The sequence below is a fragment of the Lactuca sativa genome, chromosome 1 (genome assembly GCF_002870075.4).
Source record: "Lactuca sativa cultivar Salinas chromosome 1, Lsat_Salinas_v11, whole genome shotgun sequence".
Classification (NCBI taxonomy): domain Eukaryota; kingdom Viridiplantae; phylum Streptophyta; class Magnoliopsida; order Asterales; family Asteraceae; genus Lactuca; species Lactuca sativa.
The window spans coordinates 123,926,375-123,998,463 of NC_056623.2; the positions used below are offsets into that span (position 1 = coordinate 123,926,375).

At 35.4% G+C, this 72,089-nt stretch overlaps 3 protein-coding genes and 1 long non-coding RNA gene across 5 annotated transcripts; 3 read left to right on the forward strand and 1 right to left on the reverse strand.

The window, feature by feature from the left end:
- Positions 1 to 17,157: 17,157 nt before the first annotated feature.
- Positions 17,158 to 17,700, forward strand: LOC128127821 (plant cysteine oxidase 3-like; the record flags this gene model as incomplete). The annotated part of the gene is made up of 3 exons (XM_052766522.1): positions 17,158 to 17,230; positions 17,362 to 17,566; positions 17,640 to 17,700. Coding segments are annotated over exons 1-3 (339 nt in total), but the record flags the coding sequence as incomplete, so codon positions are not given.
- Positions 17,701 to 38,841: 21,141 nt separating this feature from the next.
- On the forward strand, positions 38,842 to 40,726 carry LOC111893548 (putative receptor-like protein kinase At5g39000). 2 transcript variants are annotated; one of them, XM_042901550.2, is made up of 4 exons: positions 38,842 to 39,124; positions 39,225 to 39,332; positions 39,404 to 40,321; positions 40,442 to 40,726. In XM_042901550.2, the coding sequence occupies exons 2-4, from the start codon at positions 39,264 to 39,266 to the stop codon at positions 40,622 to 40,624; spliced, it is 1,170 nt and encodes a 389-aa protein (XP_042757484.1). In that variant the 5' UTR covers positions 38,842 to 39,124; positions 39,225 to 39,263; the 3' UTR covers positions 40,625 to 40,726. The 2 variants fall into 2 exon arrangements, with proteins under 2 accessions (XP_042757484.1, XP_042757391.1); XM_042901457.2 differs by having other exon boundaries at positions 38,842 to 39,332.
- Positions 40,727 to 52,840: 12,114 nt separating this feature from the next.
- LOC111893532 (putative receptor-like protein kinase At5g39000) lies at positions 52,841 to 55,141 on the forward strand. The gene is made up of 5 exons (XM_023889610.2): positions 52,841 to 53,228; positions 53,303 to 53,961; positions 54,414 to 54,654; positions 54,956 to 55,018; positions 55,133 to 55,141. The coding sequence occupies exons 2-5, from the start codon at positions 53,303 to 53,305 to the stop codon at positions 55,139 to 55,141; spliced, it is 972 nt and encodes a 323-aa protein (XP_023745378.1). The 5' UTR covers positions 52,841 to 53,228.
- Positions 55,142 to 57,325: 2,184 nt separating this feature from the next.
- Positions 57,326 to 58,894, reverse strand: LOC111893571 (uncharacterized). Its single transcript, XR_002850904.2, has 2 exons — positions 58,282 to 58,894; positions 57,326 to 57,701 (listed from the first exon to the last, which is right to left on the reverse strand). It is a non-coding gene; the product is annotated as an uncharacterized LOC111893571 (long non-coding RNA).
- Between the last annotated feature and the right edge of the window lie 13,195 nt (positions 58,895 to 72,089).

Below are 72,089 nucleotides of genomic sequence, written 5' to 3' on the forward strand. Positions count from 1 at the left end.
TAACTGTTTCCGAAAATATAAAGATCGTCCAAAACAGAGTTTGTATGCAAAAGATACGACAGTTTTAAGAAAACAAGCGGTAAAACGTTGTTTTTCTTTAATCACGTAAAACCAAATTGATCCGTCGAGGCACGTGCGCTTTGCCGACGGGATTTCCGATAACGTTTTTGGACTCAGATTATAGTCTATTATTTAATTTCACACTCGAAACATTTTTAACAAAATATTTACAAAAGTCGCGAAGACAGACACCGCGAGCCGTTTAGATGCAAAACTTCAAACGCAATTTCCCGAAGATCCGTAACTCCAAAAATTTAATCCGTTTGATGTTCTAGAATCCTTGAATTAAACTCTATATAACTGTGCATTCGGAAAAATTTCTAGACATTCAGAACCCAATGCACCCGACTAAATATGTTTTTTTGGCACTTAATGAGGGTGCAACCTCATATCGGGCCCACCTAGCCATACTAGACAAAACAAAATCTAATCTAATTGCTCCCCTTCCCTCTTCCCACGTGACCAACCATTCCATGCACCACCATTCTCTTTTGTGTACACTCCATCTTCAAGGTACAACCATGGGTGGAAGTATGGTCTCAAAAGGGTTGTGAGTATTACTTCGAGCTATAAAGAGAGGGTATGAGGCACCCTCAATCATCACAATTCATCAGCTCTTTCCCCTCTATCTCTAAGTCTCTATCTCTCTAGATCACCACCACACTCCACTACCCACCACCATAGAGCCATCCTAACTCCACCTCCTACAGCCACCCACCATTTACAGCTACCATCTTCCAAATTCGTTCCGGCAAGGCTATCGGCTGCCAAATGAGGCCAGAACACGGCAGCAGGAGGCTGCCGGAAGCTCACTGTCATCCCTCGCCACCCACTACCGGACATCCTGCCACCCATCGACTGTGTTGATGTGCTGCTTCGTTAGTACTATACACCACCAAAACGTTTATTATTTTTGTGAATTGTTCTCTTGATCGTCACAGCCAAACGAAGTCCAATTTAAATTTTTTTCTTCTTCTTCATCGGCCTTCAAGCATGCGTACAGGGAAGAAGATGCATCAAAAATTAATCTTCCTATTAAATTGTTTAAATCCTACCCCCTCTCGAAATTTCATGTAAAAAAAGTCCAAAAACCTTTTAAACTTCATTTTCAAAATAATCCCCAGCCCCCTTCTTGAGAAAGTCTATACAAAACAAGTCCTAACACCCAAACTTTTATACCAAATGTTCAAAACAGCCCCTTAGTTAGGAATGATTAACAATTTTGATCCTATTTCATTTATTTAAATTAGTAAATGGGTCCTATGCTTTAATTAAATTACCAAACAACCCTTCACATATTAATTTATGTTAATATTTCGTTAGGAAACTAAATTTATCTCGGAGTATCGTGTTCACGGCCATATGTCTCAACTTCTCTCACATCACGTACTTACCAAATCGCACATTAAGGTGAGTGTTACGGCCCCACTTTTACATATTTTCGGGGGGAATACATGTAGTACTTGTATATATCTAGTATATATCTATTTTCTAAATACTCTGTTTAAACAAACAACACCACCATTTTTATGACTTTTTAAAAGTATTATACTGCGGTTAAGCAGATAACCTGTGACACTCACCAACCTTTGTGTTGACTTTCAAAATTACATGTATTCTAAGGAGATCATTAGACAAGCTTTTAGATAGAAGATTAGTCGTGGATCACTAACGACCTAGCCATCTGGTTTTGTTATCTGCCTACTTGTATAAGGCAACTACTATCAATTATCACTTGTAAGAACATTATATTCAAACCTTATGATGAAATATATATGTTGTTCTTTTTATCGTTGTACTTGTGTTGTATATTAGATTTATCTGTGATCCATGAACTTAGTCCCACTCCCAGCGTGTTCCGCCTTGGCCGGGGGTGTGACAGAATGGTATCAGAGCTAAATCGACTATAGAGAACTCGTATCCTCAAAAGAGGTATACAACTATAGATGACTAGCTTGTAATAAAAATATTATTAATAATAACACTACTTCTCGACTACTTACGACGTTTGATGTTCGACCGTCGTCTATGCTCGGTAGTCAGGAAGAAAAAAAAATAATGCTACAAACCCCATCAACCATAATATATAAGAGCTTATATATACTCTGACCCACGATGAGAACACTTAATAAATTTTTAACATCACTTCAACTAGAACTACCAAGTCAACCCTTTAGGTCAGAGGTGTCAATTAGGGTTAGTACCGTACATATGTCATACCATAAATAAATCTGGAATGTGCACCTATGTTGTTTATGGTCAGGCCGGTGCACAACCAACCCTGAGCAAGGAGTTTGATAGACTATAACAATTGAAAGTTTTAGAGATTGAAGGATGTTGTCCAGCTTCGCTACAGCAACCTAGTACCTTAGAATCCATAGCAATTAAAGTCCCCTTTCCATCATTTGGAAATCTAGAGGATTTCTAAACCAATCACCTTTTCCCTATCATTTGGAAATATAGAGGATTTCTAAACCAATCACCTTCCCCCTATCAGCTGGAAATCTTGAAGATTCTCGAATCGATCACCCTATCGTTTAGAAATCTATAGGATTTTATGAACAAATTATACACTATCATAAAATGAAACTCATACCTACTTGTTAGGACTTCATAGTGTTAACACAACTTAACATGTCCATTTTGAACATATTAGGACAATGGCCCGACGAAAGGAACCACGAGTTCGTCCACCGCCAACTCCACGAGGCAACTCGAGGAGAACCCCATTAGTAACTCAAACATCAGTGGAAACTACAAACCAGGGAGGAGACCTAAAAGTAACAAATGTAAACCAAACATTCTAGATGAATTCTGATATGATGCAGAATATGCTCGCACAAGGAATTGCTACGGCCTTAGCAGCATACGAAGCAGCCCGAAATGGAAACACTAGGAATAGTGGAAACGACAGTCCCATCATTCACCAAAACAACCCAAAACACTGCTCCTATAAGGATTTCATGGGCTGCAAACATCGATCCTTCTACGGCACTGAAGGAGCAGTTGGTCTAGCCCGTTGGATGGAAAAGACTGAGGCAGTCTTTCACCTCAGTGCGTGCACCGATGACTGTAGGATTAAGTACGCTACATGCACGTTGATGGACTCCGCATTAACTAGGTGGAATAACCATGTGAAGTCCATAGGAATATCTGAAGCTTATGACATCGTCTGGGAATCCCTGAAGCAGCTAATGACCATGGAGTAATGTCCCCAATAGGAGATACAGGCTCTAGAGTAGGAGCTTTGGAACCTTGTCATGAAAGGATCAGAAGTAGCTGCCTACACCTCCCGATTCAATCATCATGCAAACCTTTTCCCGAGAATGTTGACCCCAGAAGACAGGAAGATCGAAAGGTACATTTGGGGACTAGCTTCACCTGTTCAAGGTCTGGTGACGGCATCCAAACCCTCCATTTTCGATAGTGCTAAGAAATTAGCCTATCAGTTGACTGAACAGTGTGTCCGTCAGGGCATCATGACCCCACTAGCAGAGAATAAGCACACTGGAGGCACCAAAAGGAAGTTTCATGGGGAAACAAAGGAGGACTCCAAGCATCACAAGGCTGAACCAGAACCGTTGGTTGTCTACGCAGCAATCACCAAAACTCACACCCCAACTAAGTCCTACTCTGGGACTTTACCTCATTGCATAAAGTGCAATTTCCACCATGTCGGATATTGCAAGGCGGTGATCTGCAACAAGTGTAACATGAGAGGTCACATCTTGAGGTACTATAAAAGAACCCCAACCAATACGGCAAAAGAAAGCCGTAACTATTACGAATGCAATCAGCCAGGGCATTTTAGGAAGGACTGCCCGCAACTAAAGAATCAGGGTGGCAATGGAAGGGTACTTATGATCACTGCAGGAGAGGCTCTCCCGAAACCACATGCGGTTATTGGTACGCTTCACACCAACAATATTTAGGCTTCGGTACTAATTGATGCTTGTGCTGATTAAATCTTTAACACCCATAGGTTCCGAAACGCGATAAAACATTAAATTCTGCAAACTTAATGAAACCTACGTAGTAGATATGACAAAAGTAGTCGTCAATTGTCTCCTCACTATAAATCACGCCACTCATGAAGAAACTAAGGACCCTTGCTGGTTATCTATGATTGCCAAGTGCATACCTTAGGGTTATATATAATTAAGATTCTATAGACTTAGGATTTGTGGTTCCGGTTTACTTCCTGTTCCTTGTTTGGTTGTGAACTTAGGGTAGAATCGCTTATTCGAATGTCTATTCGATCTTGATTATATACGACTTGTATATACCAAGCAATTATAAAAGGACAAGGCATGGATCATACCATGAAACTACATTACTATTTATCAAAGCCCTTGTACTACCAGTACCAACTCAATTTCGGGACGAAATTTCCTTTATTAGGGAGGTAATGTGACAACCCGGAATTTAGGGTTGTTATTATAACCGTCAATCTATCCGTGAATCTCATGTTATATCCGAATTACTGAGTTTTAGTTTATCTTAAGAAGGACAAGTAATTTCATTCTAACTATAATACGATACTAGATGATATTGCACTTTCAAATGTACAACGAATCAAACCGCACAAACTGTAACCTTAGGAAACGTCTGAAAAACTGAAAATTTGTAAAATGTCATTTTAAGTGAAGCAATTATTCTAGCCTCATAGTACTTGTTTACCTGTTTCCAAAAATATAAAGATCGTCCAAAACAGAGTTTGTATGCAAAAAATACGACAGTTTTAAGAAAACAAGCGGTAAAATGACGTTTTTCTTTAATCACGTAAAACCAAATCGATCCGTTGAGGCACTTACGCTTTGTCGACGAGATTTTCGATAACTTTTTTGGACTCAGGTGATAGTCTATTATTTAATTTCACACTTAAAACATTTTTAACAAAAATATTTACAAAAAATCGCGAAAAATGACACTGCGAACCGTTTAGATGCAAAACTTCAAACACAATTTCTAGGAGATCCGTAACTCCAAAAATTAATCCATTTGATGTTCTAGAATCATTGAATTAAACTCTATATAACCGTGCATTCGGAAAAAATTATGGACATTAGAACCCGATGCACCCGACTAAATGTGTTTTTGGGCACTTAATGAGGGTGCAACCTCATATGGGTCCCACCTAGCCATACTAGACAAAACAAAATCTAATCTAATTGCTCACCTTCCCTCTTCCCACGTGACCAACCATTCCATGCACCACCATTCTCTTTTGTGTAAACTCCATCTTCAAGGTACATGCATGGGTGGAAGTATGGTCTCAAAAGGGTTGTGAGTATTACATCGATCTATAAATTGAGGGTATAAGGCACCCTTAATACTCACAATTCGTCAGCTCTTTTCCCCTCTATCTCTAAGTTTCTATATCTCTAGATCACCACCACACTCCACTACCCACCACCATAGAGCCATCCTAACTCCACCTCCTGCAGCCACCCACCATTTACAACTACCATCTTTCAAATTCATTTCCGGCAAGGCTATCAGCTGCCAAACGAGGCCAGAACACGGCAGCACGACAGCAGGAGGTTGCCGGAAGCTCACTGCCATCCCTCGCCACCCACTGCCACTACAAAAATACTAACCTTTAGCGGCGACAAAAGTCGTCGCAATTGATCATCTCTGCCGTCGCTAATATTATTAGCGACGACATATCGTCGCTAATGCATCGCCGCAGTTGCCTCGTAGCTAATAGCCCATGTCGTCTCTAATACTGTCGTCGCTAATAATTGTCGTCCCTAATACACCAATGCCGTCTCAAATATTGTCGTCCCTATTAATATTCCGGCTACCGGTAGGATTTTTCCGACAATACTCGCCGTAGGTCACGTCGTCACAATTGATAGTCGTCTCTAAAGGCGTCGCTGCTAATGGGCTTTTTTTTTATTGAGAAAAACTTATTTTTTATAATATTAATTTATATATATTATAAAATGCTGTTTTGATAAAAATACATATATAAATACATACCACATTATATAAAAACATCAAAAATACCATATTCCAATTTATATATATTATAAAATGTTGTTTTATAATATTAATTTATATATATTATAAAATGTTGTTTTGATCGTCACAGCCAAACGAAGTCCAATTAAAAAAAAATTCTTCTTCATCGGCCTTCAAGCATGCGTACAGGGAAGAAGATGCATCAAAAATTAATCTTCCTATTAAATTGTTTAAATCCTACCCCCTCTCGAAATTTCTTGTAAAAAAAGTCTAAAAACCTTTTAAACTTCATTTTCAAAATAATCCCCAGCCCCCTTCTTGAGAAAGTCTATACAAAACAAGTCCTAACACCCAAACTTTTATACCAAATGTTCAAAACAGCCCCTTAGTTAGGAATGATTAGCAATTTTGATCCTATTTCATTTATTTAAATTAGTAAATGGGTCCTATGCTTTAATTAAATTACCAAACAACCCTTCACATATTAATTTATGTTAATATTTCGTTAGGAAACTAAATTTATCTCAGAGTATCGTGTTCACGACCATACGTCTCAACTTTTCTCACATCACGTACTTACCAAATCGCACATTAAGGTGAGTGTTACGGCCCCACTTTTACATATTTTCGGGGGGAATACATGTAGTACTTGTATATAATTAGTATATATCTATATTCTAAGTACTCTGTTTAAACAAACAACACCACCGTTTTTATAAATATAAATCACACAAAAATAGTATTCATTACACTACTATCTACGATACGGGGAATCTGGTTTGAAGGGTCGCATGGGTTGCTGGGTTTCAGAAGTGCTATAATGCCAAAATGGCCGTGCCATTAGTGTTTCATGTCTGGCCCTCGTCTGTACTTGATAGTACGTGTACTAAGTAATATTTATCATACGAAATACACAAAAAATATCATTGTTTTGTGTAAATACTTTACCAGTTTTAGAAATAATATTTTAAACGCTTACATGTTAAGTAAACAAAATCTTTTTAAACGTCAATACCTACATATGTTATGTTGTTCAGATAATACAACTAATAAAAATAACATATACGTTCCGACTAAAATCGTGCTATGACTGTATAGCCGGTTATCAATTTGGTAGTTTCATTATACGTCATACGTACACAAAAATATATAAGTTTATATGTTTATACAAGTTATAGAGCTCGTATCTTAGGTTCGTTTATGTGCTTGTACTCAAATTTTTATCAACTATTTAAACAAGTATTGTACCCTTCAATGTGTACGTGTATCAAATATACTTGTCAATTACCTATTTATCCGTATCTACGGTTGTTAGGTACAACCTTGGCAGATAATTTTATCTGTATATCCTTATGTCTATTTGTCCGTATCTATGGTTGTTGAATACAACCTTGACAGGTAACATTATCTAGGTAACATTATCTGTATGTTTGTTCATCCATTATCTGTACCAATTCGTTATTATAAACTTGACTAGATGTTTATTACCTAGAAACCATAGTTTATATGTCTATCTATACAAATTCGTTACTAAAAACTGGACTAGACTATTATTACCTAGCAACCATGGTTTATATTTGTATCTTTATCGAACATTCTTCCAAGCACAGTTTTCTTACAAAGGCAATACTTTTTTAGACTTTTTAAAAGTATTATACTACGGCTAAGCAGAAAACCCGTGACACTCACCAACCTTTGTGTTGACTTTCAAAATTACATGTATTCTCAGAAGATCATTAGACAAGATTTTAGACAAAAGATTACTCGTGGATCACTGACGACTTAGCTATCTAGTTTTCTTATCTGCCTACTTGTATAAGGCAACTACTATCTATTATCACTTGTAAGAACCTTATATTCAAACCTCATGATGAAATATAAATGTTGTTTTGTATATCGTTGTACTTGTGCTATATATTTGATTTATCTGTGATCCATGAACTTAGTCCCACTCCCGGCATGTTCCGCCTTGGCTGGGGTTGTGACAGATACATATATAATAATTATTAAACTTACAATATTATAAAGTATAAGGGTTAAATTTTAACTTTTAAAATTATAGGGGTTGGAACTTAAAGTTTTTAAAGTGACTTTACATGTTCAAAAACTTGAGGGCAATTTTTGTAACTTTCAAAACCTTTCATCTTTCATAACTTATGAGTTAATTGTTTAATAAAATGAGAGACTTTTCATTTTAGGTAACCTATGTTTTTCTCTAATGGACTTTAAAAAAATGACTTTTGGTAATCCATAACTTGAGGACAAATTATGGATTCCATTAAAACACATAATGATCAAGAATTAAACTAACAAGCAAGTTACAAATAATTCGTATGATCTTCTAAACTCACAAGTTCATGAACATGCATATCAACAATTTCAAGAATCTTAAAATTTACCATATAGAACTTGAAATTTTGATAATAGCTATTGAAAATGGATTAGCATAACCCTTACACCATCTAAAATAAGTTTTATAACACCAAAACAGTTTAGGATAATGTTTCTAGTCCACTTCCAGCAGCAAAACTCGGAAATCTGCATTCTGTGGCTCATACTCAACGACTGCACGAACCTACTCAACGAGTAGGATGAACTTAGTCATGGACTCGCCGAGCTCCCATATGGACTCGGCGAGTTCATGTTGCAGACTGCGGGAAAACTAAGTTTTTTTTTAACAATTTTGCATCAAATATCAATCAAACAAGCCTATGCTCTGATACCGTTGTAGTGTTTTGAGCATTCTAACAAAACTAAGGTGTACATGCAACCCTAGAAACCATGGATCTATGTTTTACTATGATACATGAAAAATTGATTTTCCAAGGTTCTTATCCTATCTAGCATACCATGGGGAACTTTTAAACATAAATGCTAGAAGAAGAACATACCTTTTGTAGTTTGGATTCCTTGACAACCTTGTGAGCCTAGCACCTCAAGTGTGATGCCTCAAATGTCTCACACAACACTATAACTCTTGGAATAGACTTAAGAGAAGTTCAATAACACCTCAAAATCGGATTGCCCTCTTAGTTGTACAAGTAGTGCCCACTTTTTCTAGACTAGGGGTTTTTATATAGTTGTGGCACAAGTAAGGTTACACCATGTAAACCCTAATTGTCATGGCTTTTCATATTCTATGATCCATGGGTTTGTAACCTCCATGGATTATCCATGGAGCACCTTATGTGTTTTAGCCCAATCCATACAAACCATGGATCATTAGCCCACTTTATAAGAATAGATTGTTTACACAATCAACCCCATATATTTAATTAGTCACTTTTTTATCACTTAACTAATTCTAAATTAATTCTTTGATTAATACTAATTGAATAATATTATTAATATATTAGAAATTAAAATATATTAATAATCCTTTAGTGTCCTTTCTCTCATTTAGTCTATCCAAGTGTTGCAATGCCATTCAACCCAAATGGAACATGCTAACCGGGTCAAGTACATTTCAGAAATAGTTATGAACTTAGACACCTAGTCAAACAAATATAGGTTAAAATGATCCCCTTATTCACATCCCGTAGTTAGATATTGTGCATACAAGGGAAGTGAAGAAACATAAACTCGTTTGATAGAGGTATTTAACACTTTTAACCCTATAGGGGATTAAGTAGCCTTAATTGTAGAAGAGACGATCCGTTTGTATTCACATTTTCTATGATCCTTGAGTTTCTTCAAGTTGAAAACATTAGCTTGCAGTAGGCGTTAGCTTGGTAACGCCCCTCCGATGCATACGTCAGTAATGGTTTTTCGAAAAAGTAAATAAAAGAATTTGACAAAAGTAAATGTGAAGAATGTGTACCTTTTATCTTGTTGGAAAACGAAGGACTTTAACATACAAGAAATATGCTTTCAAGTGTATAGTGTTCCAGGATCATGGTAAGATGTCCCCTTCGAGGGTAGCTTGCCGATATGCCCATTTTCCTACTTGTAAATCAATAAGATCTTGCCCTTTCTATTTGGGTGCCAATTTGCCTGCACTATGATCCTTGGTATTTTGGAAAGCTTTTCTTAGAACCAAGTCACCTACTTGGAATCTTCTAACTCTTATGTTTTTTGTTGTGTGTTTTGGTGATTCTTTGTGATGAGTCACAATGTGGATCCTGTCAAGATCCCTATGTTCATCAATGGTGTCAAGAGCTTGATCAAGGATCCCATTATTGTCCTCCTAATTTTGGAGTTAACACATTGTCGTTAGAATCACCACTTCAGTCGGGATCACGTCATCCATTCCAAAAACAAAGGAATATGGAGTCTGACATGTGGCTGTCTTCGATGTGTTCCTATCTGCCCATAAGACAAAAGGGAGTACTTCACTTCATCTTTATTAATTTACATCTAGCCTTTTCTTTAAATTATTAACCATGATTGTGTTGCTAGATTCTGCTTGACCATTGGCTTCAAGATGAACAGGAGTAGAAGTCATCATTTTAATTCCCCAATTTGTGAAAAAATCGCTAGTTCTTTTACTTATGAATTCGGATCATTTATCACATATGATTTCCTCTAGGATCCTGAATCTGGTCAAGATATTGTGTTTGATATGCGAGACCAGTTCCTTATCTCTTACTTGAACAAAAGCCTCAGCCTCGATCCATTTCAAGAAATAGTCTGCTATTACTAGAATGAAGAGTTTTCCTCCTGGTGCCTTAGGTAGCTTTCCTACTATGCCCCTACCCCCCCCCCCCCCACTTCATGATTGGCCAATGGGAGATCATAGGATGTAAATGTTCTTTCTGTTAGTGGAGGATGTTGCTATGTCTTCAATAAAGATCATATTTTTTTGTGTTTAAGAAAGCATCATTTTTCTTTGTTGGCCAGTAGTCTCCTATTCTTAACACATTGGAGTATAATAATTTGCCACCAATGTGGTTGCCATAATCTCCTCCATGTGTGTCTTTTAGAACTTATGTAACTTCGTGATCTTCAAAACATCTAAGGTATAGGCATTCCAAGGATTTCCTATATAGTTTTTAGTAGACCATTAAAAAAAGTGAGACTCTCATCTTGGAAGCTCTCTCACTTTTCTTCTTTTGGGATCGTGGCATCTTGAGGGTATTCTACGATGGGATTGATTCAGGATCTTGAAGGATCCTAATTATTTTGTCTAGTAGGATCCTGGTGAGAGGGTTAAGGGTCAGGATCCTAGATTGTTGCGATGTTGTCTATTTGATCATGGCTGCTGGAAGTTTTTTATATTTTGTCAAGATCCTCAATTGTTGCGATCATTATATGGATTATTGGAATTCTCTTCTCTGATTGGATCTTGAGGGAAGATCCCAGGTTGGTCAATGCATCTACTTCAGCATTATCTTCCCTGGGAACTTAGGTTAGGCTAAAGGCCTCAAATTCAGTGGTTAATTTTTTAAGAATTTGAAGATCCTTGATTTGATGATCCTTGGCTAGTTAGAGTCCCATAATTATGTTGGATATAGTGTCTAAATCCATATCTTTATTTGGTATATACTTGACCCGACCCTACATGGTCTATTTGGGTTTCATGGCATTGCAATACTTGGATAGACAAAAATGAGAGAAAGGACACTTGTGATTATTAATATATTATAAGTTCTAATATATTAATAATAGTATTATTTAATTACTAATATATTAATAATAGTATTATTTAATTAGTGTTGATCAAGTATTAATTTAGTATTAATTTGGTGATCAAAGTGAGACTAATTAAATATATAGGGTTGATTATGACAATCATTTAATCTTTTATGGTGGATTAATGATCCATGGTTCATGGAGTTCGGTTATAATCATTTGGAGCTCCATGGATAGTTTATGGGAGTTACAAATCCATGGATCATTAGAAATGAAGAGTCATGACAATTAAGGGCATTCATGTGTAAACTCTAATTGTGACAAGACTATAAAAGGAACCCTATAGCTAGCAAAATCGGTACCTAGAGTATTCTAAGAGGGCATAACCGATTTTTGAGTGCAAGTGTGTTCTCTCAAGTTATTCCAAGTCTTGTAGTGTTGTGTAAAGCATTTGAGGCACAACATTTGGGGTGCTAGGCTCACAAAGTCTCAAAGGAAACCAAGCAACAAGAAAGGTATGTACTTCTACTGGTTTTGTATGATACATATTCCCCATGCCATGCTAGTTAGGAAGTAAACCTTGAAAAATCAAATTTGCATGTATATTCGAGAAAACATAGATTGAAAGTTTATAGGGTTTCATGTACACCATAGGAGTGTTAGAATGCTCAAAACCCATCAAATTAGTTTATTGTATTCTGCTTTGTTTTTGGTTGCATTGAACTCGGAGCTGACACCCTGGGGTAGTATGTCCCTCTGTGGTAATTTAGAATGATCCGAAGGCGGATCCTTTTTGGTTGGATGCTCCATCCGTGAAGCGTGTCCATCTTCACATATTTTCTTCTTCCAGGAGTTGTCTTGTTTCTATCTCTACTTTGGCTTGTACATCATCACTAAAGTCAGCTAAAAAGTTTACTAGTGCTTGTAACTTTATCAAAAATATTGCCTCATACATTGTATAGAATGTGTTGAGTTTTACCAACCACTTGGCCATTCTTCCTAACATCTCTAGCTTTCTCACAACATTGTTATTTAGATAATTAGTTCTTACATGTATGGTATGAGTTTGGAAATAGTGTCTTAACTTAGTGGAAGTTGTTAATAATACAAGTATTAGTTTTTCAAGATGAGAATACCTAGTCTCGGCATCTAGGAGGCTATTATTTACTTAGCAACGACTGTACTTACGATATTCGAGGATACTGAAAGGTATAGGAGGAGTGGCTCTCCATCTAATTGTTTCACTAGTAGTGGTGTTGAACTTAAATACTTTTTGAGTTCTTAGAAGGCTTTTTCATTCTCCTAGTTCCATTCAAACTTCTTATTCTTCTTCAGGATGTCGTAGAAAGGTTTGCACCTATCCGAGGATCTTCAAATGAACCTGTTATGAGCCTCTACTCCTGAAGATAGTTTTTGGATATCTTTAGTTGTCATTGGGGATCTTAGATCAACTATGGCTTTGATCTATTCAGGTTGGCTTCTATCCCTCACTTGGTGAACATATATCCAATAACATTTCCTGGCTTCATTTCAAAGCGGCATTTAGAAGGGTTCAACTTCATGTAATATTCATCTAAAATGTCGAAGGCACCTTGACCACCATATTATAAATATAGAATTCAATAGTGTCCCCCAGTGTGTCCTTGAAGATTCGATTCACTAGCCTTTGGTATGTTGGTCCTGCATTTTTAAGACCAAAAGGCATGAAAATACAACAATATATACATGTATCCTCTTTATCATATGATTCCATCTTAATTTGTTGGAATCTTGTTGAAGCGTCCATAAATGTTAATAGTTCATGTTCTGTTGTGGCATCTATCAAAGAGTTTATGTGTGGTAAAGGGAAAGGGTCCTCAGGGCACGCCTTGTTGAGATCCGTGTAATCCACACATACTCTCCATTTTCATTCTTATTTTGGAATACCACTATGTTGGTTAGCCATCTTGGGAACTTCACTTCTTTAATCATTCCTTTCTTGAGAAGTTTTTCAACTTCTTCTTGAACGATTTGGTTCCTCTCAGGTGAAAATTTCCTTCTTTTTTTTGGTGTATAGGCTGGAAATAAGGATCTATATTGAGTTTATTACTTATAATTTTCCTATATAGACCTTTCAAATCCTAAGAGAACGTCTTGCTTCTGTCTCCTATGAGGACTTTGGCTTTAGTATCCTCGAGGTTTAAGGAAACATCCTTCACATTTTGATCTCTTTCTTCTAGGAAACCTCGTGCCACATGCTTTCATTTCTATGTTTGTCGTGAGACTGTTGATGATTTCATCAAGGTCTTGTAGCATTCTTTAGATTATTGCTGATCCCTGACGATCTTCATTGTTCCCCATGGGATAGGTATATTGACACACTGGTAGAACATCGATGAGACTGCCTTCATGTCATGGATCCATCGTCTATCTAACATAACATTATAGGAACACAAAGCATCAATAACAAAAAAACATTACATTGAATTTACCCCTTCGATGTAGATGGGTAGCTTGATTTCTCCAATGGTGTTCTTTGTTTCACCATTAAATCCTATTAAGACCAAGAATGTTCTAATTATTTTGGATTTCGGGATGCTCATCCTGGTTAGGGCATCAAAAAGTATGGTATTCATTGACGATCCTCTGACTACCAGGATCCTTGTGACGAGGTGGTTGGTGATATATATATATATATATATATATATATATATATATATATATATATATATATATATATATATATATATAGTAATCACCAACCCATCATGGTGAGGATCCTGGATGTTTTCTCTATCCTATTCGTCAAAGATGTTCTCCTTGTTGCTTGTTATCAATTTGTTATTTTTCGTCTTGGACACTTTGGCGTGCCTTTTAGCTACTGAATAAGAAGTTCCACAGATGACATATCTGCTAGAAATAATATTGATTACCTTGGCATCATATGGGGGGATCCTGGCTTTTCCAGGAACTCTATACGGTCTTGCTCCTTTTCCCTGGGTCATTCGTTTCTTCTTCTTAGGATGTATTTGAGGTATCCTTGCTTAGGATGTAGCTGATCTACTTTTTGAGAGCTGTACAATTTTGTGTAATGTGGCTAAAATCTTCGTGGTGTGCACACCACTTAGACTTATCCTTCTAGTCGGTGGACTTTTCTCCTTTCTTTGGCCACCTTGCTTTATCGCCATGATCCTGCATAGCATAGATTATACCTGAAACATCCACGAAAAAACAATAATCAGTGATCTTGGGAAATTCATCTTCCTATCCTTCATCCTCAACAACATTAACCATGTGATGATCGGTTTGGAGTAAGTTTTTGACTTATAGGATTTTTGGACCAAGGATCCAGTCATCCTATTGTGGTAATCGTATGAGTTAGGATGGTTACTCATCTTCTGAATCTCTTTTTCATCTTCTCTTCTGATGAACCTTAAAGCTTTGCTCCTGACTTCGTCCATCCTTTTGCACGGGGTCATTACAAGGTCTTCATAAAAAGGAGAGTCTTTCTTTAGACCCATTTTGAAGGCTTCTATGGTAGTTTCCACGTCAATGTTGGGGATAGTCAAGTTTTCTCTTTCAAACCTATTCACAATGTTCCTAAGAGACTCCTTAGGATCCTGAATTACCTGGTAAAGATCATTAGTGATCTTTCAAAAGTTCTGCTACAAGAAAATTGATTGTTAAATAAGATTAACTAAATGTGTAAATGAAGTACTCGTGTAAGGAGGAACATTAAATAGCCATTATAAGGCTGATCCTATAAGGGTCGAACCAAAACCCCTACACATGCAAGCTTCCTTCAAGTGTGGGGGAATAGGGATAATCTCCATTCTTTCCTTAAATTGTACCACATGTTCTTCAGGATCCATAGTCCCACCATAAGGTTTCATGCTGGGAGTTTGGAATTATTTTGAGACTTCACTATCACCTATCGTAGGAGTAAATATTGAGATCTTATAAATGGTGGGAGATACTTCAGGTATACGCTGGACTATCCCCAGTACACTTGCAAACATTTTCCTTCGCTATTGGAGTTCTTTGGCCATAATTAGACTTATTCCTGCATCATGATCTGTAGAGTTAGTTTTGGTAGTGTTACTATTAAAGAAGTTACCAGTATTTTTGTTATTAGGAGTATTGAAGTTTTCATCATGATCCTGGGTCATAGGAGTTTGGAGATTTCAGATTATCATCCCCATTGAGGTAGCAACAAATGTGGGAACTGTCGATTCTAGGCGTTTCCCCAGGGATCCTGGATTGTTGAAATTCAAGATTTTCGATTGTAAGATTTAAGGTGTCGCCTTCTGGGTTTTGCGGATCTTTTATCTTATTCTTTTAATTTCCTTAAGTAGTGTTTTGCTGTATTCCTATTGCTGAGGCACCTGTTGTATCAATGTCTTCATCATGGAGAAGTGTTTGTTATTATAGACCGAGGCAAGAGGAGCCTAGGATCCCATGGAACCTAGAGCAACCGGAGGAGTATTCTTCTTTGGCACATCATAAGTTTTCCTCTGACCAGACATAGCCCGCTCGGAGGGGTTGAAATATTTTTTTGGAGGAACAGAGGGAACATAGGATGAAGAAAGAGTTGGTTATGTAGACATGATTTTTAAGGATTACGAACACCATGGCCCCACGGCGAGCGCCAAATTGTTTTGGTCAAAAATTAATCATGTGTAAATTATAAGAAAAATACCCTTTAATGACGCGCAAACAATGACACTCGCTGATTTACGATACGCATTTTTATGCGCCCTTAAAAATAATGTCAGCCTTCCAAAATTTGAAGGATAGAGGGCACGCATTTTTGCGTGCCCTTAAATTAGTGTCTCAATAAAAAAAATTAAAAACACGGAGGGCGCTTTATGTTAAACGCGCGTCCTCTGTCGGTGTCGCTTTATAATTTTAGTGAAACGCGCCTTGAGAAGATAACGGGGGAAAACAAAACCCTAAATTTTTGAAAAGCCGCCTTTCTTTTCTACCTTTTTTTGCATCGACTCTCCCCTCTTTTTTCTCTATTGTGAGAAGTGATGGAAATAAGGGAGACTGGGATGGATCTGCCGGTGATGATGAATGGAGGTGCTTTCCGGTCAATTTCGGAGACGGCATTGTCGATTTCGATGGTTGTTTCCCTCTTGTCCTAATTATCTTATCGATGCTCCTTCCTTACCCGTCCCGACTACCGCCTTACCCTAGTTATCGACGCCCCTTCCTTCCTTCCTCACTTGCCTTCTTCTCTCTCTCTCTCTCTCTCTCTCTCTCTTCACCGTTTCCATATTCTTCCATCTCAGGTCATGTCTTCACAAATTCGAAGAAAAGAACTAGGGCTTTCAACCACATCTCAGTAAACGTAAGTAACCTTTTCTTGTCTATACTTCATCGGTTCTTTGCTTGAAAATATCTCTAGAAGTCGATCCCGAAGCTCACCCGTGTCAATCGGACGTCGAAACGTCTGTTGAAAGACAATCACATCGTCGCCTCGAATCACACACCGCCAGGCAGTGGATTCATCAAGGATTTGAGAGATTAACTGATCAATTTGAGAGATTAATTGATCAAGAATTTATAATTTAATCCATGTCTTACTTACTACATAACAGAGTTGAACCACCACTCACCAAGGATTCAAAGGGAATTGCTCGAGCTCCAGGTCTGATTCTAGTTCTTCCATAATGATTAGAAACATAATTAACTCTACAGAAAAAATCATCTCTGTACCTATATTTAAAACATTTAATTTAAGTGCAAAAATGCAAAGTGTTGATGGAATTCATGTAGTAGTTAGGTTAGCGAAGTTGTCAGTGGACAAAGTCCTGCCAGCACCATGTAGCACTTCAGTTTTGTATCCAGAAACAGGAGGGAACCTCCATTGCTTCACCGCCATAACCTCTTGTGCTGTACTTGACATTCTCACACCTCCGTATGAAGAATATTCCGGAAGAAAATGTACTTATTACCGAGATTACCCCTACTCCAGTTTTGGTAAGTTGAGCATAATCTGTTACCTGATTTTGTGAATTTGTAAAGGTTGTTGTATTCTTTATTGGAATGACAGGAAGTGGAGATGAGTTGATTGATGGAAAAGAAGATGAATATGCATGGTTAGAGGAGATAGATGCACCAGATGTAGCAATAACAACAGCTGATATTGTGAGCAAGAGTGTAGCAGTAGAGTTTGAGGTATCATATTTATATTTATTTTCTTACTTTTTTTTTATTTCATTTATTATTGTTTTATTAAAAAAAGTTATTTTTTTAAGGTTGGTGGAAGCGGTATAAGAATCGGGGGAATGGCAAAAGGTTCCGGAATGATCCACCCAAACATGGGAACACTTCTTGGTGTATGTACTAATATTTCCATATTATTAATTTATTACCACAAAATGTTTTGTAAAAAAATTTTAATTGATTCAAAAAAAAATGTCAATTTTCAGGTTATAATGACTGATGCTCGTGTAGATACTGACATCTAGCGAAAGATGGTTCAGGTTGCTGTGAATCGAAGTTTCAACCAAATTACTATAAGTAGTAGCATCATTAAAGGGTATTTTAGTCGTTTAACCAACAGTGACATGTGTGTATTAATAACTAAAATATTGCAGGTAGATGGGGATACTAGCACCAATGATACCATTATTGCTTTGGCTAGTGGCTTATCTGGATCAAACAGGATATCATCATTACACAGTTCTGAAGGAAACCAACTACAAATGTGGTTGATGAGGTATGTTTAAATTACCAATTTACCCTTTTGTTGTTACATGCATTTTACAAGTGTTTTTTTTTTGTTAAGGTAATGCAAGGGCTTGCCAAATCAATAGCATAGGATGGAGAAGGGGCAACATGTTTGATAGAGGTCTGTTTTTTTTTTCTTTTTTTTTTTGGGGGGGGGGAGGGCAGAAGGGTATTTATGGAAATGAGAAATTATGCAGGTGACAGTAAGTGGTGCAGGGAGTGAAAGTGAAGCAGCAAAGATTGCACGTTCAGTGGCATCTTCTTCACTTACCAATGCATGATGGTTAATAACTTAATATGTTTTTATTTCAAGGTGAAATAACTACTTCCAATGATATAATGATGATTTTTTATGGTTGGTTTTATCAGGTGGTAATTTATGGTAGGGATCCAAATTGGGGCGGATAGCCTGTGCTGCAGGGTGTGTGGGGATTTTTTTTTGACTCAAATGCCCTTAGAATAGCACTTGGAGATATGTTGTTAGTTGTGTACTGTTTCCATGTTACATAATTGATCAATACCTCACTAAATTGATCATCTTTTACAGCCGATTTTGGTGTACATGTCCAAGGTTGATGGGAGATTCAATTTTAGCCCCATCAGTGTTAACTTTCTGACAGAAGTTGCAAAAGTTATCTTTGCACTTGTCATGCTTCTAATACATGTATGTTCTTCATTTCTTAATTTTATTATATTTATCTTCTGCTTTTGTTTTGGAAAACTTTTGTGTGACCTAAACTTATCTTTTATCTGTTTACACCTGAATATATATGATGCTAACTTGTTGGCCTAGTTATTAGGTATTCTACTTTCATTATTTGCATGTTATCTTAATTGATTTTTAAGTTCTGAACTTAGTGTAGTACTTCTTTCCCTTATTCCTTACAAGTTGCTAAATTCTTTGTTAATTTTCAGGCTAGAAATCAGAAGATTGGAGAGAAGCCACTTCTTTCTGTCTCTAGCTTTGTACAGGTAAATTTGCCACATTTTCCTTTTTGAGTCAAAATATTATGCAACGGTTAGGCTTCTTTCAACAACAAAGTACTCATTATATTCTTAATGATTCCAAATTCTACTTTATGCTAGCTATATATAAAATGCTTAAAACTTAGAAATTTATACTATATCTTATAACCTATAGAATAAGTTGATTTTTTATAAAAGCAACAACAAAGCTCATGCTCATGTCTTTATGTCTGCCATGGTTTTCTGCAGGCAGCTCGCAACAATGTGCTTCTTGAGATCTATTATAAGGTTGCTTCTCTCATGGCCAATAATATATGTAGTTGCTTTATTTTTTATTTGAGGATCATAAATGAACTTTATATTAATGTGTACTTGTCTTAATCGATTCCTGACTGCAGAATTCAACCGGAGGATCAGAGCTTAGCACTAATTAATGTAGGAATTTTGATAACATATTTGCTACTATTTGTTTGTAAATTTTTGTTACAACTTCTATTAATTTGTTTTATCTTTCCATGGAATGATTATTTGTATGATATTAAATTTATGCAATGGATTCTATTTTTGTATATGATATTTTATTATCTATTATTAAACATTAAATACAAATTTAATTTGAAAATAAGCAAATCTATAAATAATATTTTTTTAAACATTTAAAATTATGATACGCAAAAATGTGTGTCATCTTCATTTATGACATGGCCTTTCTTGACAGGGGCTTCCTTGATACGCATTGTGTGTCATAAACACGCGCGTTGTAAGGTTACGACACGCAAATGCGTGTCGTCTTCCTTTATGACAGGGCCTTCCTTGATACGCATTGCGTGTCATAACCGCGCGTCGTAATTGCGCGTCGTAAATGCGCGTCGTCTCTCTTTATGACAGGGCCTTCCTTGACACGCATTTGCAAGTCGTCTGAGCGTTTTACGACGCGCAATGAGCGTCGTAAAAGGCCTTTTTTCTAGTAGTGTTAACCAAATTGTATGAGAGGCTGTGATGTTATATTCAAAACAATTGGACAAATCAAGAGTAAGTAACACAATTGGTGTACAAGAAAAGTCATTGATCTTTGATAAGATCTCTGACACAAAACCATGGGAGGTCATAATACTCACCTACATTTTTATTTTTGTTGAAATAAATAGTTGAGTACAGAGGAATTGTATGAATGCAAGTTCAAATATCGTAGATGAGTTGATTGTGTGTGTAGTGTGCATATTACAAGGGTATTTATAGTCTAGTCTAAGTAACAATAATTCTGATATTCTTGGGATTTTCTTGAATAAAAATGAACAAGTTAGATTGACTTTGTATTTCCGAGTCTTTTACAAGATTGAAGTGCCTCTTTGTTGAGAATGAGTTTTATGTTGATTAATTTTGTACATGTGATAAAAAGTCTAGAAATATATCCGTTATAAATGTTAGGAAATAAATATAATAATGGTCAGGATCCTGAGATATATCCGGATCATGAAAGTTCTTAAAGATTCGGGATCTTGAGCAGCGTTAGGATCTTGGCCCTAACACCTGAATTTTGTTTAGTAAATAAATCAAGCATATTATTGATAAGGCAAGTGAAGAATTACAATAATCACCTTGTAAATATGAGTGAGATGAAAGCATCTCGTCAGTTTAAAAGTATCAATGTTAATAACACTACTATAAAAACAGCCTTTTACGACGCTCATTGCGTGTCCTAAAAGGTTCAAACGACGCGCAAATGCGCGTCAAGGAAGGCCCTGTCATAAAGAGAGACGACACGCTTTTACACGTCGTCTATAGACGACGCGTATTTACAACGCGCAATTAAGACGCGTGTTTTCGACACGTAATGCGTATCAAGGAAGGCCCTGTCATAAAGGGAGACGACATGCATTCGCGTGTCGTAACCTTACGACGCGCGTGTTAAGGACACACAATGCGTATTAAGAAAGCCCCTGTCAAGAAAGGCCATGTCATAAATGAAGATGACACACAATTTTGCGTATCATAATTTTAAATGTTAACAAAAATATTATTTATTGATTTACTAATTTTCAAATTAAATAATACATTAAAAATCTCATAATACAAAATAAAATACCATAAATAACAAAGATAATTCATTTCACTAATATGTCAAATACAAATAATTATTCCAAAAGTGAGTAAATGTTATAAAAATGAACTCATTTATATACAATTGCATCATCTAGCTTACTATGTGCCAACAACTCTCTGTGTGTTTACTTTTGGTTGAGTCTCGTTTCCTCCAAAGCTTCTAGCCATGCCAAAATATGATATCTTGAGTCTGGTTTCAAGAATCAAAATCACCTTCAATCACCCAATTCAACTCTAATGTTGGTAGACTGAGAGTTCCAGAATCAAGTTTACATCCATCACCTTCAACCAAACACGTCACCATTTTCCCTGAAAGAGATCCTTTCAAGCAGCTTGTCCAGTAGATTTTGTATGCATCAGCAACATAAACACAGCCCTAGGAACATCCAATAAAGTCAAGATCACTTTGATTCATCCAAATCAATAAATCGCTTAATTTCTTTTATTATCTGAATAATTTATTAGAAAAAAATGTTAATTAAAAAGCTTCTCACCACATGGGTCAACAATCCGCAAGGTCAAAGAAACCGAATTGTCATCATTCTATATCCCTTTCAACCTGAACTCGTTTTGCTGATGAATATAAAGCTTATCAGGTTTGGGACAAAACCGTCATAAAAAGAAATCAAGTCAGAAAGATATAATATTGTCTTATACCTGCTACGATGACTCTGGAATTTTACACTCAAATATGTATGTGCAAAATATGTTATCTTAAGAGAACATCGTCCATGCTTTGGAATCAAATACCTACAAATCCATAGGGGCAAAAACATCAATTTAAACATTAAAGGGCTCTTCTTGAGACAAAAGAACACGAGGTTCCACAACAACTGGAGCCAGAGTGGGCTCCACAGTGGATATATGTGTAAGACAAGGTTCAAGATCAATTGTCCCACCACCTTTCTGAATTTTTTTAAAGAAAAAAAATTATGGATGATAGCTAGCACCTCCTCCTACACACTTATCGAAATCAACAGAGATGCTAATTAATTAATTAATTAATAATCATATATCTTCAAAAGCTTTTCAACTTACCAAGGGTAATTTTGGTATTTTTTTACGACAATGCAAGAACAGGGCTAACCCCAGGAGGGGTACCTTGGTAATATGGTGTAGCTGAAATAGTAAGAGCCTTAGCCACTAGGAATCCTATAGTGGACTGCGTCATACATGAATGATCAATTAGATGATTTCAAAAAAATCAACAATCAACAATTCAACATTATTAGATTGAGTGTTCAATTCAACTCAAGTATTCAAATAGAAACTAATAATTGGCATCTGATTGAGTAATTTTTATATCTGATAAATGATAATCGACATTCAATTAAAAACTGATAATTGATAACCGAGGTTCAATATTTCAATTACAAACTGAAGATTCAACTCAACAATCGATATTTTGATTTCAGCATTCAATTACATTCTGATCCAACACATGGGTTGAAGACTTGGATAACATCAATTAATCGATTACTTACCTGATTAGCAGTCAGCAGAATAGAAAGACTGTAGAAGTGCATTAATTGATCCTTCATAGAATCACATCAACCCTGGGACCTCGCTAGTCGATGTTGTCGTTAAAGGGTGAATCGTAGATGAACTATGTGTTCTGCTGCGAACGATCTATGCCGCCTTCTCGCGTGACTAAGTGAATAATTGGACTATCTTTGTTTCGAGGCCCCTTGAAAATAATGGGCCGCCCTTCTTGCCCCTCCTTGTCACCGGTCATGACCCTTCCAATATATTTGACCCGTATAATCCAAATACCTATGACTTGTCATCACTTCAGTTATTGGGTTTCATATTATGATAAAATTCCAGAAACCCTATCTCTCCCTTCCAAAATAAGAAGTTACAAATCCATATTACTGAAGATGAACTGAAGATAGCAGAGATTTTCCCCTAAATCAACCGTGTTAGAGGAAGAAACAGAGGAAAATGTAGCGAGTGTGGATGGAAACTTTGAATATATTAACCATTCTATGAAACAAATAAATTAGAATAGAAATTCAAATGATATACCTGAAGAAAGTTAGTGTGATTAAACTTTCTCGGGTGGAGCACCACCAGTCGATGATGAAGTTGGGGGAATCGTGGGAGCCAAAGGTGGAATCACCAGTACCACAGGTGGGATTCCAACGACAGGTGCATGTGATAAAGCAATTGATGTAGAGATCGAACTCGAGGATGGAACAGATATGGATGGCAACGAAGATTCCGGTATTGGTGGTGGTGTAGCGGTGGGAGCTGCTAGTTTGGCAAATAACTCCACTGGAAAAAGAATGAAGGAGTTAAAAGAGCTTGAGGATGAGGGTATTAGGATGATTCTGTTTCCATATGTGAATAGGGTTTCAGCTTGTAAATGATGCCCACTGGTGGTGGACATGATATGATATTAGGGTTTCAAAGTGTGTGAGTTGACCGAGGATGACCACACAATCACAGACATGATCTGGATTGGATCTCTCGCATAGATCTCACACTATCTCATCGTCGTCACGAGGCATTTGATCACGAAAGCAAGAGCAATTCTGCTATGAACACGAAGGCTAGGGCTTTTTCTTGCTGATTGGAAGAGGCGGGGGTTCTAATTTTTAGGATCCAATAGGCGGGTGAAATCCCGCTTAAAACACGTGTTTCATTAAAAAATTATATAGCGACACACTTAGAGGACACAGATTTTATGAAAGGCGCCCTCCGCATTTCCATTTTTTTCTTTTCTGACACTAGTTTTAGGGCACGTATAAATGTGTGTCCTTTATTCTTCATATTTTGCAAAACTGACATTATCTTTTAGGGCGCGGACAAATGTGCGTCCTCTATCAGTGTGTGTCATTAATTGCGCGTCGTAAAAGGTTGTTTTTCTAGTAGTGTAATGATCATGTTCCAAAATTTTTTTAACCTGAACAAATATGTCAAAATAGTGACTTTTACATGGTACAATCAACAATGCTTTAAATGAACTACACAATCCTCATTTTTCCCAAACTTAGACCAAAATCTATCAAAATCAATGGACACATCTATAAGAAGGAATTTTCAGTGGGGAAATCAGTATTTGCATCAAGGATGTTAAAGAGGCTTATGAAACGGAATTTAAAAAAATCAAGTAAACCTACCCAAGGAAAGTTCACTACAAACCACATATGTCAAGACAATTTGAACCGACATATCTCTAGCTATCATCCGATTGTTTGGGAAATCAAACACATGTATATTGAGAATGAGAAAAAAAATCAAATTGCAATTATTTTCTGCTGAACTAGGTCGATTTGTACTTAGAAATTTCTTGAATGTGTTGAAGAAGTATACTAAATAGTAATAAAAAATCCAACATATAGTCATTGATTCCAAGAAATTCAATTTTAGTTCACTTGGAATTCGTAGAAAATAAAATTAAAATCTATGTAAAGCCCTAACTCGTGTATTGAAAAAGACCAATTTCAGTTCGAATTTGCAGAAAAATAATGTAGAAATTAGAAATTCAATTTGTACTTAAACCCCTAACTGCCAAATCATTTCGAAACCAGCGACCATAAAACTTCATAGTAGAGAAGAAACAATTTTTTTAGATAGATTGAATTGACTAATAATGAAAACTTACATGACTTTGGTCTGATCTTTTATACATAACAATAGATTTATAACTTGAGACAGTGATTCTTCCCATGGATGGCTTCCATCTTTATTGCCAGCAGCTTTAACCCAAATCCAATATTTGTTACAGATAATACACAATTCAAGAATAAAAGTTTGAAATAACTAAAAATTAAAAACATAAGGCTTACCTTCTATGATGTGATTCGAAACCCTACTTTACAAAAGAAACAAAAAATTGAAGGCAATGAGTTTTGTGACAACCTGAAAGTTCCTATCCCGTAAGTCGACCAAATCCATCAAAAGTTCAGCCTTGTTTCTGCTACCTTCTAGCTGCGTTAAGAGTCATTTATATGTTTCTGAGCCTAGTACACTTAAGGAATGAGTGTTAGGAAGTATTAGTTCGAGATCAAAACGCTGCACCCGAACCAGAAGATCCAACACTTGAGGTTCACAGCCGCAAACCTAGTTCACGACCGTGAACTCTCTCTAGGGTCGTGAACCCCTCCCTATAAGTATACTTTCCCATTCATTTTTCATTCATTTCTTCACACTTCCAGCCAAGAACTCGAGTTCTCTCTCAAGTATCATCAACCAAGAACCCCTATATCTTCTCTCAAAAGGTTAGTAACACATTTATTATTGTCTATGCTTGAAACCCCCTTTGATTTCACCTTAGATTCATCACTTTCATCACCGTCTTAATGAGCTTGAAGTGTTCACGGCCGTGAACCCTTCATGGATCGTGAACCCCTCATAAGTTCATGCATGGACATGAACACATCATGTGTTCTATGGCCGTGAACCCTTCATGGTGTCGCCGTGAACTCTCCTAAATCAATCACATGTGATTATAACACTTCATTTCAAGTGTTTCCCAGTCCAAAGGTTGTTTATCCTAGCATGTTAGTTGTTATATAAACTAATATCATGCTTATATGTATCATTATATGATGTTTAGGATCCGTTTGTGCTACGGGACATAATTCATGTGTATAACACTCTTATTCAGGTCTTCAAACAAACCATCCACATGAGATGAGTTCATACCCCTACAATCAACCTTTTAACTGTTTTAAATGCTTTTTAGGGGGGAATACAAGTTGAACATGATTGAAATTGTGTCAGTGTAAACATTTAAATACTTGCTAAACATCTTGTTTCAGACCGTTCTCAAACACATTATAAAACTAATTTTTAAACATTGTTAGACTTCTTTTTAAAACCCTTTTCAAACTACTTTTAAACTCTTTTCAACTCATTTACTTTCAAAATCATATTCCTTTATGTATTACAGTGTAAATATGCTTTAATGGACTTAGGACTATTGCCAATAACCTTGACTCCTGTTCCTTGTTTGGTTGTGGGCTTAGAGTAGGATACACTAGTCCGACTGTCGATTAACTCATAATTATGCCTGCTAAATACATATAAGAATATTAAATCTTACCTTTAAATTTATACATAACTCAATCATTCAAGTTGAGGAATTGTGTCTTTTCTTCAAATCAGATACAAAACAAAGCATACTAGTAAACTATAAAAGGTATAGTTTAGAGAAGTTATACATATAGGTATACACATACAAGTACTAGAAGAATACTATACATAAACATTCACAAAAGGAACATATCAATTTATATATACATTTACAAAAAGGAACATATACATTTCAGAAGGAACATATACAATTTCAAAAGGAACATATATAATATAACAAGAACAAGATAACAATAATGCGAGATCCCACTTCATGGGACAACCATACACTTGTCGTGTCACGTTTTTGTAACCAGAGTCTATTGGCAGGAGAGCGGGCATTGTGTGTATAGATCTATACGAACAAACACTCAGCATGGTTACAACCTTATCACATTTTACCTTATTTTAAATGTTAGCTATAGTCCCAGCCAGCAAGGCTAAAGGATGACAAAATGTAACATCGTTTCCACGATGGATGATCTTCGTGTTTACAGCAGTCAATCGTTGTGGTTGCAACCTTATCACATTTTACCTTATTTAACTAATTGGTTTTAAGGTAGTTAGTACTATAGTAGGGTATTTTACACAAAAACTACTGTACATCTCCATTTTTCCCATTACTTTTGGTTAGTGATATTCTCAAATCGAGTAATGCAAACTATTTCTAGTAAAGATAGCTAACATATGGATAAAGATACTTTTATACAGATATGAAATATAAACCTACGTTATATACTAATTCAAGTAAAAACTCAGTTATTACATTTTTACACAAGAACAAACACACAAGTAGACAAACATTTATATCAAAACACTTGCTAACATTTTCATAAAGCAAAACAACCATAACTAAATACTTATGAACTCACCAACTTAAATGATGATCCTCTCTTTCAAAATAATTTGTATTATCAGGGAATCCAATAGACAGGTGCACACTCGGAGCTTTTGAGAAGACTGCTTAGTGTCGTGCCGCATCTTTTGTCTTTTACTATACCTACTTTTAAATATTGAAAAGCTAAATGTTAATCTTATGTAAAAAAATTATAAATTATTAATGTAATGGTTGTTGTACTTTGATTTTTATAATGCATGTGTTGTGATACTTGACATGATGTCCTCCGCCCCTGAATGTTTCTGCCAATTCGGTTTGGGGGGTGACAGATTGGTATCAGAGCATTGTTCATAGTGAACTCGGTATATCAATTCATAAAGGATATACAACTATAAATACATTGGGATAAAAATACTCTGACCAAGAGTTATACTTTAAAATATAACAAAATTTTATGAAAGTGTAAGTACATCCAGAACATACATATACTAGAATAAGTATCACAAGAAGAACAATATAACAGTTTTTGGATGTTGGACATTACCTTCAAACCTGGGCATTTATGTAATCATATATGGGATAAATATATCTCGATCAACAATATTTATTTGATATGTGACCAACGTGTGTTTGGGAGTGATGGTGGTGTTGTAACAAGTCTAAAACTTACCAGCCATATACATAAAGGAATGCTAGAGCCAAACATAAAGTTTAAAAATACTAAAGGAGTATTTTATGATGCTATATAACAACAACAAACCTAAAAACGTGTCAAGAAATTCTAGAATCAAACAAATAATTAAAATACTATAGGAGTATTTTAGGTTCCATGAAATAAACTTACGTAAAAACTAAAAAGACCCTTAGTGTAGGTCTATAATTGCGAAGTGTATGCTTCCAAGATTACATAAAATAAAGATCTTATAGACTTAGAATGTGTGGTTTCGCTTTACTTCCTTTTCCTTGTTTGGATGTGGATATAGAGTAGTATCACATATTCGAAAGTCTATTAGATCTGAACTATTTCGTATGAATTATGTAACTCTAGAAGGACCCGGTGAGGATCACATAGTAAAATGTTTTATTAACCTCTTAAGATTCTTTAGACATTCCCATTTTCTTATAAACCCCTTTAGATAGTTATAGCCACATCAGTAGTCAGCAAAAGAGTCAACGAAGATCCATACGAGGTTCATTATGAGGATTTCCGCAAAGAGAGATTAATGAACAATAAAGAAACTACAGAAATCATCGTGTGCCTATACCCTATTAGAGACATCAGTGAGAAGTTCTCCTAAACTTCCAAGATTCAAACACTCCATTATGAAGTAATGAGAATCAATGCCAGAATTGGAAGTAGGACGACATGGAAATTCAATATACCTGCGAAGGAGAAGGACTCTGTGTAGGTCCCAAGAGAGAGCCAAAATCATTACCGCCCAGAGTAAAACAAATAACAGAGGAAGGCCACAGATGAAACATAAGCAGTTCTTCTGTACCTATTGTGTCACCTTAATAACAAATAAATTAATACAACTTAGATAGTTAGTGATTACATTGCTCACATTATGTGTTAGGCTTATTGTATTTTTCCGTTACGGCTAAAACCATTAAATCGGATCACAAAATCTCAATTGAGAGTGATTATTTCTAAAAACTCATAAGTCTTTCTTATGTAGTCTCCGTTCTAAAATTGTTTTCAAATTCTTTCGAAATCGGAGAGTGATTTCCACAATTTAAAGATAACTTAGTTCACGCGACGCCCGGTTTATGCCCTTTTTCAAAAAACTTACTTCTACCCTTTTACCAGGACTTTATCACAGGGATGTAGGTCGAAACTTTAAGAACCATAAATCAAAGTGTTGAAATTATATATGCATATACAAATAATTAAAATACATCTAGAAACAACCATCGTCGCTCACGAGCTTGTTTTCTTATTGTGTAGCAGAATCGTGCCTCCGAAGAAACGTAACCAACCCACCGATAAAACACCAACTCTTCAGATAAATGTAACTATGTTTAAAGCTGCAGTTACAGTAGTCGTAGCAGCCGTCATGGCTCACCTGAATGCTAATGACACAAATGTTAGTGGAAACATTGTCAATAATAACGATCGTTGCGATAACCAAGTGCAACAACTAGTACCAGTGTGTAAAGACACACCGAACCTCAACCCTAAGAGTAAGAAATGACTATTCTGCAATAAAAAGAAGTGCAAATCATCTTAAAAGATGGTCAAGAGACAGCACCTAGTGGCAGCCTCTACGGCCACGACATCTACTGCTTCTACTACCATTCCTACTGATGTCCTAATTACTCCTACACTAGGAAGGCGGTATGTCGGGAACCTACCCCTATGCAAGAATTGCAACTTCCATCACCTAGGAGTCAGCCAAGTGCCGCACTGCATGAACTGCAACAAGAAGGGGCATACTACCCGTTTTTGCAGAATCCCAATCTGACACATCACCTCAACCGCCAATGTTTGGATCAGTCTAATATGCCACCTATGTGGTGAAATGGGACATTTTAAGAGGGACTGTCTAATATAAAGAAATGACGAGGTCGCAGAAGGAGTTTAACCTCGGATCATGAAGAAGCATCAGGGAACCCTCTAGAAATTTTGGTACACTTCTCAAACTTTAATAGCCAATTATAATTATAATTATTCTCTAGTTAAGACAAAATCACAAGACTGTTATAAAAACTCAAAACTCTCTCAGGTAAAGCTATGATGGGTTAGAGTATACTTTCGGACCATTTATAATTAAGATTTGTAGACCTCTAGTGAGTGATGCGACCTCATTTCCTGCTCCTTGTTTAGTTGTGGATTTAGGGCGAAGTCATTCAGTCAACAAAATTTCCAATCTTATTTTTACATGACTAGTGTATACTAGACGGTTATAAAGAGACCTTGTGGGGACCCTTCCATGAAAAGTACATTATTCCAAATCGCCAGGATCCTTAAATTTTTTGCACTCGTCACTTTCGGTTCTAAAGTTCGCAGTAGTAATACCTTGGACGAAACCGGAAGCACTGAAGTCTTAGGTTCTTGGCATAGCACATCGTCCTGATGATCATTTCTTCCATATCGATTCGGTATCTATTTATGTCGCGAATTTTCGACAACGTCATCTGTCATGGTTTGGCTTGGCCCTCACCATGAAAAAACCTACGTGCTATGTAAATGAACTTTCATCCTGGTATTTCGTCAAAAAAAATCTCCCAATATATAAAAGTAAAACCTAATACGAACCATCATATCGTCTCCTGATTTCCAAACTCTAGAAGTACCCAAGAGAGGGGTACCACGCCTAGTTAACCTACCCAGTAGGCAATAGATCTCCTTGAAAGACCACTCGTACAACATTATCCAGTTCGTGAATAGAGATTAAGAACCCATTGGATTAGGCTGATTACTGCCAAGTGTATATGCATGAGTGGTATATAATTAAATCAATAGGGTTTAAGATGTGTGTGTTCGCCCTATCTCCTGTTCCTTGTCTGTGTGTGGACTTATGGCAGAGCCATCCATCCGAACATCTTGTCAATCTCAATTATATACGACTTGTATACACGTAGTAGCGAGGAATGAACCCGATGTGAGTTTTATCATGAACCATAAAGCAAAAACCGTCATCATATATTCTACCAGAAGGAGATTAACATGAGACAACAACAGAGGGTCGAGCTACTAAATGATTACGAATACAAAATTCGTTATCATCCCATTTAAGGCAATGTAGTAGCTGACGCTCATAGTCGGAAAGAGTACTCAAGTCGTAGAGTCAAATAATTGACTATGACAAATCCATTCACATTTGTTCACACAAATTAAGGCGGATGAACAGGAAGCCTACAAACCATGAAATGTGTCAGGTGAAACCCATAGAGGGATGGATAAGTACTTAGAGGTCAGGAGTAACAGAGTCTTATACTACATAGATTTGATCTAGACACCAAAGTTTGGTAACGTCAGAGAAGTGGTCATGAAGGAATCTCGCAATACTCAAACACTCTGTTCATCAAGATTAGGACAATAGGTGTCTAGACCTCAAGAAGTTATATTAGTGGCTCGTCATGCGAGAAAAATCATTTTTGCCTTGTAGGCAAGTGTCTTGCGCACACCAAAGTTAAAGTTAGAATACCGAAAGGTATAGGATTACCACCACGGTCGGAGATACCTGAGTAGAAGAGGCAGCAGATTGTGTTGGGCTTCATAATCAAGTTACCCAAGACATCAGGCGGACATGAAAACATTTTGAGTGATCGTCGACAGATTTACCAAGTCCGCGCCCTTCATGCAAATCGAAGAAAACAGACACAATAGAAAAGCTAGTTGAACGCATGTCCGAGAGACTAGTTAGACTGATCGGAGTTCAAATGTCTGTTATCTCTATTAGAGATAGTAGAATCACCTCCCGGATTTGACAGTCACTTCAGAAAAGCTTTGAGGGCTAGGCTAGTCATGAGCATATCCTACCATTCACGAAACGGCAGACTGAATAAGAGAACGATTCAACCATTGGGGATTATGCTGAGAGTGCATTTTATCAACCTTGGTAAATCTTAGGGTACCCAATTATCAACTAGTCGCGTCCCTTACCATACTGGCATTTGGAGTTGCTCCGTTCGAAAACCCTCATTAGTTGAAAGTGCAGATCGCCTCTGCACTAGACTAAGGTAGGTGCCATGCAACTAGTTAGATGTCGGATTTCAGACGACAGCTTCACTGATCTAGAAATCCTTCGAGAAACTACCAAGTAGAAAGTATGAATCCAAAAACGACCTAAAGCTTCTAGAACCAATCAGAAAAGCTATGCCTTATAATAAGAGAAAATCTTTGGAATTCCAAGATGGTGATCACGCCAAGTGAAGGTCTCACCCTGGAATGACATCATATGTTTCAGGGTGCAAGAAATGCTAAATCCAAGGTACTTAGGACCATCTGAGATTCTTGATATAATTGGTCTGATAGCTTACATGCCCCAACTATTTAGGGAATTCAATAAATTACACCCTCCCCTTCCACGTCTCTAGAGACTTGAAAAAGTGGTTGTCCGACGAAACTCTTATTATCCCACTCGATTAGGTTGATGTAGGCGAGAACCTTGTCTTTGTGAAGAAATCCGTAGAAATTCCATTTAGTGAAAGAAACCCATTGAAACCCTAGCCAGTGGAGTCCAGAAAAGGAAAACGAAACTGTACCCCGTAGTGAAATTCCGCTAGAGCATATAGCGAGGACTTGATTTCCCTAGATAATGGGAGGAACAAATGGAACATGAGTAGTCGTACCTTTCACCTCCATCCATGAATATTCCTTAGACTTAATTTCGGGATGAAATTCCCTTTAATGGGGGGCTGATGTGACAACCCAAAAGTTCCTACCATGTAAGTCAACCATATCCATCAAAAGTTCAGCCTTGTTTCTGTTAACTTCTAGCTGTGTTAAGGGTCATTTATAGTTTCTGAGCCTAGTACACTTAGGGAATGAGTGTTAGGAAGTATTAGCTTGAGACCAGAAGGCTGCACCCGAACCAGAAGATCCAACACTTGAGGTTCACGACTGCAAACCTAGTTCACAACCATGAACTCTCTCTAGGGCTATGAACCCCTCCCTATAAGTATACTTTCCCCTTCATTTTTCATTCATTTCTTCAAACTTCCAGCCAAGAACTCAAGTTCTCTCTCAAGTATCAGCCTACAAGAACCCCTATATGTTCTCTCAAAAGGTTAGTAACACATCTATTCTTGTCTATGCTTGAAACCCCCTTTGATTTCACCTTAGATTCGTCACTTTCATTACCATATTCATGAGCTTGAAGTGTTTACGTTCGTGAACCCTTTATGGGCCGTGAACCCTTCATAAGTTCATGCATGACCGTGAACACATCATGTGTTCTATAGCCGTGAACCCCCTTTAGTCGTGAACCCTTCATGGTTTGGCCATGAACTCCCATAAATCAATCACATGTAATTGTAACACTTCATTTCAAGTGTTTCCTAGTCCAAGGGTTGTTTATCCTAGCATGTTAGCTTTTATATACACTAATATCATGCTTATATGTATCATTGTATGATGTTTAGGATCTGTTTATGCTACAGGACTTAATTCGTGTGTATAACACTCTTATTCAGGTCTTCAAACAAACCATCCACATGAGATGAGTTCATACCCCTACAACCAAACTTTTAACTATTTTAAATGCTTTTTAGGGGGAATACAAGTTGAACATGATTGAAATTGTGTTAGTATAAACATTTAAATACTTGCTAAACATCTTGTTTCAGACCGTTTTCAAACACATTATCAAACTACTTTTAAAACATTGTTAGACTTCTTTTTAAAACCCTTTTCAAACTACTTTTAAACTCTTTTCAACTCTTTTACTTTCAAAATCATATTCCTTTATGTATTAGAGTATAAATATGATTTAATGGACTTAGGACTATTGTTAATAACCTTGACTTATGTTCCTTGTTTGGTTGTGGGCTTGGGGTAGCATATACTAGTCCGACTGTTGATAAACTCATAATTATGCCTGCTAAATACATATAAGATTATTAAATCTTACCTTTAAAGTTATACATAACTCAATCATTCAAGTTGAGGAATTGTGTATTTTCTTCAAATCAGATACAAAACAAAGCATACTAGTAAACTATAAAAGGTATAGTTTAGAGAACTTATACATATACGTATACACATACAAGTATAAGAAGAATACTATACATAAACATTTACAAAAGTAACATATACATTTACAAAAAGGGACATATACATTTACAAAAGGAACATATACAATTTCAAAAGGAACATTTATAATATAACAAGAACAAGATAACAATAATGTGAGATCCTACTTCATGGCACATCAATACACTTGTTGTGTCACGTTTTTGTAACCAAAAGTATCGTAGAGGGAGAGCAGGCATTGTGTGTATAGATATATATGGGACAGACACTCCTACACCCCGACTGTTAGCTACACTCCCAGCCGACAAGGCTAAAGGGTGACAAAATGTCACATCGTTTCGACGTCGGATGGTCGTCGTGTTTACAGCAGTCAATCAGCATGGTTACAGCCTTATCACATTTTACCTTATTTTAACTAATTGGTCTTAAGGTAGTCAGTACTTCAGTAGGGTATTTTAAACAAAAATTATTGTACATCTCCATTTTTCCCATTACTTTTGGTTAGTGATATTCGCACATCGAGTAATGCAAACTATTTCTAGTAAACATAGCCAACATATGGAAAAACATACTTTTATACAAATATGAAATATAAACATATTGTCTATACTAATTCAAGTACAAACTCAGTTATTAAATTTTTACACAAGAACAAACACACAAGTAGAAGGGTCTTGGTAAAAGACTACTTTCCATTTTAATAGAAAATATAGAGTTCTCCAGAAAGTATACAAACATTTATATCAAAACACTTGCTAACATTTTCATAAAGCAAAACAACCATAACTAAATTCTTATGAAATCACCAGCATAAATGTTGATCCTCTCTTTCAAAATAACTTGTATTCTCATGGAATCCAGTAGACAGGTACACACTCGGAGCTTTTGAGGACACCGTTTAGTGTCGTGCCACATCTTTTTTCTTTTACTAGACCTACTTTAAATGTTGAATAGCTAAATGTTGAACTTATATAAAAACTTATACATTACAAATGCAATGGTTGTTGTACTTTGATTTCTGTAATGCATGTGTTGTGATACTTGACATGACGTCCTCCGCCCCCGGATGTTTCCGCCAATTCGGTTTCGGGGATGTACAAGTTTCGATTCCTTTTTGGAATTCAACGGTTCACTATTCTTCTTGAGGTTATGGCACCACCATTGAATACCTGTAGGTTTCCTTCTGCACTTTTATACTCATCGGAGGACATTACCTATATTTGGGGAAAAAGCCATATGAAAAAGTTTGTCTTGCTATGACGGAGGCGTTGATTTTATCAAAGGCGACGAACAAATATCGGAGAGAAGGTGATCGGTGGTGAAGAAGCGAGAATCAGTAAACTTTTATAATAGAGGCAAAGACTAAAGTTGTCAATATTCAAAACTCCTATGGCAAAGGCAAATACCTAAAGTAAACAAAAGTCACTATTCCCCAAGGTTTTAAATAACGTAAGGCGTGGCTTGGCGGCAAGGTAAAGTTAAGCCACGACAAGCCTTGGCGAGCTATGACGTTTTTCATGACGTGACTATATTATATACATTAAAAGATATAAATCATATAAACATTGAATTTTATCAAATATATGATATTTTTAGAAGTGATATATTAATATCTAATAGAAAAAAGTTAAATAAAACTCATTTATTTTAGGCCCGATAAAAAAACAAAAGAAAAAAAAAACAAAAAAACATGCGCCTTGAAAAAACTCGCAACATAACCCGATAAGGCGCACCTTGACACCTTATTTGGGTGACATGTTTCACAAACCTGCATTGGACGTTTTCGTTACGGCTACACCACGCCTCGCACCATGGCATGCTTTGAAGCGCTCCATGACGCGTTTTTTAGAACCATGCTATTCCGTAAGATTATGAGAATATATATATATATATATATATATATATATATATATATATATATATATATATATATATATATATATATATATATATATATATATATATATATATATATATTAATTTAGAAAAATATTTTATAACTTTGTTTTTCTATTCTTCTAAATTTAATTATTAAATTTCTTCTTATTTTTTTTATAATTTTATTTTTTCTAAATTTGTTTTTATAAACTTATTTTAATTTAACAAAATTAATTTACTCTTATATTTTAGTTTTAGGTATATTTAAAAAAAAATGCTTTCACAAATTAATTGTCATAAATTCGTCTACCAAATTGTTTTACATATTTGTTTTTAGCATATGGTTGTAAAAACAGAAAAAGCGCCTTTTACAGATTGAATTTACAAAACGGATATAAATTCTTATATATAATTAAAGATATTAATTCTAATGTAAATTATATGTTTTCACTTTTTGTATACACGAATTTTCAAAAGGCTTAAACTACCTCTACTCAGAACTTAGAAATTTTGACAAGCCGATGCGGTGGCCGGCGCGCGGATGAGAATAGGTATTGGAAGAAACTTAAACGAAATTACCATCAAAACGCTCTGTATTTAAAGAAACACACAATTGTTCTTCGACAGAAACAATAACGATGATCATCAGAAGATTGTTTGCAGTAGAAGTTTGATGCATTTAATTGCTTAGTAAGTTCATAATCTCCATTTTCTTCTATTATTTTCATTATCATATCCTTATCTGGTGTATACTCGATGTTCAAACAAGTGAAAACAATTGCGAGGGTTTTTTATCTTTTTTCATTTTTTACGGATGAAAATGAGATTGTGTGCCTGGGTTTTTTGTAATATGATATGTTTGGTACATTGTTTTTTTTTTTTAATGATCATCATTATTCTACCCATGTTGTGACGAATCAAGAGAGTTTATGTTTCTCTTTAGGAATACTTGGATAGTGTTGAGAATGTATGTATTCTACTATTTTGACTGTAGATACAACTTGTTTTTGGAAAGGGCCGGATGATGAATTATTCCCGTATCTTTATAAGATTGAAACTGTTTTCCATATCTATATTACTTTAATTAAAAAAACTTCTCTGGTCATTTGTTGATTCTTTTTCTCTTGAGGATATTGTATTATGTATATAATGCTGAATATGTGTTCCATCAGATATAGTTTGGAGTGAGCTTGAGCTCTGTTATAAGAAGTATTTGAAGAAATACTGGCTTTCAAGTGACAAGGATTTGGAAGGTATTATGATCAGTGAAGCAGTCCCTCCATCTCTTGTTGAGATTCAGCCGATTCTTCGTGTTGCCAATGAAATTCAATTGAAGAATCCAAGGGTTGCCTATCTTTGTAAGTCCCCAGTTTGTATTAACAGCGTGAAGTTTACACACACATGTTTTTTGAAACTATTGAGATGCACATGCTCCTTGATAGTAGTGAGCCTCGAACAGCATCCAAGTAGTTTTCTTTTACATTATACCATGGATACATTTATTTCTAAATTAGATTCTAGCTAATAAGGATTCTATGGATGAAGTCTCAAAGAGACAAGGCTTATACAATAATGTTATTTCTGTAGAGAAAATACCTAAGTTTCTTACACCCTAGCTAGCTGATTATTCTTTGGTAACCAGTGCAAATCTACCAAAAGTGGAATTCATAGTTTCTCAAATGTATATCTCACAACATAAAAGAGTGGATCAAGAGACCTTTTTGTATGCATACTACTCGAGCATACCTTTGCATATACTTTTTCAGAAGGGCATGTGACTATTAATATTCTTAGCTGTTTCAGTGTGGATGAAGAAACCTTTTTGTATGCATGATCAGGTCGGTTGCATGCCTTTGGGGAAGCACACAAACTAGATCCCGCATCACGTGGTTATGGTGTTCGTCAATTCAAGAATGCTCTGCTTCATCGTCTAGATAGGGTAAACATTCTTTTTTTGTTTCATATCTTATCAGTTAATGAGCATTGTAAAACAAAGAAACACTCTAATGGTGGCAAAATGTTTTTTTAAGACAACAATGAGAATTAAGAGGTCATGGAGTTCTTAAAATGCAAACCAACAAAAATTCCCTTGGCCACTAACAAATGTGGTAACTCCATTTACAATTACATTCACAGGATACTTGGACACCGGAATTCGAAATATATAACTGACAAGTTAGAGTACTGATAACGAAAAAAAGGGAATCAACTAATAAATGCAAGTTTAGCAACTGTGGAAAACATAGTATGGGTGATCTCTTGCATACCAGAGCTTAGCCCTTTTCTACCAACTGAATTTTCAATTACTTTCATTTACTCTCGGCATATGATGAGGTTTGCTTGTAGTTTAATCCTCTTTCTGCTAATCCAAAGCTGCTTCTAGTGGCATGAACTAAAGCTAAGTACTCATTCATAAGCATCAACTTGTACAACTTCCAGTCATAAGTAAACAAATGGACAACGAATTAACTAATTTATGCAAGTTTAGGAGGTAAATGTATTGTAAGTAGCCTATTGGCACTAGAGCTTATCTGCTTTCAACCAACTTGACTTTCAACTATGCCAAATATTTGTAGAAACTTTATACACCCTACCTAACAGAAAGTATAATAACCCTCTTGTTAAAACTTTCAACCATCGTTTTTGTATATGTTTTTGAAAATGTATCTGCTTTCATTTTATTGAATAACTATTACATACGCTCTCTGTCCACATATTTTTGAAAATTTTAATCAAGGCATTCCAAGAATATCAAAACATATAAAAGTCTTTATTTTCATTATCAATGCATATTAGACTCTTAATTTATGGATTGTTAATCTCATTCCACTTCTAGTTTCCTTTCTAAGATTGAGCAAGTACATCAATGGCCATCTTTATTTCAGTGCCAGTGTATCATTTTTTACTTCAATCCTAAGGCTATGAACTCCATCTGTGTATTCTACTCAGGAAGACGCAGCAACATTAGGAGGACAAAGAAACCGTGATTCTCATGAAATGCAGGCCTTCTATGTGCATTATTATGCAAACTACATTCAGGGCTTTCAAAATGCTGATACTGCTGATGTGTAATTAATCGTGTTCTTGAGTTTTTGTCTTGTTTTTATTTTTATGTATCTTGATTTCAGAAATTTTCTTCTAATGTTAGTACGCGTCTTACAAAAGCTTGTCAGACAGCTTCTGTTCTTTTTGAGGTTTTGAAGGTTTTCTGTTCCTTTGAATCTGTGGAGGTGGCAGAAGAGGTAAAGGCTGAATACTTCTCTTTCTCCAAGAAAACCTTTAATTATTTTTTTTATATGGTGATGCAATTTTGGTGAAATAGTACTTTATATGAGTGCATAGATATTGAAAGCACATGAAGAGGTTGTAGAGAAGGCAGAAATGTATTCTCATAATGTACTTCCACTTGACCCTGAAAGTTCAGATCAAGCACTACAAAGACATCCACAGGTTAGTTCAAGAAATCGTCTATATATGTTGTCTGATTGCTTCAGTATTAATTAGTCCAGATCATATCCCAGATGAAGCAGCAAGACCACCTCAAAATTCCTCTCCACGCCATAAAAAATTGTACCCAAGACTTCGACGAAAGAAATTTCGTTGGGAAGGGTGGATATGGAAGTGTCTACACAGGAGTCCTCACATGGGCAGATCATGTAAACCAACTAGTTGCTGTAAAACGGCTAGATGCCGCTGGGTTTCAAGGTAGAAAGGAGTTCCACACTGAGCTCGCAATGCTTTCACAGTATCAACATGAAAATATTGTAAGCCTTCTAGGGTTTTGCGATGATAACAACGAGATGATCCTCATCTATGAATACGCGAGCCATGGTAGCCTCGACACGTATTTACGTAACACTCCTGTTTCGGGTGGACCATCATGGCCTCAACTCCTCAATATATGCATTGGTGTTGCTTCGGCGATCAATTATCTTCATAATCATGTGGCAGAAAAACACAGAATAATCCACCGTGATATAAAAAGCGCGAATATTTTGGTAGATGAGAATTGGAATGCAAAACTTGCGGACTTTGGGTTGGCTAGGATAGGACTAGCAAATCAACAAAACACTTTTGTGATAACTAATCTTGCCGGGACACATGGGTATTGTGATCCACAATACGAACGGACAGGGTTTTTAACAAAAGAATCAGATGTCTTTTCGTTTGGTGTGGTTTTGTTTGAAGTTTTGTGCCGAAGGTTGGCATGTGTTTATGATTACCATGATGAGCGGCGATTCCTCTATCATTTGGCTCGAACATGCTACAAAAATGGAGAGCTACACAAGATTATTGATCACAGAATAAGGAAAGATATCAAACCAACAACATTGCTCAAGTATTCGGCTATAGCCTATCAATGCTTGCAAGAAAATCGAGAAGACCGACCTACAATTACTGAGGTTGTGTACCAGCTGAAGGAGGCTTTGAAAATTCAAGTAAGTTTGAATATTTTTTGTCAATTCCGTCGATATTGACATGTTTTTAACTAGAGGGGTAAAAATAAGATGGTTTACATCAAAATTAACCTGATCATTTGTTTTCATTCTTGTCACCAGGTAGAAGATGAGATCGTCCCATATGGATTAGCAGATGATATGCTCCAACATGGTTTAGAAGATGAGATCCTCCAAGATGGATTACACTCAGGTGGCGACAAAGAGCAAATTATACAAGGGAGACTTGAACGATTAAAAGCTAAGTTGAAATATATATTTCGTTGCTTGTTAAAGAAACAATGATAAGACAAGGATTATATATTTTGGGACAAATTATAAAGTTATATAAATAACGTTATCATTGAATATGAAGCTAACATGAATTACTATTTAAAATTATTGATAGACAGAAAGTAGATAAATTGTAATTAGTGTTTATAAGGACTCTTGTAATACTTTCCATGGTATAATCCATTAACTCTTACGACTCATCAATTATGAAATCAAACAATAATTTGTTTCACTATCTAACTATATTGTTTTTTGGTAATATTCTTCTTGGAGATAGTTTGTGAAAGTATTTCACTATTCTTTACATTATTGTTCAGCTTTTGCTTATAATTCTCACTATACCTATTGGATCTTGCGTTGAGAATCTCATCCTCTTATCTTCATTTTATGAGAGCTTTGAAACACCTTAAACGTTCCAGAACTGTCACACCCCCTAACCAGACGGCGGAAACGTCCGAGGGTTTGTGCGTGACTTCATCTTGTAATATCATCACAATGTATATAATTAAAACAAGAAAACATCATCATCATACATATCATAATACAACCAACATTGTTTACATCAAGTATAGTATCATAAGTTACATGCCAAAATATTCAATGGATGATAATAACAAAATTCAACAAATTCCACATGTTCTTGTAGACTTTTTTGCTTAACGATTCCCTGAGAATACAAGTTATTTTGAAAACGTCAACATATATAATGTTGGTGAGCTCATAAGCATGTTCGAATGAAAAGTTTTGTATTGTTAGTAAAACACCATAAAATCCGATATTTTCTGAAAAAAAAAAAAAATTTTGAACGTGATGTGTCAAAACCAAGTATTAATGCATGTGTGTTTTCTGCTTTTGGAATTTATATAAAGATGTCGCCCATTAAAATCCTGTATTTTATGTTGTAAGTAAAAGGTATTGTTTAACTGCGTATTTCCCCAGAAAATCCTATATTTTCTATTTATAAAAGTGTTGTGGTCTCAACCCTAAGACCGAATATCAGTGTATGCATGTTTTCGTATCAACAGTATAGGTGTTCCATAAAATTATGTTGGAGAGGATCTCTAAGTGAGTCGTTTTAACCATACTTGATTATGACGAATTAGCATGTCGTGGCGATTTCAGGCGTCGGCTTCATAAAGGTAAGGTTTGTCACCCTAGACTGGCCTAGTCGAACTGTAGCGAACAGCTCAGGTGTGGGGTGTCACCCCGTATATATCTATACACAAACTCTCGCTCTCCCTCCAGGAGACTCTGGTTATAACTACACGCTACGATCGTACACTCTAGATGTGTCGACCGACATGTCTCACTACATCATTAACTGTGTTTACGCGAATATGGTATCATGTTATGCATAATGTTTTTCCGAGTACGTTTTATATTTGAAAAAGACCAACGAGTATGTATATGAATATACGAGGCCCGACGGACATGTAGGAGGACCACTAAGGCCCAATAAACATGTAATGCCTAGTATAGGCCCAATAAACATGTAATGCCTAGTATAGGCCCAATAAACTTGTATATGGGCCACAAATGCCCAATAAGCATGTGTTGTCCATTCTGGACCCAATGAGCATGTAAATAGACCCTTAAGGCCCAATAAACATGTAAGGTAAGTATTAGGCCCAATAAGTATGTAAATAGACCCTTATGGCCCAATAAACATGTAATCAATATATTTAGTCCATTTGTTATTACGTTGTTTGTTTTTGTTCGATTGTTTACCAAAAATAACACAAAGGCCTAATTTTTTTTTTTGTAATAGTGATATTTTTGGCCCGCTATTATGAAAATTGACATCTTCGGCCCAATTGTAGATAAGTTGACATTTTTGACCCAAATATACATAAATTGTAGTTTTCGGCCTATTATTATAAAATTTTACATTTTTGGCCTATTTATATATATAATTTACATTTTCAGCCCTTTTTAGATAAAAATGACATTTTCGGCCTATTTATTAATATAATTTACATCTTCAACCCTTTTTAGATAAAAATGACATTTTCAGCCCAAGTTTTAATAAAAATAACATTTTTGGTCAAAAACCAAATAAAATGACGTTTTCAGCCCATAAAACCGTAAATTTACATTTTTGGATGAAATTCGTGTTAAATGACAATTTGATGCATAAAAATCATAAATTTACAATTTACGAAACCGTGAAGGCCCACATTAAGGCCCATTATACGAAATTTTAACACTTTTGGCTCTTTTAAAACTATGATTATCATAAAGAACCATTTTTATGTATATATGACTCCTTTAGTCCATGTAAAATCGTAAGTTTCATAAAACTCCATTCCCTTTTGTTTAGTTGTCAAATATGGTCCCTTTACAAGATTTTTGTAGTTTTTCAATATCCTTAACATGTTTAACACTTTCATCTTTATGGTAAGTTGCATAAAAGTAAATTTAATGAAACAAATATGTCGTGCTCAAACTTTGAACATTGTGATTTTTTAGTCAATAATACTTGAGATATCAACTAATCGTTTAACAATTTAATCAAATCTAATAAGATGTTAAAAAAACAAATACTTAAAGATCTTAGTTTATAACTTGAATCTCATACTAGAATCAAAAAAGAGTTTAATATATAGACTAGATTTATTACTACTCATTGTTTTAGATGGAAGATTTGTTAATTAAAACTATATAAATAAGCCAAAATCGAAAGACAAAGAAAAGTATACATGAATGCATTTTGATGAAATAATAACAACCAAAGTCAGCCATTTAAATTACTTGATATCAATGTATATGCATGTATTTTGTATTTACCAAAAAAAAAACTCACGTCTTAAATCTAGAAAACATAGAAAACCATTACATATTATGAACATAATAACATGTCAAGTTCCAAAAGACATTCATAAATATATTCGTCTTCTTGCACCTACTCGTTCTTCTTGCACCTTCACTTCCTCATTTTGCTCAATTCTATATAAAAAAAAAGTCAAATAATGTTGGTATTAAAAGGAAAAGATATAAAATTTACAATAATTAAAATAATCAAAGATGAACAGTTACCTTTGTCAATTTGTTGATTTGCTTCCCAATCTTTTTCATAATCGATTATGTCACTTATGCTACCCAAAATCTAATATTGTGTACAAATTAAACATTCAACAATCTTAGGACTCAAAGAACTCCTAGACGGATCCAAAACCCTCCCACCAGAGCTAAAAACATATTACGAAGCCACGGTTGAGATGGGAATGGCGAACACATCTCTTGCCATCAATGATAGAATCGAGAATCTTGGACTATTCACCTTCCACTAATCTAGAATACTAAACATTTCTGAGTCGTCTTCAACACTTTCTTGAAAATACTTTTCTAACTCCCCAATTGATTCAACTATGTTCGTCTTCATCTTTTCTCTTAGTTTATTTCTCAATGAGGGATTAGGTGCCATAAAATTTGGGTTTTGGCGTTTCCTTAGTATTGATGATGAAGTGGTAGACTCGACAGTACTTGAAGTACAACTTGAAGAATAAATTCTAATATAATCATTATATAATTCATACATAGAATCCATGATATATTTCTTTTTGGCCTCCACCCCTTTTATCCATAACGATCCTCAAGTAGTATAACCAAATATTTTACTTTGTTCCTTGGATCAAGAATCAAACCAAAGTAGAGCAATAAATTAATTTTTTATATGTCGCCAAAATACATATCAAACTTTATTTTAATGGCCAATGCAAATATCACAAAGACTAGAATTGGAAATAGCGTCATCCAAGAGCATACAAATGGAATATATATCTTCAATGCATGTGTTTGATGTTGCATAAAGTGTTCTGGAAGTCCTCAAAATAACATAATGAAAAGTTGTTAAAAAATGACATACATTCCTAACCCTTTCCCAATCACTTGATGAAGGTATCGACAAACCCGCATTTTCAATTTCACACCAAAAATCAAATTCCTCAAGATCATATCTCTCAAGAGTTTTTTTCGTAAGCTTGGGCAATTTCCAACATATGGTAAGTAGAGTTCCATCTTGTTGGCACATCACTCTTCAAGTGTTTTGTTATACCGGGATTAGCAACCTTAGCACACTCAGTACACTTATGAATTCTAGAAGGCGATTGCCTAATCCATTTAACCGCCCATCGAACTATCTCAACCGTCTTATCAACTTTTTTATTCCATATTGCACCACTAAATTTAAAATGTGGGCAACACATCGAATGTGCATCCATTTCCCACTTAGAAGACACTTGATGGAGTTTTGAAAACGTTTTTTCAAGAAGTCAATTGCCACTTCATTCGCACTTGCATTTTCAACATAAATTGTGAAAACATTTTCTATTTCCCACTCCATTAAACATTTCTCAACCATTTTTTCCAATATCAACCCCACAGTAACTCTCTTGAAAAGAAAAACACAACACTTTTTTTTTTCAATTTCCATTTGTTATCAATAAAGTGGGAGGTGAGAGACATATAACATGATTGTTGTTTAGAAGTCCATGTATCGGTGGTCAAAGATATTCTACCAACATTTTTTTTAATAAAGTTACAAATTTTTTCTTTTTCTTCTACAAACAATTGGTAGGCATCCGTTGTGCTTGTACTTCTACATGGAATTTTAAACAACGGTTCAGTAAAACTATTGTAGTACTTAAAGCCTACACCTTCTACAAAGCTAAAAGGAAGTTTGCCAACTACCAACATGTGGGCTAGAACTTTCTAACTCTCATTTTGATCAAATTTCCATGTTGATAATTTGTTTTCATCACCATATTGGAAAACTAGTTGTTTTTTCCTACCACTAAGTTTAGCCAAGTAAGCTTTACATTTTGTTAAATGATAACCTAGATTTTTGGTCCCATAACCACCTGATTCGCACTTGTAATTCCCGCCACCACAATGCTTACATTTACATCTTTGAACACTCTTTTCATCATTATACCTTTCAAATTCTTTCCAAGCATTCGATCTTGGGTTGAATTCTTTAGTTTTTTTTTTCTCTTTTTCTTGTGGAACTTGATCATTGATTTGGGTTGTCAACTTCAATCGTCTCATCTTCCACTTCGATATAATCATCCGTTTTTGACATCTAAAAAAACAGAAAAACTGTTAAAAAACATAAAAATCAGGGGGGGGGGGGGGGGAATATGGAAAAAAAAAAGATAAACAAGAAAAAAACAGACATATAGGCTAGAAACATATTTTCTTTTCCTTAAAACTTAAAAGTATTATTAATGAACTCATAACAAGTAGGTTGAAATCTCTTGCTCTTTTTGGGACTGTGTTTTGCTTCCCTTAAATGTGGAACCAATCGATCTAATTCTAGTGAGCCTAACAAAGGTTTAATGAACCCATAACAAGAAGGCATGCATGATGGTTGGCAAATAAAATTATCAAAAATAACAAAAATATAAAAAGAAAGGGATCAAGAAACTCACCACCATGACTTATTAATTAACCAATACACACATATTTCATATTTCAACAAAACTAGAGACATGAAACATATGATCCAAAGCGCAAAACTGGTCATAATCACAAAAATGAAAGCTAAAACCAAATATACACATGACAAAAACTAAAAAATGGACACACCACGAACAATGGAAAACAGACCATAAGCACGAGCCAATGAGTCATGATGCATCTCATCATTTGGCCAAGTTGAAATCTCATGGAATTCTCGTGAAGGCCATGAATTTTCTTGTTTTTCAGGTTATTTGGTTTTAAGTTTAAATTCCTTGCTTATACGTTAATTAAGTATGACACAAGACTATTTCATGGTTAAAGTGAACATGTATTGTGTTAATAGGCTTCAAGTTAAGGTACTTCAAATGCAGGGTGATGTTAGATTTGAAATGAGTATTGCTCCTATGTTTAATTACCTATTTTTTTTTCAGAGATCTTTAAAAAAGGAACACTTTTGTGGCAATTATTTAACATAGAAAACGATATTGAGAAGGCCAATCAGGAGGAGATTCAAGATGAATGTAGTAGACTTCAGGAAGTTGAGAATGAACTGGGTGGTTATGAGAACGAATCATGCAGAAAAGAAAAGGAACAAACTAAATATAGAAAAGAAATTGATAAACAAGAAAAGAAGCTTGCAAAGAAGAAAAATAAAATTGATAAATATGTTAGTTATCTTTCTATTTGCTTTGTATCCTTATCAATTGCTTACTATAAATGATATTCTTGTTCATCAGCAATAGGAGCTTCTAAAGCCAAAGGAGGAGATGTTTCAGTTTATTGCAATACTTGAAAACATTGAGAAAGAGCTTGAGAAAAGGATAGATGAGAAGAAGAAACACAACTAACTCAATAACTTACAAACAATAACTCAATTTAAAAAAAGGGAAGCAACAACTTCACTTAACTGATCATCAGTTGGAGGCATATAATCGCATGTAAGTACTTAAGTACTTATTTGTTGCAAATTAATTATAAATGTGTTTTGTTGTAGTAAAGAGGAAGTTGGTATGAAGACTATCAAGTTAAGGGACGAAATTTAACAGTGTATTCAAGAATGATTCGTTTCCCAAATTTAACATACATAGGGCCATGCCGCCATGCTAAGCATATTCAAAAATGAATCCCAACAAAGTTTAAACTGTAAAATAAAAGCAATTGGTTTTTATCACTTACTTTCAAGTTTGAAGTCTAAATCTGTGATTTTTTCCTGGAGGTGACGAGCTGATGACTGCGACGCTGCGACAAGCCGACGACCACCTGATGACCGGCGAGGCGGCGATGAGCTGACGACCAGCTGATTGGCAAGGAGGTGGGGATGACTAGCTGAAGTTGATTGATCGGTGATGAACGAAGTCACGAATGAATAATGGACACGGTTTTTTTTTTTTACGTGGAGAAATAGAACGAGGGAAATTGCTGGGATTTGGGAATCGATCGCGGAGAAACTCATAAAAGATATTGGGTCATTCATTATTTGTTAAATATATTTCGGGTAATGGGGTATACCCGAAACCTTAAAAACTTACCCTTTACCCGACCTAAAAAAATCAGGTTACCCAAATACCCGAAAAATTAGCCCGATACCCGATTAACCCGACCCGATTTACACGATACCTAAAAAAAATCGGGTGGGTAATTCGGATAACGAATATTTTCGACGGTTTAGTCAGGAATACCGAATCATTAATTAATTAAGTTGGAAGTAAATGCTCCGATAATGTCGTTGCCCAAGCTTTATTTATCTTTATAGATATGTAATCAGACACACATACTATAATCAACCTAGCCACATACATGATTTAAGCTTAAATTAATTTTGAAAATAATATTGGAGTCTAAACGTTCACACTTAGAAACCTTTTAACTCCAAACAAATGAATGTCATTCAAATTTACTCGTCAACAATTCTTGTTAGTGTTGTGTTTTGTAATGATAATCAATAAAATCCGATGTCAATCACTTTCTAGAGTTGGGTTATTTTTGTGAAGACGTGTATTCAGTTACTATGTTGTTATTTCTAGAGTGACAAACAATACGTGTATAAAGGTGGTAATCATGAATAAAGAATGGAACTTATCAAACACAGCTAACGGTGTATATAAGGAAGTACTTGAAAGCTAATCCATATTCTAATTCTAATAAATGAATAGTTTTAATCTCTTTTTGTCAAGTGTCACTCTAATACTATTCATCATTAATATTATGTCATGTGTCATGTAGATATATTAGGCACCTTATTTCAAAATTCAAATTTACATTTTCTAATTATATGTTAAATTTGAAGTTATAATAACTTTAAAATTTTGATATATCTCTTAAATAATAATTTATTTAAAATGATTTATTTAGAATAATTGATTGATAATTATAAATTTTTATTATGAAAGTTTAATTAATTTTATAACCCGTAGTTCCCACGGGTTATAAACTATTGTTGTGTATAAGGAAGTACTTGAAAGTATATAAATACTACCCTAGCCATCAAGATTGGATTAATGATGTTTGAGTATAATTCACAATATATGGTACACAAACTATGTTGTAAGATACTAGTGATTGCCTTATGTAATTTATAAAGATTTCCATTGGTTTGATTGTATAATGTTTTAATATATATATATATATATATATATATATATATATATATATATATATATATATATATATATACATATATATATATATATAGAGAGAGAGAGAGAGCTAGGTTCAAATGTTTTTGACAACTATTGTGTGACTGAATGCACCAATAGGAATTGAGGAAATAATAAATCATTAAATAAATAATTTAAGGGTATTATAGTAATCTATGCATATTTAATTATGGTAATTCTTTAATTTCCTAAGCCCTATTCTTCTCCCATCTTTATCTTCAAACGATCGGTTTCAAAAATCTGTACCCTCACCTCAACAGGAAACTTCACTGCCCCTCCTTTGCCAGCCGACCATCACCTTCTTCCTCCCTCTCCATCGTCGGCTTCGTATTCCATCACTGAAATAGGTTTATAGCTTTCGTCGTACACCAACATCCTAGTCCTGGTATGTTCTTGAACTCAATTTCTAATTTTTAAACCTAATTTCTTATTTTACAATCAAAATTCTTTTAAGAATGTTGATGTTACCAAGTTTTTTCCTACCAGAATCCACCATTGCAGGCAACAGATTGAAAGAAAAAAGAAACATCGAAAGAGATATTATTACAGGTAATCGCCTCCTTTTCAATTTGTATTCTTCAACTTTTATCCCCATAATTTTCACACATAGTAAGCTTTAAAGACTCTTGATATCTTAAAATGAAATTAAAATTGATCTTGTTGAATCAAGAGTAATCACAATGATTCAATCAATAGGTAAAGGCTCCTTCTTTTCTTTTTGTTCTTGTTTGATTTGGTAGAATTACATAGGTGTTCGTTTGATTAAGAATCTATGGATGTTTGTAGAAATACCTCAAAGAGAATTTGGCAGCTTTGTTGTAGAAATGGTCTGAAAGAACTTTTGATGTCTATGTTGCACGCCAGGTGTTTGTAGAAATGCCTCAAAGAGTATTTCTTTTATTTTCTTCATTAAACCTTTTGATATGTTTTTTTGTTGTTTTATTAACTCCTTATTTGTTAATTACCTGAGTAACATCAATCTTTGCTATTGGTGATTTTTTTAATCAATTTAGGGTGAAGATTTGATTAAGGGTTTATACGAGATTTTCACAAATTTGAGACATTTTAGAAATTGATCTAAACCCACACATATATGTATGTATTTCAATTTCAAGTTTTTCATCCATGTTGTTTCATTTTTTAAATCACAGTTGTATGAACTTCTTTTAATTTATTGGATTGCTGGAAAGAGAAAGGAATAAACAAATGTAGAGATACATTCTGAAAGATACATGGATTCATGTCATTGGTTTACATCAAGGTGAACTTATGATAATTCCACTTATGTTCATGTTGATTATAGGTATCCTATTAAATTACTTCTATTCCTGTTTAGAATATTTAAAACCATTCTGCAAGAATAGTTTATTCTGTAAGAATATTTTTGTTGTATTCTGAAAGAATTTCAATTAATTATTTGTATGTTTAAGGTGCAGTTGCTAGGATGAAGCAGAAATGATGAGGAAACTTATGAAAAAAAGATATATGATACTTCATTCTCAAAGAATGAAGAAAAACAACAATATTCTTTCAAAATTTCAAGATTCAACATCCAAAAACAGCAATATTCTTTCAGAATTCAAGAATTCAAGAAGAAAACATGACACACGATAGTATTCTAGCGGAATGTTGTTATTTTTTTTAAGAATGTTATTCATTTTTGTTTATATTTTTTTTAGAATTTTTATAACTATATTAAAATGTATAAGACTTTTAGTCTGTAAGAATATGTATGAATTTGTATTTAAGTTCGGATGTATAAGAATATATTAGAATGTTTGTTATTTGAACATCTTATTCATGAATTTTGTTTTTCTTCAGTAATATTCTGTTAGAATAAAATGCTGAAATAGTATTATTCTAACAAAAAAAATATTCTGATAGAATAAAATCAGTAAAATTTGAAATTGAATTAATTAAAAAATTCAGATTTTTTTTAAATTAGGATAATTAATCATCCCTAAAATTCCGAAAATTTCCTTTTATAAATGTAGTTAATTGTCCAAAATACCCTTTTGATAAAAATTGTGTGATTATATGATACATGCTACCCTATTGTAATATCATAGACCCTCAGATCATGATTGTTGATTCTATTCATCCGATGGTCCAAATATGTGCATTCTGGCACACAATAGTTACTGGAAACAATATAACCTAACCCTATATATATATATATATATATATATATATATATATATATATATATATATATATGTCTCTTGTGGAGTACCGAACTATTCTTCGATACCGCCTCATGATTCTCATATTCCCAATTGACGAGATATGCTCAGTTTGTCGCAAGGCATGTTTTTGTACCTTTAGGGAACACGCGGTTCATTGTAGAGAGCTCCCTGGTTTCAAGTATAGACATGATGTGGTTCGAGATGTTCTCTTTGATGCTTGTCGGCGTGCTAGTATTTCTGTGAAGAAAGAAGCGTCAGTGAACTTTTTGACGGACCCACATGATGGCAGGTCCACACTTAGACCGGCTGACATTTTGGTCTTTGGATGGATAGGAGGGAAGCATGCGTGCGTAGATCTTACTGGTGTCTCACCTCTCGTTGGTTTCAGGAGCGGAGGTTTCGCAGCTGGGCATGCCGCTTTGAAAGCCGCTGTGTGCAAAGTGATAAAGCACGAGAATGCATGCAGAGAAAATCAACATGTGTTTGTTCCTTTTACATTCGATATATTTGGTTTTCTCGCACCAAAGGCGGTAGAGCTCCTTAATAGATTCCAACGGGTCATGCATTCTAATGTCATATATCCTAGATCCACAAATGTTGTTTTCAAAAGAATTGATTTTGCCATCCAGAAAGAGCTAGCGGTGCAGCTTGTTGCCCGTTTGCTTTCTATCGATATGTATTGAACTTTATTATTGTGTATAAAAATTTTAGAAATTATATATATATATATATATATATATATATATATATATATATATATTTTAATGAATATTATATTTTGTTTATCAAAAAAACTAAAAAGTATGAATTTTGATAAATACTATACTTTTATTTTTTAAAATTTATTATCCAAATAAATAGTTACTGAAATTAAATAAAAAAGGAAGTAAGAAATAGGCCACTAATGGGCTGTCATAAATGGACCGTTGGGTCCTGACTCCTGATATAAATAGTTGGACGACTTGATTGAGAGAACTGTCTTTTCTTTTTCTTTTTAAAAGTTTTATTACTTTATACGATACATACAATCAGTTAGTCAAACAGATTAATAAATACGGTCTAATGATAACAATTCCTCCTCCAAATTCCGATTCCAGCTTCTTTTTTTTTTTTTTTTTTTTTTTTTTTTTTTTTTTTTTTTTTGAACCGGCAAATCTAATCTACTCCTAAGCTAACAACACCTATTCCACCTATGTCCACGACGGGACTTGAACCCTCGACCTTAAAGAGGGAGGGCACCACCTGATACCGCTGGGCTACAAACAAGCGGTCCACCACCCATTAGTTTTTGTCTTTCAATAAGACCAAAGGAGTACCAAACACGAAACTGGTCGTGGACTAAGATGCAAAGTCTTTAAAAATTACGACCAAGAGAGACAGATCTAAGTGTTTCTTTGGAGTTCTTGGGCATAACTTTTTTTTCTATTAAGATGCAACGTCTTTAAAAATTAGTGTCACTATTATTTTTGGTTGTAAATATTTTTAATGTCAATGCTATGAATGTTTTTGCGTTTGTCACTATGACTAAGAACACCATCCCGATACTTCATTGTTACTAGTGGTCTAGGTCAATTGTGGTGGGGAGCATGAACTATCGTATCCAATAAATTTCTTTTTTCAGTCTCTCTCTACATTTGATGTAATTAAAAGGTGGCGCTTTTAAGACATCTCATAGACATTTTTATTAAAAGTCAACTTATATCGCAATACAATTTAAACCCATAAAAATAACTTAAATCACAACGCAATTTAAACCCATAAAAATACCTTAAAAATATATAAGGTGTTTAAATGATAAAATGGAGTGTTTTTTTAGACAACCTTAATTAAAATATAGATACTTTTTATTTAAATAATAAAAAACAAATAGGCTATAGTGATGGGTACACCAATGTTTAGTGGTTGTGTTTGGTGATGAAAGGACACTGCCAATGATTAGTTCTTGTTACTCCGAATGACCTACGTGTTGAGGAAAAAACCCTGATGGAACTTATAACACTGAGCATTTACAATCAGCTAGGGAAAAAGGAACCGAAGTTAAATCTCTTTAGCATTCAAGAAAAAAAAAACACCTCGAGCAAACAGGTACATTTTGCCTGTGGTTTTGATCTTTGAGCGCTTGCTGTGATTTTGATTTTTGATCTCTTAAATTTCTAACATCACTTGTGAATGATAACACTTTTGATGATTATTACTGTTTGTATGTACGTGCATAGATATTGAAAGCAAGCTGAGATGGCATAAACGGATGCTCATAATGTGATTCCACATGACCCTACAAGTTCAAATCAAGCTCTAACAAGACATTCAGAGGTTAGTTCATATACATCATGTATCTTGTTTTCGACCAGTTTAGTTTTTTTATTGATCCAGATCCTCTATCCCAGATGGAGCAGCTAATCCACCTCAAAATCCCTCTCCAGGTAATAAAAAATTGTACACAAGATTTCAATGAAACAAATTTCATTGGGAAGGGTGGATATGGTAGAGTATACAAAGGAACCCTCACTTGGGGGGATCATGAGAACCATCTAGTTGCTGTAAAACGGCTAGATGTCACTGGGTTTCAAGGTAACAAGGAGTTCCTCACCGAGGTCACAATGCTTTCACAATATCAACACGAAAACATTGTAACCCTTATAAGGCTTTGTGATGATAACAAGGAGATGATTTTGGTTTATGAATATACAAGTCATGGTAGCCTAGACACATATCTACATGACACTACCTTGTCGCAAGGACTATCATGGCCACAAATCCTCAAAATATGCATCGGTATTGCTTCGGCATTGGACTATCTTCATAATCAAGTGGCAGAAAAGCACAGAATAATACATCGTGATATAAAAAGCGCGAATGTTTTGTTAGATAAGAATTGGAATGCAAAACTTTCTGATTTTGGGTTGGCTAAGATAGGTCTAGCGAATCAACAAAACACATTTGTCACCACTAACCATGCTGGAACACATGGTTATTGTGACCCACAATATGAGAGAACTGGTTTTTTAACAAAAGAATCCGATATCTACTCATTTGGTGTCGTTATGTTTGAAGGGAAAATGACTTAAAAGCCCAATAAAGTTTCCAAAGCATTTAAAAAATCGCAATCATGTTTTGTTTCTTCAAAAAAACCCAACGAACATAACTTTTTGTCTAAAAAGTCCAACAAAGTTCCAAACCGTTCAAAAAATCCCAATTTTGTTTTGTTTAAGTCATTGGAGTTTTTTTTAACAGTCAAAACATGATTTGAGTTTTTTAAACGTGTTGGAAACTTTGTTGGTCTAACAAGTCATTTCTCCGATACGGTAATAAGCCACGTCATCTATTTTTCTTATTTGACTTTCAGGAAAGTGTAATTTAGTTGGGTTTTTTAGACAAAATGTTAAGTTTGTTGGGTTTTTTTGGACAAACAAAACATGTTTGGGGTTTTTTGAACAGTTTGAAAACTTCGTTGGGCTTGTAAATCATTTTCCCTATGTTTGAAGTTTTGTGTGGAAGGCCAGTGTGTGCTTTGATGTTCCATGATGAAAGGAGATTCCTTAATCATTTAGCCAGATCTTGCTACATAAAAGGAGAGCTAGACAAGATTATTGATCAGAGAATAAGGAAAGATATTGAACCACAAACGTTGCAAATGTTTTCAGCTATCGCGTATCAATGCTTGGAAGAAACTCGGGAAAAACGACCTAAGATTGCTGAGGTTGCATCCCAACTTAAGGATGCTGCAAGGATGATTCAAGTAAGTTTTTAAAATTCATTTTTATGTCTAGAGTTGTTGTGGAGTCTTATGGCTGCAAGAAATATTTTGATGGGTTTCCCTATTCATAAATACGCAACACATAAATTCCTGTGCTCTTTTACTTTTTTGCATTTTACTTAACAATATGGATATAATTTAGGACTAAAAGATAAGATTAATTATTTAAATACAAGCACATGACTTGCTAAAGTCAAAGGTTATGAAATTGTTTGTACTTTGTAGTAATGTCAAAATCCTAGAACATGATGGCTCTGTTTGATTTTGTACATGGAAATTGTAGGTTCTTGACCCTGTTGAGAAGATTGAGCTTCTAGTGGATGAAAGAGAGGATCTTCAGTCTAAGGTTAGTGATTTTGAATGGTTTAAGCACGAAAGACATTTTTTTTCTTTTATTCAATAAGTGTTGTATGTCTCGGTAAACGATGTTTAAAAAGAATATAATAACAAATGGAAAAAGATAAACTAGGGAAAATTTGTGAAATGTTCGACTTAATAGGAAAGCTTCATTTTCTAATGATTTTCGAAGTTAAGGAGTTATTCTTGCATGTTGCATTAAATAAACAGAAATCATACGTGACATAAAAATTCCAATTTATCTCACTTGACTCGAATTTTATAGTATGTGATGGTGGAACATGGGTGCAGACAAATAATTTTTTGACACAAGATACCCAAACGAGGAGGAAGATATGTTTGCAGAGCAAGAAGGTAATGCTGCTCATAGTTCTAGCAATCATTGCGCTTGTTTTATTCATAGTTTTAAGTGCTTGTGGTGGTTTTAATTGTGGCAAGTGAAGTATATATAGAGTTTATGATGTTGTCATCGTTTTCACTGTCGTTTTCTGCTAAGATGTATATTTTAAATCTCAGAAATTTATTTACTCGCAACATTTCTCAAATAGGGTTGCAATTTCGGTTATGTATAAAACTTGGTGGTGTACAGTGTATCCCGTGCTTTGCTGCGGGAATTTTCTGTATATACGCAGGAAAAAGATAACTACTATATAAGATTAAAGTTAACTATACAAAAAAAGTACAATCATAGTTGGTTATATTCATCTTTTTTTGGAAAAGGAACTTCCCTAACGAGGGTTTCCGGGCCAGCTTTCGCGCACCGACTAATCCCCGCTGCAAACATGAGGCTTTGCCTCATGCCCTGGAGTCACTGCAGGCGAACCTCCATGGCCACAAGGGCTTAGTAGTGTCAGGATTTGAACATGGGTCAATAGGTTATCCACCATATCTTCCACATGCCTTACCAAGTCACCACAACCCAAGTGTAGTTATATTCATCTTGTAAATATAAAAGTACTTTAATTTAATATGGTCCCTAAAATATCTGCTGAAAGCTTGAAACAGTACTACGGCAAATGTGTAACAATTTCCATGATGCAGCTGGGCCAGGGAAATTAATGGGTGGGCCTACACTCGGGGCAGCTGTGCAAAAAAAAAAATTAAAATTAAAATTTGAAAAATACTATACATTTTGGTCTATATATATATATATATATATATATATATATATATATATATATATATATATATATATTAGCTGTTTACCCGCGCCAAACGACGGGTGAAAATAAATTTTTCCAAATATTAATTTCTATAGTCAATTAGTTCTTTTACCTCAATAGTTTACTACATCTAAACAATTATCAATAATAATCATGCTAGTAGAAATGAAATCAATAAAAATTAAAATGAAAAGTTTGGATTGTTTACAAATATACATGAACATATGATTGATTTTACATTATTAATTGTATAAACTTCATTACCTTCGAATTTTCCGTCCAACATCACTAATATTAAGTATTTCCATATGAGATCTTTCTAGATAATGTCACATAAAGTAGACCATAAGAGAAAACTGGTTATAGAAGATAAATACCTACATTTGAAATTATTAGTCCCTAAACTTTATTGATTGTTATAGTGAAACATTATCGAATATGTTTGTTTTCTCATCAAATAATTTTTAGACGGACATAGAGGAACTTTGGAAAAATATCCTCTTTGCAATATGGCGAGGACTATTAGATTCATTTCTGCAAATGGTTTTCAAACAACAATTAACATCTTAATTTCATCGAGTGGTGAATAAAATCAAACACAAATGGTTAACGAATACAACCAACCATGTTGGTTTGATTTAGTTTTATAATTGTCGCCACAAACAATTTACATGTAAAATCAAATTTTATGATTTTTTTACGTTGAGAATTGATAATTTTTAAGATGCATCAAGATTTGAGCAGCTAAATCGGTAATAGAAGGTCATAGTAATAGAAGATCATAGTGGTTGTGATGGAAATTTTTCTACATCCACTCTAATTAGAAATAAAAATTTTGTTTCAACCGAAAAAATGATAAATATTTGGTGGTTTACTATTTTTTTTTTTTTTTTTTGTATTTCTCCCGCATTTGTTTATTTAGCATTTATACATTACTATATAATATTAATTTATTTATTATACCTTTTTGATTATTTACATTTTATACTATAAGTTATACATACTTAATTAGAAATATATTGCTTACCGTTTGTATTCATATCAAATTAGTTATTTTTACAAATCAACATCAATATCATTTATATTTGGGGTTTGGTATTTGAGGTTTATGTTAAAGATTTAAGATTGTAGAGTGGGTAAAAATGACCATGGGGATGAAATTACATTTAACCGATCATATATATAGGGGTTACCTATCTATTGTATTTTTCTTGTTATATGGCTTCAATATGCCGCAATATCTCCATTTTTAATTGTTTAATTGTTATTGGAAGTGGATTTAATGTAAGTAATTTACGACCAATAAATTTGTTTTTACGCATCACTTTGAAGCTGTTTTTTTTTTCTGAAATTGTTATGGGATTGGGAGGGTATTATTGTCTAGAATGGTGGGGGTAACACTCTTGTTTTGATGAGTATGATGAAGGGAATTCATCAATGGTCCACCATTTGACACATATTATATGTTCGATCTCTCCTCCATCAGTGCATCTTTCAAAGCTATGGAAACTGAAATACGAAAAGGAACATGTTTAAACTTTAAAGTCCAAAACATCGATCAGAAGAAAAAAAAGTAGATATATTTGAAAAACAAATCATACATAACCACTAAATTCCTATGTATTTGGTTGGTGTACTTTACATGTAGGTGTCAAGTACTTGATTAGTCCACAAAAATGCCCACTAACACCAGATTTATGCCAAAAGGATAAAGTTTAGAGGTCAATTGTGATGATCAAAACCTTTTGTAAATGTGGTCAATGATATGTCTTCTTCCATACATTAGCAAACATATCACCAACCGCAAGCAATGTGTAAAATGACACATCAAAATCAAACTAAAAATATACTTATTAAGGAAATATTTGAAAATTGAAAATCACCATTTGTTTGGTAAATTATTTAAACATCCAAAATCAAAATTGAGAAAAAAAACCATTGCTATTGCCAATTCAGCACTTGAGATAACACGTGTATCAAATATAAGCAATGCATATTGTCATACATGTTGCTACCATAGTCTATGCTTATAAAGACTGCAATAAGAGGAAAAAGAGGTTGATTAGGATATTAAATATAATTAGAGTACCTTTTTGATCTACGTGGTCATGATTCAACTAAAGTAAGAGACTTGTGGTTTCTCTTTAGAGAGGCTCTCTCGAATTTCTTTATACAAGTGTTGTTACCATCGATTTCAGGGCGGGTGGTGGTGGAGAGAAACCTAAATAGCAAGACGATTTTGACTTTTGAATTTGATTTTATGGTGCATATGGATCATTGGTTGATCAATTTAACTTTCCAAAGAAAAAAAGGGAATTGAACCGATATATGGGGAAGAGATGCAGCCGGAATCTCAGGATTCAACATAGACACCAGTGTGTGCTCTCTCCACCCCTGTCTCTCCCGATCGGAAATCAAACAAAAAAAAATCAACAAAAAAATGCAAGTTTTCTTCTTACAGAAACAATACCTGTCAATTTTTTCTCTTTGGAGTTCAACCTATGATATAGATTTGATCGATATGGAGAAAGTATGAAGGAGAAGAAACGAAAGGATGATGTTTTCTAGAGATAAAAGCAGAAAGTAACCTGGAATATGACCTTTTGGGCAATAAATTAGCATTTCTTTGCACAGGAAGTCTAGAGCTAAACAAAACCCGAATCTTTACCGGTAAGAATCCGACTATGCGCGAGTATGGATGAGGGCGGTATATATATATATATATATATATATATATATATATATATATATATATATATATATATATATATATATATATATATAACAAAAAAGAATTGACCCACTTCAAAATAATATACTTTGAACTCTTAGAACTCTTGTTTACAAACGCAGAGGGAAAATTTTATGTAAAGTGAGGAAGTGGATGAACGGTAAAAGAAAAAAAGTGATAAAGAATTGTCAAACAAAAGAGTGAAGATGTGAAGAATCAAAGATAAGGCCTAAGGGTGAAGCACGTGGCAAGCCCAAACCCCCTTATTCATATAGGTTGGTAAAACCAGAAAAATGAAAAATATTATTAAATATATATATATATATATATATATATATATATATATATATATATATATATATATATATATATATATATATATATATATATATATATGGGAAAAGTGAATATACCCTTAAGGGTATATAAGCTTAGGTACCCGAACACACCATAATACGTCGTTTTGTTTGATATATTCATTATAATGTTCATAAACTTCAATCTTAAGTTGATTTACTTTCAAGATATTCGAAATTTCCGTATAATCTTTCTCTTACGTCACATCTTTTTGCCGAACACTTATTAGGCTATATATTATAGATGAAAATGAAAATTATGTAAGAGAAAGATAAATGTGTAATTTATAAAAATCTTGGAAGTAAATCAAGTTAGAAGTTAAATTATAAGAACATTAGACAATTAGAATGTATTATATGATACAAAACAATGTATTATGATGAGTTTGGGTACCTAAGCTTATATACCCTTAAGGGTATATTCACTTTTCCATATATATATATATATATATATATATATATATATATATAACAAAATAAAGTAGGATGCTATAATAAGCAAGAATATTGTTATTTTTTTAGTATAACCAAAATATGAAAATGTGATCTTTCTAGTTGCTTTGATGTTTCGTTAATCATGTACGTACAATAAGCAAATAATGTGGCGTGCTATAATATGAAAATAAAGTGAAGTACGTTGCTATTTTTTGCGTTTTACAAAAATAGGAATATATAATTTATTTTTTCTGGTGGCTTTGATGCATCTATGATAATGTAGGATGTTATATGATATTTTTCGGTGCCCTCGATACATCCATAATCATGTAAGATATTGTAATAAGCAATTAAGGCAAGTATGTTGCCATCTTTTTAATTTGTTTGAATTTCGATCACCGAAACAGTACAATCTTTGGTTTTTCAGTTGTATTTTTTCGTAATAGATTGTTAAATGGAAAAATGGAAAACTATATTGTTATATTTGATATCATGATGTTTATGTTTGCACTTTAGTCTGTATATTTAAATTATACTTGTTTAAAAATGTCATTATCTAGTTACAGCCCTTTACACACTACAAAACTATCAACCTTTAGTGGTGACGTCTATCTTCAGTAAAGCAATTGACACATTCATTATTCAGGTAATTTATATTGCTCACCCTAATTATGAAATTTATTTGCAAATTGGTAACTTTGGCTCATTAAATGAAACGTGTTGGGCTTGTTAAGTACGTTGGGCATACTCAGTGTATGTTGGGATGTAACGCCCGGGATTTATCAGGTATTATATTGCTTTTATTCAAATTTAATTATTAAGTATTGGGATTTTTGGGACAAAGCAAACGCTGGGCATATAAAGTGTACGCACGGCCTACACATATAAGGCGTAGATCGGGAGAGCCCCATGCGTATGCTAGGCCTACCCAAGCGTACGCTGGGTGTAGAGTGGCCAGATGTAAACCCTAAAATTTTAGGGTTTGCACCCTATTTAAACAACTTATGATCTTCAAATCCCTTATCCTCTCAGCCTCCCTTTCCCTTTTAATGCCCAACTCGAACCCTAATCCATTTGTTTGTATTTTGGAGCCTACTTTGAGTTTTTGGTGTACCTTTGGTGATTTTGAAGAAGAAGCAGTTTGAAGAAGGAGCAAGAGCTTGGAAAGGGCTTGTAGATCCAGAAGTTTGGCATCATTTCTGATCCATTGGAGGTATAAAGCTTTCTACTTGGCTAATGCATGCTTATATTTCATTTTGGGGTGTTTTATGTCACTTTTGGACTCCATTTTTTAGGTTTCTTGTGTCTTGGTAGTCCTAGACTATAGGAGTTGTCCTTTTAAGCTCTTGGAAGCATTTAGAGTCATAAAAATCGGACGTTGATGGTTAAGCTACAATCATGTAAGTTTTTGATGGTCACAAAGTTTGTTTAAGGACTTAATTCACGTTTTAACCTTCATCTATGCATGCAAAGACATAAAGTTTGTAACTGTAACGCCCCATTCCCGGTACATATTTAATTCATTAAATGTCCATTTTATACAAGCTACTCGACGAGTTGGTAGCCTTAACTCGTCGAGTAGAGGCCAGTTAAAGCGTGGGTTTTAATGAGGCTACTCGACGAGTCGAATCCTAGACTCGGCGAGTAGGCCGAGCTAGATGAAACCCTAATATTTAGGATTTGCACCCTATTTAAGAAACATTATGGGCCTCTATTCCAGCCTCCATCACCTCCAGAGCATTAATCCTGAAACCCTAATCCTTCGTAAGTGAACTTGAGCTTTCTTGGTTATTTTGAGTGTTATTTGGTGTATCTTGAAGCTACTGGAAGAAGTGGAAGATTGAAGAATCAAGGGAGAAGGAGTAGATCTAGGAACTACATCCCATTTGCCATCTTTTATGGTAATCAAGCTTCCAACTTGGTCTTCTTTCTCTTAGATATATTAGTCCCCATATTAAGAAGGTTTTGGCTCAAAAAACGTTGGTCCTTGGTGTTGGGACGTCCCAAGTGGTTCATATCTCAGATCTAGGTTCTAGGGAGGGTTACATGGTATAAAGATGCAAACCTTATGGCCATGGTAGCCCCATGCATCTTGTAGACCTCATCTTAGGGTCTTTTGAGCTTAGGGACCCATGCATGGACGTAAAGTTCTTAACTTTACATGTTATATTAACCCTAAGAGCCCAGATCAACCCTTTGGATAAGATGAGCTCCACAGAAATCAAGTTTTTGGACAAGGATTTTAGGAAACTCGGCGAGTCGTTCTTGGGACTCGGCGAGTCGGGGATTAGTTCCCTAACTTTTGCTATTCTAAGGAATCTATTTGAGTCTAGAGGGGGACTCAACAAAATAGACGTGACTAAGGACTTGGAAATCATGGGGCTCGGCGAGTGCATGAGCAGACTTGGCGAGTCCAAGGCAACCTCCCAACCCATGAATATGGACTCGACGAGTTGTTCATATAACTCGGCGAGTCATAGACTGGACACATTCATATGATGAAGATGGACTTGGCGAGTTCAAGAAGGAACTCTACGAGTCAAATGTAGATAGTCCCTATGTAATGATTGAAAGAGAGCTTGTCGAGTTCATGCTAGACTCAACGAGTAGAGTCGGGGGTTGTATCATTTGAAAGACTAGGGACTCGACGAGTTGGTGGTCCAACTCGGCGAGTCAAGTCAACTGGAGGTTGATTTTGACCGGGATGTTGACTTTGGCCAGGGCTAAAATGGTCATTTTACCCTAAGAATAGTTATTAGTTTTTGAGTAAGTGTGCTTATGGAAATTATAGTCGGAGAGTCGCCGGAGCAGCAGCCAGAGATTTCTCACTCGGAGTTTTAGCAGTCAGTCACACGAGGTGAGTTTTCCTTGAGTAGGAATGGGTGCAAGGCACCACTGCCGGCTCGTTTAAGTAGTATAGTATGTCGGGGTAAGCCCGATGTCGAGGATAGCCGATGCAGTTTATATGTTTTCGGACTGTGGTCCGATGCTGGGGTGGTCCCGAGAAGTAGCTATGTATCCTTGATGTCTTTATGATTCATGCATGTTATTGTTGTGTCTTATGTGTTTCGGGCTTGGGCCCAATGTCAGGGTAAGCCCGATGTATGATAGTTTATAGATTGTACGTTCTATCTTACGGGCTTCGGTCTGATGCTAGGGAAAGCCTGATGCAGTTTATGTGTTTATGTTATACGTTTTGTTATATGCTATGCTATGTATGTCCTAGGGTAAACCCGATGTCGGGGCAAGCCTGATGCTCGATGCGGTCGGATGCCAGGGTGAGCCCAATGCCGGGCAGGAGTCCGCTACCGTGTAAGCCGATGTCAGTATTCATCCCGATGCAGTTGGGAGTAGTCCCAGAGTTATATGATTTATATATGCTATGTGTATGGTATGTGGTAGTTTTGGGGAGCTCACTAAGCTTCATGCTTACGATTTTCAGTTTTGGTTTAAGGTACTTCAGCAAGTAAAGGGAAGGGCTCAGGTTGATAGCATGGCACACACCACAGGTTTTGGCCTGGGAGATCACTCTGGTATTTTTATTATATGTTTTGAGTACATTATTTTACTTGGTGTTTTTAGATATGCGGTTTATGTTTTATGGTTTTTATGTTATGGCGATGAGTTTTATGTTTCGATTATGAACTTAAAAATAAAATTTTTGGTTCGTATTTTTGGGATGTTTCAAGTTGGTATCAGAGCCTTGGTTTGAGAGATTCGGGCATACCTTCGGGTGTGACTATACTCAAACTAAGGAAATGGTATAAAGATTTTGAAAAGGCAAATGAACATTGAAAAAGAAAGAGTTTTGAAAAGAGAAAAAGGGTGTGGTGTGTGCAATTAGCCAAGCTCAAGTAAGTACTCCCGAATTACCCATACTAGTTTATGCTATATTATGACTATCAACTTTATTAGAACAACATGCTAGATTAGGATTAAGGATCTAGGAAGGATGTCTTACATGCCTGTTATATGTGTTTCAGCTTTATGAGAACTACATGCTAGTACAGATTTGTCAGTATGATATCCAGAGTAGTATATGCTTGATTATGTGTATTCGATGCTCTAATGCTGGTTGCTCTGCGCTTTTAGGAGTCTTAGTTATCTTTTACTAACTAGTAAATGAATATGTACGTTACATATTGCGAGGATTAAATAATTTCAGAAGGTTAGGTCTAGCTCTATTGTGCAGCTCTTGTCTAAGTCCAACCATTGTAGGGTAGGATCTCTCATTCGAAGAATTATCTAGTCTTAGTGATTTGTAATAGTATCCATGAGCTAGTTAGGACGAGGTAGCAGAGACTTCTTATGCAACTGATAGCGGAGAGTGGGTTAGTGATTACCCTAGGGCAAGCCTAGGAAGACTTTAGTATAAGATCAACAGTAGTAGTTGAAGGGTCCAATTAATGGTTTGGTCTAGGCTTTCGTTCTAATAGGTTCTTTTGTGTTGGTATGCAGTTTTGGTAGTGTTGATAGTAGTTTACGGCCATGTTATGAGTTTACGGCCATAAGCCTGTATACGGCCGTAAACCCAAAGGCGGCCCAAGTCCACTATATATAGATGCTAGCTAAGTCATTTAATGGTTGTCAATGCCACAGAATTCACGGTTGCCGTAGACAAGTAGTACCAGACGTTTTTCATTAATAGAAGCATGTGCAAGCTTGTTCTGATTTCTTTTTCTACTTCATTCTTATTATTATTGATTGTTTTGCTTGTTTGATCACTGGTAAGATCCGTTTCAGGACCTTACAATTGGTATCAGAGCAGAACCAGTGTCAAAGCATCCTACAATCGAGTTTTTGGCCATATTCCTCATTGTTTGCGACTGGAGTTGGTGTTTGTTGCGAAGGGGAATCAAGTTTAATCCAAAAATCCTGATTTCTTAAAGTTCTGAGAGTTTACTGCCTAGAGTTTACGGCAACAAACTCATTTTACAACGGCAAGCGCAAGTAATTTCTTGGGCCGTAAACTCCGTTCTTAGACCGTGAATCAAGCATCTTCAATAACCGCAAGATTAGATTCATAAACCGTATTCAGAAACCGTAAACTCTCAACCGCAAACTCACGACCGTAAACTCTCGACCGTAATCAGAGTTTACGGCCGTAAACACACCCTTGACCGTAAACGCTTGTTTTGACCGGAAACTCAATTTTTTTAAAAAAGAAATAATTTAATTTTTATTTAAATTAATATTCAATGGATTCACAAAGTCAAACACATCACCATGAGATGGACTCTGTCATAGGCACAACTACTCGCATTCCAAGACTCTTGTCTGCAGATGGTTTTCCTAAGTGGAAATACCGAATTGAGAAGTACATTAAAATGAACGACTTCAAAATTTGGAGAAGCATCATCAAGAATCCCATCAGAATAACCACAACTGTTGCTGGGAAAGTGGTTGACAAAGAGATTGAGAATTACACTGATGAAGATTTTGAGAAGGTTGAGGAGAAAGAACGGGCTTTGGCCACTCTGACCATGGCCCTGTCTCCAGATATAGCTCAAGGTTTTAGGGAGTATTCAAGGTGTTGGGCTTATAGTGTTGCGTCATGGGCTCGGTCCTTAGCCCAGTTTTGGATACCGGTTTGGGCCTGTCCAACTGTGCATGTTTTATTCTAGGGTTTAGTATTTAAGCTGCATGCATGCAGTCTTTGTAATTAACGCTTTTATTATTTTTCTCATTGAGGTTTTGTAAACCCTAGCTCGCCTCTATAGTGGAAGTTCTTTATCGAGCTCTGCTGAGGCGTGACTACATTTGAATCATAAGCATAAAGTTGATTCTATTATGTGTTCATAATATTATTGTGTTTGTTTTGTTTGATCTTCATCTTTTACATGTGAAAGATCTAATCGATCTGAGTTTAATACTCATCAATTGGTATCAGCGCAGGAGTTTGCTTAATTCATACACATCTCTTCTGTCGAAGAAGTTATTAGGGTTTTATTCCGCATTTATTGATATTAATTGAGCCGTCATTCCATATTGACGTATCTCATTAATCATCGATCTTACTCTAATTGATAAAATTACAAGTCTAGTCTTTAAACAGGTAATCGATCATACGTTATCACAATGTCCATGGATGATTCTCAAACAAATCCAATCAACATCTCGAACAACATTGGTTCAACAACAAGGATTCTGATCTTGTATACTCAAGATTATGAAGTTTGGACGCATCATTTTGAAGATTATGTGATTGGATCGGAAGATAACGGGTACTTGATCTGGGAAGCGATCACTATTGGCCCATTCGCTCACTCAAGCACCTTAAAGATTGTTAAAACTCAGAAGGAGTACAATCAGCTTGTGAATGATGTAAAAGATATTCCTCAAGACGAGAAGGAAAAGTTTTATTGCAACATCAAGGCCTTGAGGATGATTAGGTTTGCTTTGTAGTCAGATACGTTCCGTTTGGTGAGTTCTTGCGCTACTACTAAAGAGATATGGGACAGGCTAAATGAATTGTATTCCACTGATGAAGATCTGGAACATTCGATTCAAACTCTTTTGCTTTCTGAATTTGGTGATTTCAAACAGAAGCCAGAAGAGAACCTGGTTCAGGCTTTTGATTGCTTTAATCATCTCTTAAGTAAGATGATAAAGCATGGGATCGAAAGGAAGGTCATTGAACAGAAGGTTACATTCATGAACGGTCTAAGAACTGTATGGATGGCTGTCGTATCCACAGTTAAAGCACATGAACAATTTAAATCATATTCTCTGGCAAAATTGGTGGGAATTTTGAAATCCCATGAAAGTGCTCTGTCTAAGGAAACGAATGTGGTTTCTAGTTTGGGTTTGTTAGCCCTTGTTTCTAAAGGGAAAAGTTCTGCTGAAGAAGATGAGGAATTAGATCTTGCTGACTACGATCTAACTGGTGAAGAGTATGCCCTGATGGTGTCCAATCCTAGAAAGTTCATTAAAAGAAAGTTCCCAACCAACAAGAACCGAAACTGGCAGGGAAGTTACAGCACTAAAAAGGTTAAGGATGAACTGAAGGTATGGTCGAAGTCAGAAGAGTCCAAGAAAGAAGTGAAAATTGGTGGATTTGATTGCCATTACTATGGAGGCAAGAATCACTTCGCCAAAGACTGTATGCTGAAGAAAAGACAGATGAGGATGATGAGGAAGCGAGCTTCCAGAGATGACTGGAGGAAATCAAGAAAAGAAAGTCAGCTGCTAACAATAAAACTATGAATGCTTTGATTGTACAGGATACATGCAACTGTGATGAATTCGGTGGCGTGGAAGTATGGTCCACAGATTCAAAGGATGAAGAAGTAAGAAAACCTACTCATGGCAAGGCGATGCTGGTGAAAGAAGAACCTGCTGCAGGAAGGTGTTTGATGGTGACTGAAGGTCTATCTCTGATGAGAGGATATACAATTGATGGTGGGATTGAAGGCGAGAAGGAGCAAGAGGAGAGGTGTTTTGCTGCAAAACCTGTTAGTGCACAGATCAACGAATGGGATGAGTTGATCAAGAAGGTACAAAATATTCTTGCTTCTCTAAATATACCTGTTACTAACTATGAAAAGGAAATGAATAACTTAAAATCTAAATTTTCAAGTATAAGTAGCAGTCTCACCCAAACCCGTGTCACAAATTCTAACCTGACTGATCAAATTAGCAGGATATCGTCGAAGAGTGTGGAAAGGAGGATGTGGATTGAGCAGAAGGAGAAAGAGTTGATTAGGTCTACAGGTGAATCGATTTATTTGCAGAGAGACAATCTTAAACTTTTAAAACAAAGAAATGTGTTTTGTTTGATTGCTAAAAGACTTTATTTTAATATCACTCAGTTGCATCTCGATTGTGAAATAGGAAAGAAGATACATCGCATGATTTTACCCTTCCTTGAGTTAAAGGAGGATGAAATTGATGTTGAAGCTTACAACTGTGAAAGTGTTGTATCTTCTGATGAGGTCTCACTAGCATACAAAATTGGTCTTGACAAAATTGAATCCTACATAAAGTCCAAAGACCATAAGGACATGCTCAAAAATCTGTTAGATGAGAATGATAGATTGAAGTTAAGAACCGAAACTGTACAGAAATTTGACTCATTGAATGCCAAATTAAGTTCAGAAAATAAAATTGATGTTGAAAATGAATCTGAACTCAATGAGGATGATGATCTAAGTGAAATCTTTGTAGAGGATTTGGTGGACTGTTTAGAATTTGTCAAAAGCGAACCTGAAACATGCAAAAATCTGATTTCTGAAAATTCTGTTGAGCTCGCTCGCTCATCAACAGACAAGACCAAAATTCTGAAAGCAAAAGCTGTTGTGTATCAACAAGTACAAACCACTCCAAATCAAGTCTACACAGTTCCAGGAGTCACTCCACAACAAACAGCAGAGCTGACAGGAATGGTGGAAGAAGATAATGCAGCTGGATGTGATGAGTTCTTCTGGTCACCACCAATAGACAACGCTGTCACACCCCAAAACCTGAACGGCGGAATCGTTCGGGGGCGGAGGACGTTATGTACAGTGTCACAACAATGAATAATAGTAAACAAGCAACAACATCATCCATTGCATTAATAATATAATTTCATACATGTGTGTTCTGTTAAAGTTATAGACACCAAAATATACATATCAAAATAAAAGACGAGTCTTGAACGAACTCCATCTTCTCAAAAGCCTGGCACCTGTACCTGTCTATTTGTGGGAAGCCCTAATTGAGGTATATGAAGGGAATTAATATATGAAGGAGAGTCGCCAGGACATGCTGCGCCAAAAACTCAACATGTTCAATTACGTTCCCGGTGAGACCCTGGAGGCACAGCTACAAAGATTCACAACTCTCACCACTGAGATGAGCATAGCTGGAATCTTCTTGACAAAGTCTGAAATAAACAAGAAGCTAGTAAATGCACCTCTAAAGTCATGGGACGTGAATGTAGCTGTTATCAAGAAGACCAAAGACCTAAATCGCCTTACTCTTGCTAAAGTGATGGCAATCATCAAGGCTTGTGACGTTGATGATAAACAACGGGAGATAAACCATGTGAATTTGTATTCAGCTACAAATCTTGGAATTTCATCTAACAATGCTCTTTCATCTCTCACTTTTCCCTCTACAGTTCAACCTTATGCCGCTCAGCAAGTTCAGACTCAATCCTTTTCCACTTCATCAGGCACTTTACTTCCTATTGCATCATCCATGCCTCTTCCTCAGAACCCATCATTTGCTGCTACTCAAGTTGCTTCTTCATCTAATGGGGCTTCTTCCTCAAGTACTAAGGAGTGCGATGAAAATCTTGCTCTCGCCACAGGACTTGTTAACTGCTACAATCCTCTTGTAGCTGGAGATCTTCCACCATAATTGTCGTTTTGGTGATCTGGATCAGATTCATCCAGAAGATGTGGAAGAAATGGAGATTACATGGCAAAGTGACATGGCAGTATTCACGGTGTTGGGCTTATAGTGTTGCGTCACGGGCTCGGTCCTTAGCCCAATTTTGGATGCCGGTTTGGGCCTGTCCAACTGTGAATGTTTTATTCTAGGGTCTAGTATTTAAGCTGCATGCATGCAGTGTTTGTAATTAACGCTTTTATTATTTTTCTCATTGAGGTTTTGTAAACCCTAGCTCGCCTCTACAGTGGAAGTTCTTTATCGAGCTCTGCTGAGGCGTGACTACATTTGAATCATAAGCATAAAGTTGATTCTATTATGTGTTCATAATATTATTGTGTTTGTTTTGTTTGATCTTCATCTTTTACTTGTGAAAGATCTAATCGATCTGAGTTTAATACCCATCAATTGGTATCAGAGCAGGAGACTTTGTAATTCATACACATCTCATCTGTCGAAGAAGTTATTAGGGTTTTATTCTGCATTGATTGATATTAATTGAGCCGTCATTCCATATTGACATATCTCATTAATCATCGATCTTACTCTAACTGATAAAATTACAAGTCTGGTCTTTAAACAGGTAATCGATCAAACGTTATCACAATGTCCATGGATGATTCTCAAACAAATCCAATCAACATCTCGAACAACATTGGTTCAACAACAAGGATTCTGATCTTGTACACTCAAGATTATGAAGTTTGGACGCATCATTTTGAAGATTATGTGATTGGATCGGAAGATAATGGGTACTTGATCTGGGAAGCGATCACTGTTGGCCCATTCGCTCACTTAAGCACCTCAAAGATTGTTAAAACTCAGAAGGAGTACAATCAGCTTGTGAATGATGTAAAAGATATTCCTCAAGACGAGAAGGAAAAGTTTTAATGCAACATCAAGGACTTGAGGATGATTAGGTTTGCTTTGTAGTCAGATACGTTCCGTTTGGTGAGTTCTTGCGCTACTACTAAAGAGATATGGGACAGGCTAAATGAATTGTATTCCACTGATGAAGATCTGGAACATTCGATTCAAACTCTTTTGCTTTCTGAATTTGGTGATTTCAAACAGAAGCCAAAAGAGAAACTGGTTCAGGCTTTTGATCGCTTTAATCATCTCTTAAGTAAGATGATAAAGCATGGGATCGAAAGGAAGGTCATTGAACAGAAGGTTACATTCATGAACGGTCTAAGAACTGAATGGATGGCTGTCGTATCCACTGTTAAAGCACATGAACAGTTTAAATCATATTCTCTGGCAAAACTGGTGGGAATTTTGAAATCCCATGAAAGTGCTCTGTCTAAGGAAACGAATGTGGTTTCTAGTTTAGGTTTGTTAGCCCTTGTTTCTAAAGGGAAAAGTTCTGCTGAAGAAGATGAGGAATTAGATCTTGCTGACTACGATCTAACCGGTGAAGAGTATGCCCTGATGGTGTCCAATCCTAGAAAGTTCATTAAAAGAAAGTTCCCAACCAACAAGAACCGAAACTGGCAAGGAAGTTACAGCACTAAAAAGGTTAAGGAGGAACCGAAGGTAGGGTCGAAGTCAGAAGAGTCCAAGAAAGAAGTGAAAATTGGTGGAGACTCAGGATTTGATTGCCATTACTGTGGAGGCAAGAATCACTTCGCCAAAGACTGTATGCTGAAAAAGAGGGAAGAAAAGACAGATGAGGATGATGAGGAAGCGAGCTTCCTGAGACGATTGGAGGAAATCAGGAAAAGAAAGTCAGCTGCTAACAATAAAATTATGAATGCTTTGATTGTATAGGATACATGCAACTGTGATGAATTCGGTGGCGTGGAAGTATGGTCCACAGATTCAGAGGATGAAGAAGTAAGAAAACCTACTCATGGCAAGGCGATGCTGGTGAAAGAAGAACCTGCTGCAGGAAGGTGTTTGATGGTGACCGAAGGTGTATCTCTGATGAGAGGATATACAATTGATGGTGGGATTGAAGGCGAGAAGGAGCGAGAGGACAGGTGTTTTGCTGCGAAACCTGTTAGTGCACAGATCAATGAATGTGATGAGTTGATCAAAAAGGTACAAAATATTCTTGCTTCTCTAAATATACCTGTTACTAACTAGGAAAAGGAAATGAATAGCTTAAAATATAAATTTTCAAGTATAAGTAGCAGTCTCACCCAAACCCGTGTCACAAATTCTAACCTGACTGATCAAATTAGCAGGATATCGTCGAAGAGTATGGAAAGGAGGATGTGGATTGAGCAGAAGGAGAAAGAGTTGATTAGGTCTACGGATGAATCGATTTATTTGCAGAGAGACAATCTTAAACTTTTTAAAACAACGAAATGTGTTTTGTTTGATTAAGTTCAGAAAATAAAATTGATGTTGAAAATGCATCTGAACTAAATGTGGATGATGATCTGAGTGAAATCTCTGTAGAGGATTTGGTGGACTGTTCAGAATTTTTCAAAAGCGAACCTGAAACATGCAAAAATCCGATTTCTGAAAATTCTGTTGAGTCCGCTCGCTCATCAACAGACAAGACCAAAATTCTCAAAGCAAAAACTGTTGTGTATGAAAAAGTACAAACCACTCCAAATCAAGTCTACACAGTTCCAGGAGTCACTCCACAACAAACAGCAGAGCTGACAGCAATGGTGGAAGAAGATAATGCAGCTGGATGTGATGAGTTCTTCTGGTCACCACCAATAGACAACGCTGTCACACCCCAAAACTTGAACGGCGGAATCGTTCGGGGGCGGAGGACGTCATGTACAGTATCACAACAATGAATAATAGTAAACAAGCAACAACATCATCCATTGCATTAATAATATAATTTCATACATGTGTGTTCTATTAAAGTTATAGACACCAAAATATACATATCAAAATAAAAGACGAGTCTTGAACGAACTCCATCTTCTCAAAAGCCTGGCATCTGTACCTGTCTATTGGTGACCTGAGAATACAAGTTATTTGAAATCTTGTATCAGCTTAATGCTGGTGAGATCATAAGTATATTAATGTCTG

Bases quoted from the DNA above. Each gene is read 5' to 3' on its own strand.
- LOC111893548 (XM_042901457.2), top strand. From the start codon at position 39,264: ATGTATTCTCATAATGTACTTCCACTTGACCCTGAAAGTTCAGATCAA. The intron at 39,333-39,403 runs GTTAGTTCAAGA...ATCATATCCCAG, and splicing joins CACTACAAAGACATCCACAG to ATGAAGCAGCAAGACCACCT. The intron at 40,322-40,441 runs GTAAGTTTGAAT...TCTTGTCACCAG, and splicing joins AGGAGGCTTTGAAAATTCAA to GTAGAAGATGAGATCGTCCC.
- LOC111893532 (XM_023889610.2), top strand. From the start codon at position 53,303: ATGGAGCAGCTAATCCACCTCAAAATCCCTCTCCAGGTAATAAAAAAT. The intron at 53,962-54,413 runs GTTTGAAGGGAA...TTTGTGTGGAAG, and splicing joins TACTCATTTGGTGTCGTTAT to GCCAGTGTGTGCTTTGATGT. The intron at 54,655-54,955 runs GTAAGTTTTTAA...TGGAAATTGTAG, and splicing joins ATGCTGCAAGGATGATTCAA to GTTCTTGACCCTGTTGAGAA.